The following is a 70,085-nucleotide window of genomic DNA, read 5'->3' as shown; positions in this document are numbered from 1 at the left end:
GGATGATGTGGCTCTGTTGGCTTCATTGGGTGAGGGCCTCCAGCTCGCACTGGAACGGTTCGCAGCCGAGTGTGAAGCAGCGGGAATGAGGATCAGCACCTCCAAATCTGAGGCCATGGTTCTCAGCCGGAAAAGGGTGGAGTGCCCACTCCGGGTCGGGGATGAGTTCCTGCCCCAAGTGGAGGAGTTCAAGTATCTCGGGGTCTTGTTCGCGAGTGATGGGAGAAGGGAGCCGGAGATCGACAGACAGATTGGGGCTGCAGCTGCAGCTGCAGCTCGTGCACAGGTCGTGCACCTATGGCCACGAGCTGTGGGTAGTGACCGAAAGAACGAGATTGCAGATACAAGCGGCAGAAATGAGCTTCCTCCGAAGGCTGGCTGGCCTCTTCCTTAGAGATAGGGCGAGAAGTTCGGCCATCCGGGAGGGGCTCAGAGTAGAGCCGCTGCTGCTCCACATCGAAAGGAGCCAGCTGAGGTGGTTCGGGCATCTGATAAGGATGCCTCCTGGGCGCCTCCTGGGTGAGGTGTTCCAGGCATGTCCCACCGGGAGGAGGCCCTGGGTCAGATCTAGGACATGCTGGAGAGATTATATCTCTCGGCTGGCCTGGGAACGCCTTGGTGTTCCCCCGGATAAGCTGGAGGAGGTGGCTGAGGAGAGGGAGGTCTGGGCCTCTTTGCTTAGGCTGCTGCCCCCACGACCCGGTCTCGGATAAAGCGGATGAAGATGGATGGATGGATGGACATTTAGACTCCTCAGTTAGATAAAGGTGTGCTGTACTGGTGACTCATAAATCTAAAACTATTTTTAATGATTAGTTTCAGTTTAATTGTAGCTGAGCAGAACAATCTGAACGAAAGCTTCTGAGTTTATTCTTGGTTAAAAACAGGGAGCGTTCACGTGCACCAGACTGGGGCATTCATCAGTCAGGTAACCACCTGACATGTTTTCAGAAGCGCCACCATGAAGACTGTGAGCATGACTGTCAGCAGGCTTGGGATGACCGACCTTTTCACAAGTGCTTCATATTGTAAGGTAGAGACCCTACCGCAATAATAAAATCAAACGACCCACTTTGATCAAAGTCAGGCCAAACTGTGGTACCAAACACACTGCTAAAAAAGTAAAAGAACACTTTAATCAGACTACAGCATTGAGTCTGTTGAACTATTCAGGTAAGTATTAGGAGATGTTAGTCAGTTTCAGGCCATACCTGGACCCTGCAGAGCTAGGTAGCCCAACTACCTGTGGATGACAGGGATGACATCTACGTACCATTGCTAGAAGGTTTGATGTGTCTCCCAGCACGGTCTCAGGACCATGCAGAGAGATGGGCAGTTATCGGTGGACAGGGCCATAGAAGGCCCTTAACCCATCAGCAGGACCGGTAAATGTTCCTCTTTGTAAGGAGGAACAGGAGGAACATCCTCAGAGCTACAGAATGACCTCCAGCAGGACACTGGTGTGAATGTCTCTGACCAAACAATCAGAAACAGACTAACGAGGAGGTTTGAGGCCCCGACGTCCTCTAGTGGACCCTGTGCTCACTGCCCGGCACCATGGAGCCCGACAGGCATTTGCCATAGAATACCATAATTGGCAGGTCCACCAATGGTGGCCAAAACTTTTCACAGACGAGAGCAGGTTCACTCTGAGCACATGTGACAGATGTGAAGGGGTCTGGAGAAGTTGTGGAGAACGTTTGTAACATCGTTTGTGGGCGGTCACTGATGGTCTGGGGAGGCATATCCACAGAGGGCTGCACAGACCTCTACAGGCAGCGACACACTGACTGTCACTGGGTATCAGGGGGAAATCTATTTACCAGGTCATAGGTGACCCATCTGAGGTTAGGGTTTGGGCTCAGCTAACCTACCACTCATTATTCACCTGCTTGAAACACTCAGATTTAGATCTATCAGACTAGATCAGGATGAGTCGTCCTTTGTCCACAGTAGGACACCCACAGCAGAATAAAAGTGGTTTTCTTCTTCTGAACCTCTGAACTGTGATGTTCTGCTCAAATTGCGCAGGAAGTGGTCGGTGTGAAACAGGCTGAATTTGCCTGTGATAGCTTATTTAAAACAAGAACAGGTTCATGTTGGTAACTGAAAAGTGCAGAAATTTCGACTCATGCTGAGCCTGGCCTGTTGTTTTAGTGGGCCCATCTTCATCAGCACGTCAGTGACGTGTTGCCAGAGGTGCATGTTTGCAAAATTAGTGGTGCAGTCTGAGCCAAGGCCAGAATCTATGGCTGTATCCCAATTCAGGGTCTGCAGCCTTAAAGGCCGCATTTTAAGGCCGATTACGTCACAGCGACGCGACGAAGGCTGTCCAAATTCAAAGGCTGCTCGAAATGCGGCCCTGAATTGCGTCCTTCATTTCCCTGAATTTTAAGGACGTGGCGGTGTAGACTTCGTGGCCCAACATATCCCAGAATGCATAGCGCGGTGGTGGGTGTGGATAATTTTGCCGAAAAAAAACGGCAGATGAGGGACGACCGAAGAGTAAACTTTAAGTAAGAACTGAATATTATGTCACTTATTTATGTGCAAATGTTTAATAATGAAGAACATTAAAACATTACTGTTGGCCACATGTCGGCAAAGTTATGTGACATTAGTGACGTTTGTACTAACTTGGTTTTAAAGCCTTTACTTTAAAATATACGCCGTTCAATAGCTGACCTTAATCTTACAGAGGATGACCAAACCTCATGTAGAAACAAACAAACAAATGAACAAAAGATTTTCTCCTTCATTTCTGTCAAACAAAGCTGTATGAAACGTTTCCAGCTGTTAGTATCATGGTTGCTAGGCAACCTGGGCAGCGCAACGGAGGCTAGACCGTCCCATCTCACAAGCCTCGCAATTCCGGCCTTAGCGGTCTTTGAGTACGCGGCCCTTTTGGATCGTTGAGGCTGCGTACTTTAAGGCTGCAGACCCTGAATTTGGATACAGCCTATAGGTCTGAGCAGGTGTAGCGTGAGACACATGACTGCTTACTGACAACCGTGATGCAGCGAGGCAACAACTAACCAGGTTTCACATGAGGACGGCTACGTCTGTGAGGTTGTCCTCTGAAGCTGAACAGATACACAAAGGGCCTCAGGTAGAATCAAACCCAGGCACTCGGGGCTTCTGCTCACCTGCTCACCCTGTGCTATTAAAGCAAAGAGATAGCTCACTCTGAAAACTGAAACAATTCCAGACGGTAAGTGCTCAGGAGACAGAGGCTGTTGCACTGAACCACAACAGATGCAAAACAAAACAAATCCGAAGCTTCCCGTCAATCACTAAACTCGTTAGTCCGTCACATGGAACGACGGAGGCGGATTTGTGCTGAGAAGGTATAAAAAGGCTGCAGAGGTGACTGTGTTGTCACAGGTGAACAGGTGAGCTGCAGTGTTTGTTAGATCAGACACAGCAACTGTGCACATGACATATTTGGGACATTTGTACTTTGTGAGCTATGTTAAATGTAACTACGCCTCCTCTGTCTTATTTCATTCTTGGAGCTTTTATGAATGTTGGAAGTTTAAAATTCTTCTATTTCTCATTAACTGTAATATTATACATCCTGATCATTGCTGCCAACACGTCTCTGATTGTGGTTATCTGTGTGAACAGAAGCTTACATGAACCTATGTACATGTTTCTGTGCAGCCTGTTTGTGAATGGGCTGTATGGTAGCACAGGGCTGTTTCCGTCCCTCCTGCTTCAGATCCTCTCTGATGTTCACACTGTTTCTGCTCCTCTGTGCTTCCTGCAGATCTTCTGCGTTCACACTTATGGAACTATTGAAGTTTCAAACTTAGCCGCCATGTCATATGACAGATACCTCGCTATTTGTTGTCCTCTACAATATAACACCCAAATGACATCTAACAATACAGCTGTTCTGATTATGGTGATGTGGGCGTACTCTTTAGCGAAATTTCTTATTGCTTTATCCTTAAACTTGCGTCTCAGGCTGTGTGGAAACTTCTTAAACAGTTTGTATTGTCAGAATTACCCTGTGGTTAGGCTGGCTTGTTCTAGCACAAAGGTGAATAATGTTTATGGGATTTTTGACATTATTATGGGTGTCATAGTCCCCACACTTATCATCTTGTTTTCTTACATGAAAATCCTCAAAGTGTGTTTTTATGGATCCAAACAGATGAGACAAAAAGCCTCACCACCTGCACGCCTCAGCTGGTGTCTCTCTTGAATTTCTCTTTTGGTTGTTGCTTTGAATTATTTCAGAGTAGGTTCGATACGACGGGTTTACCTGCCGCTCTGAGAATCTTCCTGTCTCTGTATTTTCTCATGATGCAGCCGCTCATGAATCCGATCTTGTATGGAACACAGATGTCAAAGATCAGAGGCGTTTATGAACATGTGCTGTCCTCTATAATGTCATGTAGGTGTAGTAAAGTTTCACAGAGTGATTGACAGCAGCTGACCTTGTGTTTGTTAAATTATGAGAAAGTGTCTTCCTGTGGAGATGAATTAATGTTTAGCTGATTTGTATTTAACAAAACAGAAGAGAAGCACCAGAGAGAACCTGTGTGCCACAGAAATATACGCTGTAATATAATATAGCTTTCAGGCAATAAACACACACACATACACACACACACACACACACACACACACACACACTCACACACACTATATAGCATAATAGGGATCAGCAAGTTAAAGTCTGGTTACTCTACGTGACTTCAGACCATCTCAGATTCCCCTGGAAACGTGGCAGGGAGAGGTCAACTTCATTACAGGAGTTATAAAAAATAATTTAATTTCATAGGATTTTATTTATCCTGAAGGAAATTCTTACATTATGTCACATCACATCAGGTCCCACACAAAATGAAGCAAACCCTGTTTGTCTTTGTTTTTAAAGTCCTTTTTTCTAGAAAACCTTCTCAGCACGACTTTCAAGTGTTGGAGGGTAAAGTTTGCTGTTATCAGACTTCCCTTCGCTTGAGTTAAATGCAAATTATTATTATATGTTTTTTTACCTTACATTATAAAGCGCCCTGAGGCGACTGTTGTTGCGATTTGGCGCTGTATAAATAAAACTGAATTGAATTAAGGGATGTTCTTCACACTGCACTGTTACCAGTGTTGGGGAGTAACGGAATACAAGTACCAGCGTTATGTATTTAAAATACAAAATATGAGTAACTGTATTCCGTTACAGTTACCATTTAAAAAGGTGGTCTTCAGAATACAGTTACTTTGTTGAAATAAATGGATTACATGGCGGTCTTTTCCTGTTTCATATGTTCGGCTGTTCCCTCTCTGTTTTTGGTAATTCCACGCTGGAAAAAAACACACATTAAGAGGCTCTAATGTCTGTGTGTCAATCTCGCGGCCCATGTCACCTCTACTTGCGGCCGCATAATGACGTGAAGAAATATTTTTTTAAATGATTGCATAGAAATATACTGAACAACATATAAAGCAGCACGGTGGCATGGTGGTTAGCACTGTTGCCGCACAGCAAGAAGGTCCTGAGTTCAATTCCACCATCAGGCCGGGGTCTTTCTGTGTGGAGTTTGCATGTTCTCCCCGTGTTTGCGTGGGTTCCCTCCGGGTACTCCGGCTTCCTCCCACCGTCCAAAGACATGCAGCTTGTGGGGATAGGTCAATTGGAAAATCCAAATTGCCATTAGGTGTGAATGTGCGAGTGAATGAGAGTGCGAATGGTTGTCTGTCCCTGTGTGTTGGCCCTGCGACAGACTGGCGACCTGTCCAGGGTGTACCCCGCCTCTCGCCCTATGACAGCTGGGATAGGCTCCCGCGTCCCCCGCGACCCTGAAAAGGAGAAGCGGAAGCGAATGGATGGATGGATGGACATACAGTGGGGCAAAAAAGTATTTAGTCAGCCACCGATTGTGCAAGTTCCCCCACTTAAAATGATGACAGAGGTCAGTAATTTGCACCAGAGGTACACTTCAACTGTGAGAGACAGAATGTGAAAAAAAAATCCATGAATTCACATGGTAGGATTTGTAAAGAATTTATTCGTAAATCAGGGTGGAAAATAAGTATTTGGTCAATAACAAAAATACAACTCAATACTTTGTAACATAACCTTTGTTGGCAATAACAGAGGTCAAACGTTTACTATAGGTCTTTACCAGGTTTGCACACACAGTAGCTGGTATTTTGGCCCATTCCTCCATGCAGATCTTCTCAAGAGCAGTGATGTTTTGGGGCTGTCGCCGAGCAACATGGACTTTCAACTCCCGCCACAGATTTTCTATGGGATTGAGGTCTGGAGACTGGCTAGGCCACTCCAGGACTTTCAAATGCTTCTTACGGAGCCACTCCTTTGTTGCCCGGGCGGTGTGTTTTGGATCATTGTCATGTTGGAAGACCCAGCCTCGTTTCATCTTCAAAGTTCTCACTGATGGAAGGAGGTTTTGGCTCAAAATCTCACGATACTTGGCCCCATTCATTCTGTCCTTAACACGGATCAGTCGTCCTGTCCCCTTGGCAGAAAAACAGCCCCATAGCATGATGTTTCCACCCCCATGCTTCACAGTAGGTATGGTGTTCTTGGGATGCAACTCAGTATTCTTCTTCCTCCAAACACGACGAGTTGAGTTTATACCAAAAAGTTCTACTTTGGTTTCATCTGACCACATGACATTCTCCCAATCCTCTGCTGTATCATCCATGTGCTCTCTGGCAAACTTCAGACGGGCCTGGACATGCACTGGCTTCAGCAGCGGAACACGTCTGGCACTGCGGGATTTGATTCCCTGCCGTTGTAGTGTGTTACTGATGGTGACCTTTGTTACTTTGGGCCCAGCTCTCTGCAGGTCATTCACCAGGTCCCCCCGTGTGGTTCTGGGATCTTTGCTCACCGTTCTCATGATCATTTTGACCCCACGGGATGAGATCTTGCGTGGAGCACCAGATCGAGGGAGATTATCAGTGGTCTTGTATGTCTTCCATTTTCTGATGATTGCTCCCACAGTTGATTTTTTCACACCAAGCTGCTTGCCTATTGTAGATTCACTCTTCCCAGTCTGGTGCAGGTCTACAATTCTTTTCCTGGTGTCCTTCGAAAGCTCTTTGGTCTTGGCCATGGCGGAGTTTGGAGTCTGACTGGTTGAGGCTGTGGACAGGTGTCTTTTATACAGATGATGAGGTCAAACAGGTGCCATTCATACAGGTAACGAGTGGGGGACAGAAAAGCTTCTTACAGAAGACGTTACAGGTCTGTGAGAGCCAGGGATTTTCCTTGTTTGAGGTGACCAAATACTTATTTTCCACCCTGATTTACGAATAAATTCTTTACAAATCCTACCATGTGAATTCATGGATTTTTTTTTCACATTCTGTCTCTCACAGTTGAAGTGTACCTCTGGTGCAAATTACTGACCTCTGTCATCATTTTAAGTGGGGGAACTTGCACAATCGGTGGCTGACTAAATACTTTTTTGCCCCACTGTATAAAGCATAATATATAAAATAACATCTGAGTTTTTTCTGTGAAAGAAGCTCCTCATGTCATGTCATGTGCAGAGTTGGGACCACATCTGAGGAGGCAGAAGGATGATTTCAGACAGTCAACTGACTGAGGTACCGGTTAGATATAGTCGGGCTCGCCTCTACGCATGGCTTGGGCTCTGGAACCAGTCTCCTGGAGAGGGGCTGGAGTTGCCCCTGGTGAGAGGCGGCGGGCTGGGGTGGGTATTCTAATATCCCCTCGGCTTGCTGCCGGTACGTTGGGGTTTTTCCCGGTGGATGAGAGGGTTTGTTCCCTGCGCCTTAGGGTCGGGGAACGGGTCCTGACTGTCATCTGCGCTTATGCGCCGAGACTTCAATGCTCATGTGGGTACTGACAGCGAGACCTGGAGGGGTGTGATTGGGAGGAATGGCCTCCCTGATCTGAACCCGAGTGGTGCTTTGTTATTAGACTTCTGTGCTAATCACAGTTTGGCCATAACGAACACCTTGTTCGAACATAAGAGTGTCCATAAGTGCACGTGGCACCAGGACGCTCTAGGCCGTAGGTCGATGATCGATTTTGTAATCGTATCACCAGACCTGCGGCCATATGTTCTGGACACTCGGGTAAAGAGAGGGGCTGAGCTGTCAACTGATCACCACCTGGTGGTGAGTTGGATCAGGTGGCGGGGGAGGACGCTGGACAGACCCGGTGCACCTAACCGCGTAGTGAGGGTGTGCTGGGAACGTCTAGCAGAGGCCCCAGTCTGCGAGATCTTCAAAGCACACCTCCGGCAGAGCTTCAACAGCATTCCGAGGGAGACTGGGGACATTGAGTCCGAATGGACCATGTTCAGCGTCTCCATTGCCAAAGCTGCTGCATTGAGCTGCGGCCGCAAGGTGGTTGGTGCCTGCCGTGGTGGTAATCCCCGAACCAAATGGTGGACACCAGAAGTGAAGGGAGCCACCAGGCTGAAGAAGGAGTCCTATCGGGCTTGGTTAGCCTGTGAGACTCCGGAGGCAGCCGACAGGTATCGACAGGCCAAGCGGAATGCGGCTCGGGCAGTGGCTGAAGCAAAAACTCGGGTGTGGGAGGAGGAAGGCATGGAAAAAGACTTTCGGACTGCCTCGAAGAGATTCTGGCAAACCGTCAGGCGTCTCAGGAGGGGAAAGCAGTGCTCTACCTGCACTGTGTATAGTGCTGGCGGAGCGCTGCTGACGTCGACTGAGAAAATTGTTGGGCGGTGGAAGGAATACTTCAAGGACCTCCTTAATCCCACTGACACATCTTCCGAGGAGGAAGCAGAGTCTGGGGATGAGGGGAATGACCCGCCAATTTCCGGGGGCGAGGTCACTGAGGCAGTTAAACAACTCCTTGGTGGCGGAGCCCCTGGTGTTGATGAGGTCTGCCCCGAGTTCCTGAAGGCTCTGGACGTTGTAGGGCTGTCCTGGTTGACACGCCTCTTCAATGTTGCGTGGAGATCAGGGGCAGTACCCATGGACTGACAAACCGGGGTGGTGGTCCCCATCTTTAAGAAGGGGGACCGGAGGGTGTGTTCCAACTACAGGGGGATCACACTCCTCTGCCTCCCTGGGAAAGTCTATGCCAGGGTGCTGGAAAGGAGAGTTCATCCGCTAGTCGAACCTCGGATACAGGAGGAACAATGCGGTTTTCGTCCTGGTCACGGAACACTGGACCAGCTCTTTATCCTCTCAAGGATACTTAAGGGTGGATGGGAGTTTGCCCAACCAGTCTACATGTGTTTTGTGGACTTGGAGAAGGCATTCGACCATGTCCCTCGGGGTGTCCTGTGGGAGGTGTGGCGGGAGTATGGGGTGTCTGGCCCATTGCTACGGGCCATTCGATCCCTATACAACGGTTGCAAGAGCTTGGTTCGCATTGCCGGCAGTAAGTCGGACTCGTTCCCGGTGGGTGCTGGGCTCCACCACGGCTGCCCTTTTTCACCGATTTTGTTCATAATTTTTATGGACAGGATTTCTAGGCGCAGCCAAGTGGCGGAGGGCTTTCACTTTGGTGGCCTCAGAATCTCATCTCTGATTTTTGCGGATGACGTGGTTCTGTTGGCTTCATCGGGTGAGGGCCTCCAGCTCGCACTGGAACGGTTCGCAGCCGAGTGTGAAGCAGCAGGAATGAGGATCAGCACCTCCAAATCTGAGGCCATGGTTCTCAGCTGGAATAGGGTGGAGTGCCCACTCCGGGTCGGGGATGAGTTCCTGCCCCAAGTGGAGGAGTTCAAGTATCTCGGGGTCTTGTTCGCGAGTGATGGGAGAAGGGAGCCGGAGATCGACAGACGGATTGGGGCTGCAGCTGCAGCCCCAATCCGTCTGCTCGTGCACAGCTCGTGCACCTATGGCCACGAGCTGTGGGTAGTGACCGAAAGAACGAAATCGCGGATACAAGCGGCAGAAATGAGCTTCCTCCGAAGGGTGGCTGGCCTCTCCCTTAGAGATAGGGTGAGAAGTTCGGCCATCCGGGAGGGGCTCAGAGTAGAGCCGCTGCTGCTCCACATCGAAAGGAGCCAGCTGAGGTGGTTCGGGCATCTGACAAGGATGCCCCCTGGGCGCCTCCTGGATGAGGTGTTCCAGGCATGTCCCACCGGGAGGAGGCCCCGGGGCAGACCCAGGACACGCTGGAGAGATTATATCTCTCGGCTGGCCTGGGAACGCCTTGGTGTTCCCCTGGATAAGCTGGAGGAGGTGGCTGAGGAGAGGGAGGTCTGGGCCCCTTTGCTTAGGCTGCTGCCCCCGCGACCCGGTCTCGGATAAAGCGGATGAAGATGGATGGAAGGATGGACAGTCAGACACCTCAGGTAGATAGGTGTGCTGTACTGGTGACTCATAAATATAAAACTATTTTTAATGATTAGTTTCAGTTTAATTGTAGCTGAGCAGAACAATCTGAACGAAAGTTTCTGAGTTTATTCTTGGTTAAAAACAGGGAGCGTTCACGTGCACCAGACTGGGGCATTCATCAGTCAGGTAACCACCTGATATGTTTTCAGAAGCGCCACCATGAAGACTGTGAGCATGACTGTCAGCAGGCTTGGGATGACCGACCTTTTCACAAGTGCTTCATATTGTAAGGTAGAGACCCTTCCGCAATAATAAAATCAAACGACCCACTTTGATCAAAGTCAGGCCAAACTGTGGTAACAAACACACTGCTAAAAAAGTAAAAGAACACTTTAATCAGACTACAGCATTGAGTCTGTTGAACTATTCAGGTAAGTATTAGGAGATGTTAGTCAGTTTCAGGCCATACCTGGACCCTGCAGAGCTAGGTAGCCCAACTACCTGTGGATGACAGGGATGACATCTACGTACCATTGCTAGAAGGTTTGATGTGTCTCCCAGCACGGTCTCAGGACCATGCAGAGAGATGGGCAGTTATCAGTGGACAGGGCCATAGAAGGCCCTTAACCCATCAGCAGGACCGGTAAATGTTCCTCTTTGTAAGGAGGAACAGGAGGAGCGTCCTCAGAGCTACAGAATGACCTCCAGCAGGACACTGGTGTGAATGTCTCTGACCAAACAATCAGAAACAGACTAAGGAGGGGGTCTGAGGCCCCGACGTCCTCTAGTGGACCCTGTGCTCACTGCCCGGCACCGTGGAGCCCGACAGGCATTTGCCATAGAATACCATAATTGGCAGGTCCACCAATGGTGGCCAAAACTTTTCACAGACAAGAGCAGGTTCACTCTGAGCACATGTGACAGATGTGAAGGGGTCTGGAGAAGTTGTAGAGAACGTTGTAACATCGTTTGTGGGGGGTCACTGATGGTCTGGGGAGGCATATCCACAGAGGGCTGCACAGACCTCTACAGGCAGCGACACACTGACTGTCACTGGGTATCAGGATGAAATCTATTTACCAGGTCATAGGTGACCCATCTGAGGTTAGGGTTTGGGCTCAGCTAACCTACCACTCATTATTCACCTGCTTGAAACACTCAGATTTAGATCTATCAGACTAGATCAGGATGAGTCATCCTTTGTCCACAGTAGGACACCCACAGCAGAATAAAAGTGGTTTTCTTCTTCTGAACCTCTGAACTGTGATGTTCTGCTCAAATTGCGCAGGAAGTGGTCGGTGTGAAACAGGCTGAATTTGCCTGTGATAGCTTATTTAAAACAAGAAAAGGTTCATGTTGGTAACTGAAAAGTGCAGAAATTTCGACTCATGCTGAGCCTGGCCTGTTGTTTTAGTGGGCCCATCTTCATCAGCACGTCAGTGACGTGTTGCCACAGGTGCATGTTTGCAAAATTAGTGGTGCAGTTTGAGCCAAGGCCAGAATCTGTAGGTCTGAGCAGGTTTAGCGTGAGACACATGACTGCTTACTGACAGCTCTTTGTTGACGTCACGTCAACTCCAAGCTGCCAGCTGTGATGCAGCGAGGCAACAACTAACCAGGCTTCACATGAGGACTGCTGCGTCTGTGAGGTTGTCCTCTGAAGCTGAACAGATACACAAAGGGCCTCAGGTAGAGTCAAACCCAGGCACTCGGGGCTTCTGCTCACCTGCTCACCCTGTGCTATTAAAGCAACGACATAGCTCACTCTGAAAACTGAAACAATTCCAGACGGTAAGTGCTCAGGAGACAGAGGCTGTTGCACTGAACCACAACAGATGCAAAACAAAACAAATCCAAACCTTCCCGTCAATCACTAAACTCGTTAGTCCGTCACATGGAACGACGGAGGCGGATTTGTGCTGAGAAGGTATAAAAAGGCTGCAGAGGTGACTGTGTTGTCACAGGTGAACAGGTGAGCTGCAGTGTTTGTTAGATCAGACACAGCAACTGTGCACATGACATATTTGGGACATTTGTTCTTTGTGAGCTATGTTAAATGTAACTACGCCTCCTCTGTCTTATTTCATTCTTGGAGCTTTTATGAATGTTGGAAGTTTAAAATTCTTCTATTTCTTATTAACTGTAATATTATACATCCTGATCATTGCTGCCAACACGTCTTTGATTGTGGTTATCTGTGTGAACAGAAGCTTACATGAACCTATGTACATGTTTCTGTGCAGCCTGTTTGTGAATGGGCTGTCTGGTAGCACAGGGCTGTTTCCGTCCCTCCTGCTTCAGATCCTCTCTGATGTTCACACTGTTTCTGCTCCTCTGTGCTTCCTGCAGATCTTCTGCGTTCACACTTATGGAAGTATTGAAGTTTCAAACTTAGCCGCCATGTCTTATGACAGATACCTCGCTATTTGTTGTCCTCTACAATATAACACCCAAATGACATCTAACAATACAGCTGTTCTGATTATGGTGATGTGGGCGTACTCTTTAGCGAAATTTCTTATTGGTTTTTCCTTAAACCTGCGTCTCAGGCTGTGTGGAAACTTCTTAAACAGTTTGTATTGTCAGAATTACCCTGTGGTTAGGCTGGCTTGTTCTAGCACAAAGGTGAATAATGTTTATGGGATTTTTGACGTTATTATGACTGTCATAGTTCCCACACTTATCATCTTGTTTTCTTACATGAAAATCCTCAAAGTGTGTTTTTATGGATCCAAACAGATGAGACAAAAAAGCCTCACCACCTGCACGCCTCAGCTGGTGTCTCTCTTGAATTTTTTTTTTGGTTCTTGCTTTGAATTATTTCAGAGTAGGTTCGATACGACGGGTTTACCTGCCGCTGTGAGAATCTTCCTGTCTCTGTATTTTCTCATGATGCAGCCGCTCATGAATCCGATCTTGTATGGAACACAGATGTCAAAGATCAGAGGCGTTTATGAACATGTGCTGTCCTCTATAATGTCATGTAGGTGTAGTAAAGTTTCACAGAGTGATTGACAGCAGCTGACCTTGTGTTTGTTAAATTATGAGAAAGTTTCTTCCTGTGGAGATGAATTAATGTTTAGCTGATTTGTATTTAACAAAACAGAAGAGAAGCACCAGAGAGAACCTGTGTGCCACAGAAATATACGCTGTAATATAATATAGTTTTCAGGCAATAAACACACACACACACACACACACACTATATAGCATAATAGGGATCAGCAAGTTAAAGTTTGGTTACTCTACGTGACTTCAGACCATCTCAGATTCCCCTGGAAACGTGGCAGGGAGAGGTCAACTTCATTACAGGAGTTATAAAAAATCATTTAATTTCATAGGATTTTATTTATCCTGAAGGAAATTCTTACATCATGTCACATCACATCAGGTCCCACACAAAATGAAGCAAACCCTGTTTGTCTTTGTTTTTAAAGTCCTTTTTTCTAGAAAACCTTCTCAGCACGACTTTCAAGTGTTGGAGGGTAAAGTTTGCTGTTATCAGACTTCCCTTCGCTTGAGTTAAATGCAAATTATTATTGTATGTTTTTTTACCTTACATTATAAAGCGCCCTGAGGCGACTGTTGTTGCGATTTGGCGCTGTATAAATAAAACTGAATTGAATTAAGGGATGTTCTTCACACTGCACTGTTACCAGTGTTGGGGAGTAACGGAATACAAGTACCAGCGTTATGTATTTAAAATACAAAATATGAGTAACTGTATTCCGTTACAGTTACCATTTAAAAAGGTGGTCTTCAGAATACAGTTACTTTGTTGAAATAAATGGATTACACGGCGGTCTTTTCCTGTTTCATATGTTCGGCTGTTCCCTCTCTGTTTTTGGTAATTCCACGCTGGAAAAAGACACGCATTAAGAGGCTCTAATGGCTGTGTGTCAATCTCGCGGCCCATGTCACCTCTACTTGCGGCCGCATAATGATGTGAAGAAATATTTTTTTAAAAGACTGCATAGAAATATACTGAACAACATATAAAGCATAATATATAAAATAACATCTGAGTTTTTTCTGTGAAAGAAGCTCCTTATGTCCATTGTTGTGTTCATCATTCCTGATGTTTCTGAACAGGCAGAAACTGAGATTCTGGTTCATCTGATTCTCAGGAGCAGGCAGCAACAGGGAGGGTTTCCTGGTTTGATGGCAGAGCCGAAGCTTTGGTCCATGTTTCAGGATGTCAGTGGGTTTGAGTTCTGTGTGCAGAGTTGGGACCACATCTGAGGAGGCAGAAGGATGATTTCAGACAGTCAACTGACCCGGAGCAGTAGCCAGCTGTGAGTCTGAGGGAAACAGGAGTATTTCAATGTTTCCATCTCACTAAATATTCAGTACATGTGCATGTTTTGACCTTTAAACAGACTTGTACCAAATGCAGCGTTCTGATTGGTCAGATCTTTTTATTCGCATGTAAAAATGGAGAAATATTGAGCTAGTTTTGAAAACATAAATGTCACAAATTCATCCAATGACACCGTCAATGTGAACGTTTTCAAGTGGACTACAGTGGTTTAAAAGGTGAGTTTTCGAACCCCCAGACAGCCTGAAAGTGGTCTTCACACTCAGATTGTTCACACGATGAAACGTGGTCCATTCATGTTCTGATCAGCTTTAATGGAACTGAAAACTCAGGGTTAGTCAAAGATGCAGGAGGCCTTTAAACTATCTTTGGTTGAACTTTTAGCTTCATTTAATCAGGTGAGAACCATCGTGTGTGTGGCTTAAATCCTACAGTTGTGTATTAAAGTATTTGGGTTCCTGGAGGAGTGAAAATCCGAATCCATTTTCTATCAGAGGGACTGATCCAGAAAAGCCAGTTTAACTTCAGTCCGACTTCCCTCCGGCACCGAGACTAACTGGAAAACTCTGAACCTGTATAACTGTCTTTAGATGTGAGGGTGCGTGACTTCAGCAGGCGTTAGACGAATGTGAAGTCTTAGTTTAATACATTTATTACTGATGGTGTTAAAAAGTTCTAATTCAAACTGTACTGTTGGTTTCACTGGAAAATCCTTCAGAGACTAAACTGTTTCTCTATCACTGTGGCTCGTTAATGAAGTCCCTGAGGTCAAAGGTCATTTCAGTGTGTCATCATGTTTGTCCCTGAGGCATTTTCACATTAGCTAAAGTTTCCTCTAATTCCCTCTGGAGCAAATCAGAGCTGGAAACCTGAGAGACCAAAGAGACCAGAGAGGTCCCGAGCCGACCAATCAGAGTGAGCGGTCCTGAGCTCTGGCCTCGGGATGATAACGACTTCCCCTCAGACCGCTCTGTAATGACCCCCCCAGGATGGATTTTAGTTGCTTTGGTCAATAAACTAATATGAACTTTAACTCTGAGGTTCAATCTGAAGAACTTTTGTAAAATCAAAGTGGAGTGCATGAACAGTCCAGGAAAAACGTTACACAAGAATAGTTTGGTCCTTACCCTCTACCTCTCTGTATCATTACCGTCCACTGCATTCTACAACATATAAATATATAAAACTATAAAAACTGCTTTCTACTTTTGTTCCATTTTTAAAAAATGTAATCTATACTCATATCACTTTCTATCGTGAGCTGACATGTAGCAGGTGGTCTCTGTACATTAGGAAATACAAAAGATACAATATGTGACACACAGTCAGACACCCTCTCCGTGAATCGCTACGTTATCGTGGTGGAGGGGTTTGTGTGTCCCAGGGATCCCAGGGGCTATGTTGTCTGGGGGCTTTTGCCCCCTGGTAGGGTCTCCCATGGCAAATTGGTCCTGGGTGAGGGACCAGACAAAGAGCGATTCAGAAGACCCTTATGAAAAGAACATCGAGGGAACAGTTTACCCTGCCCGGGATAGGGTTACCGGGGCCCCGCCCTGGAGCCAGGCCCGGGGAGGGTGCCCGAGGGCGAGCGTCTGGTGGCCAGGCCTTAGTCCATGGGGCCCGGCCGGGCACAGCCCGAAGAGGAGACATGGGCCCGTCTTCCCGCAGGCCCACCACCCACAGGAGGCGCCATAGGGGTCGGGTGCATTGTGTGCCGGGTGGCGGCCAGGAGCGGAGGCCCTGGCAGACTGACCCCCGGCTGCCAAGACTGGCAATAGGGACATGGAATGTCACCCATCTGTTGGGGAAGGAGCCTGAGTTAGTGCGTGAGGTTGAGAGGTACCGGCTAGATATAGTCGGGCTCGCCTCAACGTATGGCTTGGGCTCTGGAACCAGTCTCCTGGAGAGGGGCTGAACTCTGTCTCAGTCTGGAGTTGCCCCTGCTGAGAGGCGGCGGGCTGGGGTGGGCATTCTAATATCCCCTCGGCTTCCTGCCGGTACGTTGGGGTTTTTCCCGGTGGATGAGAGGGTTTGTTCCCTGCACCTTAGGGTCGGAGAACGGGTCCTGACTGTCATCTGCGCTTATGCGCCGAGACTTCAATGCTCATGTGGGTAATGACAGTGAGACCTGGAGGGGCGTGATTGGGAGGAATGGCCTCCCTGATCTGAACCCGAGCGGTGCTTTGTTATTAGACTTCTGTGCTAATCACAGTTTGGCCATAACGAACACCTTGTTCGAACATAAGAGTGTCCATAAGTGCACGTGGCACCAGGACGCTATAGGCCGTAGGTCGATGATCGATTTTGTAATCGTATCACCAGACCTGTGGCCATATGTTCTGGACACTCGTGTAAAGAGAGGAGCTGAGCTGTCAACTGATCACCACCTGGTGGTGAGTTGGATCAGGTGGCGGGGGAGGATGCTGGACAGACCCGGTGCACCTAACCCCGTAGTGAGGGTGTGCTGGGAACGTCTAACAGAGGCCCCAGTCCGCGAGATCTTCAAAGCACACCTCCGGCAGAGCTTCAACAGCATTCCGAGGGAGACTGGGAACATTGAGTCCGAATGGACCATGTTCAGCGTCTCCATTGCCGAAGCTGCTGCATTGAGCTGCTGCCGCAAGGTGGTTGGTGCCTGCCGTGGTGGTAATCCCCGAACCAAATGGTGGACACCAGAGGTGAAGGGAGCCACCAGGCTGAAGAAGGAGTCCTATCGGGCTTGGTTAGCCTGTGAGACTCCGGAGGCAGCCGACAGGTATCGACAGGCCAAGCGGAATGCGGCTCGGGCAGTGGCTGAAGCAAAAACTTGGGTGTGGGAGGAGGAAGGCATGGAAAAAGACTTTCAGATTGCCTCAAAGAGATTCTGGCAAACCGTCACGCGTCTCAGGAGGGGAAAGCAGTGCTCTACCTGCACTGTGTATAGTGCTGGCGGAGCGCTGCTGACGTCGACTGAGAAAATTGTTGGGCGGTGGAAGGAATACTTCGAGGACCTCCTTAATCCCACTGACACATCTTCCGAGGAGGAAGCAGAGTCTGGGGATGAGGGGAATGACCCGCCAATTTCCGGGGGCGAGGTCACTGAGGCAGTTAAACAACTCCTTGGTGGCAGAGCCCCTGGTGTTGATGAGGTCCGCCCCGAGTTCCTGAAGGCTCTGGATGTTGTAGGGCTGTCCTGGTTGACACGCCTCTTCAATGTTGCGTGGAGATCAGGGGCAGTACCCGTGGACTGGCAAACCGGGGTGGTGGTCCCCATCTTTAAGAAGGGGGACCGGAGGGTGTGTTCCAACTACAGGGGGATCACACTCCTCAGCCTCCCTGGGAAAGTCTATGCCAGGGTGCTGGAAAGGAGAGTTCGTCCGCTAGTCGAACCTCGGATACAGGAGGAACAATGCGGTTTTCGTCCTGGTCACGGAACACTGGACCAGCTCTTTATCCTCTCGAGGATACTTGAGGGTGCATGGGAGTTTGCCCAACCAGTCTACATGTGTTTTGTGGACTTGGAGAAGGCATTCGACCATGTCCCTCGGGGTGTCCTGTGGGAGGTGTTGCGGGAGTATGGGGTGTCTGGCCCATTGCTACGGGCCATTCGATCCCTATACAACGGTTGCAAGAGCTTGGTTCGCATTGCCGGCAGTAAGTCGGACTCGTTCCTGGTGGGTGCTGGGCTCCGCCAGGGCTGACCTTTGTCACCGATTCTGTTCATAATTTTTATGGACAGGATTTCTAGGCGCAGCCAAGTGGCGGAGGGCTTTCACTTTGGTGGCCTCAGAATCTCATCTCTGATTTTTGCGGATGATGTGGCTCTGTTGGCTTCATTGGGTGAGGGCCTCCAGCTCGCACTGGAACGGTTCGCAGCCGAGTGTGAAGCAGCGGGAATGAGGATCAGCACCTCCAAATCTGAGGCCATGGTTCTCAGCCGGAAAAGGGTGGAGTGCCCACTCCGGGTCGGGGATGAGTTCCTGCCCCAAGTGGAGGAGTTCAAGTATCTCGGGGTCTTGTTCGCGAGTGATGGGAGAAGGGAGCCGGAGATCGACAGACAGATTGGGGCTGCAGCTGCAGCTGCAGCTCGTGCACAGCTCGTGCACCTATGGCCACGAGCTGTGGGTAGTGACCGAAAGAACGAGATCGCAGATACAAGCGGCAGAAATGAGCTTCCTCCGAAGGCTGGCTGGCCTCTTCCTTAGAGATAGGGCGAGAAGTTCGGCCATCCGGGAGGGGCTCAGAGTAGAGCCGCTGCTGCTCCACATCGAAAGGAGCCAGCTGAGGTGGTTCGGGCATCTGATAAGGATGCCTCCTGGGCGCCTCCTGGGTGAGGTGTTCCAGGCATGTCCCACCGGGAGGAGGCCCTGGGGCAGACCCAGGACATGCTGGAGAGATTATATCTCTCGGCTGGCCTGGGAACGCCTTGGTGTTCCCCCGGATAAGCTGGAGGAGGTGGCTGAGGAGAGGGAGGTCTGGGCCTCTTTGCTTAGGCTGCTGCCCCCACGACCCGGTCTCGGATAAAGCGGATGAAGATGGATGGATGGATGGACATTTAGACTCCTCAGTTAGATAAAGGTGTGCTGTACTGGTGACTCATAAATCTAAAACTATTTTTAATGATTAGTTTCAGTTTAATTGTAGCTGAGCAGAACAATCTGAACGAAAGCTTCTGAGTTTATTCTTGGTTAAAAACAGGGAGCGTTCACGTGCACCAGACTGGGGCATTCATCAGTCAGGTAACCACCTGACATGTTTTCAGAAGCGCCACCATGAAGACTGTGAGCATGACTGTCAGCAGGCTTGGGATGACCGACCTTTTCACAAGTGCTTCATATTGTAAGGTAGAGACCCTACCGCAATAATAAAATCAAACGACCCACTTTGATCAAAGTCAGGCCAAACTGTGGTACCAAACACACTGCTAAAAAAGTAAAAGAACACTTTAATCAGACTACAGCATTGAGTCTGTTGAACTATTCAGGTAAGTATTAGGAGATGTTAGTCAGTTTCAGGCCATACCTGGACCCTGCAGAGCTAGGTAGCCCAACTACCTGTGGATGACAGGGATGACATCTACGTACCATTGCTAGAAGGTTTGATGTGTCTCCCAGCACGGTCTCAGGACCATGCAGAGAGATGGGCAGTTATCGGTGGACAGGGCCATAGAAGGCCCTTAACCCATCAGCAGGACCGGTAAATGTTCCTCTTTGTAAGGAGGAACAGGAGGAGCATCCTCAGAGCTACAGAATGACCTCCAGCAGGACACTGGTGTGAATGTCTCTGACCAAACAATCAGAAACAGACTAACGAGGAGGTCTGAGGCCCCGACGTCCTCTAGTGGACCCTGTGCTCACTGCCCGGCACCATGGAGCCCGACAGGCATTTGCCATAGAATACCATAATTGGCAGGTCCACCAATGGTGGCCAAAACTTTTCACAGACGAGAGCAGGTTCACTCTGAGCACATGTGACAGATGTGAAGGGGTCTGGAGAAGTTGTGGAGAACGTTGTAACATCGTTTGTGGGCGGTCACTGATGGTCTGGGGAGGCATATCCACAGAGGGCTGCACAGACCTCTACAGGCAGCGACACACTGACTGTCACTGGGTATCAGGGGGAAATCTATTTACCAGGTCATAGGTGACCCATCTGAGGTTAGGGTTTGGGCTCAGCTAACCTACCACTCATTATTCACCTGCTTGAAACACTCAGATTTAGATCTATCAGACTAGATCAGGATGAGTCGTCCTTTGTCCACAGTAGGACACCCACAGCAGAATAAAAGTGGTTTTCTTCTTCTGAACCTCTGAACTGTGATGTTCTGCTCAAATTGCGCAGGAAGTGGTCGGTGTGAAACAGGCTGAATTTGCCTGTGATAGCTTATTTAAAACAAGAAAAGGTTCATGTTGGTAACTGAAAAGTGCAGAAATTTCGACTCATGCTGAGCCTGGCCTGTTGTTTTAGTGGGCCCATCTTCATCAGCACGTCAGTGACGTGTTGCCAGAGGTGCATGTTTGCAAAATTAGTGGTGCAGTCTGAGCCAAGGCCAGAATCTATGGCTGTATCCCAATTCAGGGTCTGCAGCCTTAAAGGCCGCATTTTAAGGCCGATTACGTCACAGCGACGCGACGAAGGCTGTCCAAATTCAAAGGCTGCTCGAAATGCGGCCCTGAATTGCGTCCTTCATTTCCCTGAATTTTAAGGACGTGGCGGTGTAGACTTCGTGGCCCAACATATCCCAGAATGCATAGCGCGGTGGTGGGTGTGGATAATTTTGCCGAAAAAAAACGGCAGATGAGGGACGACCGAAGAGTAAACTTTAAGTAAGAACTGAATATTATGTCACTTATTTATGTGCAAATGTTTAATAATGAAGAACATTAAAACATTACTGTTGGCCACATGTCGGCAAAGTTATGTGACATTAGTGACGTTTGTACTAACTTGGTTTTAAAGCCTTTACTTTAAAATATACGCCGTTCAATAGCTGACCTTAATCTTACAGAGGATGACCAAACCTCATGTAGAAACAAACAAACAAATGAACAAAAGATTTTCTCCTTCATTTCTGTCAAACAAAGCTGTATGAAACGTTTCCAGCTGTTAGTATCATGGTTGCTAGGCAACCTGGGCAGCGCAACGGAGGCTAGACCGTCCCATCTCACAAGCCTCGCAATTCCGGCCTTAGCGGTCTTTGAGTACGCGGCCCTTTTGGATCGTTGAGGCTGCGTACTTTAAGGCTGCAGACCCTGAATTTGGATACAGCCTATAGGTCTGAGCAGGTGTAGCGTGAGACACATGACTGCTTACTGACAACCGTGATGCAGCGAGGCAACAACTAACCAGGTTTCACATGAGGACGGCTACGTCTGTGAGGTTGTCCTCTGAAGCTGAACAGATACACAAAGGGCCTCAGGTAGAATCAAACCCAGGCACTCGGGGCTTCTGCTCACCTGCTCACCCTGTGCTATTAAAGCAAAGAGATAGCTCACTCTGAAAACTGAAACAATTCCAGACGGTAAGTGCTCAGGAGACAGAGGCTGTTGCACTGAACCACAACAGATGCAAAACAAAACAAATCCGAAGCTTCCCGTCAATCACTAAACTCGTTAGTCCGTCACATGGAACGACGGAGGCGGATTTGTGCTGAGAAGGTATAAAAAGGCTGCAGAGGTGACTGTGTTGTCACAGGTGAACAGGTGAGCTGCAGTGTTTGTTAGATCAGACACAGCAACTGTGCACATGACATATTTGGGACATTTGTACTTTGTGAGCTATGTTAAATGTAACTACGCCTCCTCTGTCTTATTTCATTCTTGGAGCTTTTATGAATGTTGGAAGTTTAAAATTCTTCTATTTCTCATTAACTGTAATATTATACATCCTGATCATTGCTGCCAACACGTCTCTGATTGTGGTTATCTGTGTGAACAGAAGCTTACATGAACCTATGTACATGTTTCTGTGCAGCCTGTTTGTGAATGGGCTGTATGGTAGCACAGGGCTGTTTCCGTCCCTCCTGCTTCAGATCCTCTCTGAAGTTCACACTGTTTCTGCTCCTCTGTGCTTCCTGCAGATCTTCTGCGTTCACACTTATGGAACTATTGAAGTTTCAAACTTAGCCGCCATGTCATATGACAGATACCTCGCTATTTGTTGTCCTCTACAATATAACACCCAAATGACATCTAACAATACAGCTGTTCTGATTATGGTGATGTGGGCGTACTCTTTAGCGAAATTTCTTATTGCTTTATCCTTAAACCTGCGTCTCAGGCTGTGTGGAAACTTCTTAAACAGTTTGTATTGTCAGAATTACCCTGTGGTTAGGCTGGCTTGTTCTAGCACAAAGGTGAATAATGTTTATGGGATTTTTGACATTATTATGGGTGTCATAGTCCCCACACTTATCATCTTGTTTTCTTACATGAAAATCCTCAAAGTGTGTTTTTATGGATCCAAACAGATGAGACAAAAAAGCCTCACCACCTGCACGCCTCAGCTGGTGTCTCTCTTGAATTTCTCTTTTGGTTGTTGCTTTGAATTATTTCAGAGTAGGTTCGATACGACGGGTTTACCTGCCGCTCTGAGAATCTTCCTGTCTCTGTATTTTCTCATGATGCAGCCGCTCATGAATCCGATCTTGTATGGAACACAGATGTCAAAGATCAGAGGCGTTTATGAACATGTGCTGTCCTCTATAATGTCATGTAGGTGTAGTAAAGTTTCACAGAGTGATTGACAGCAGCTGACCTTGTGTTTGTTAAATTATGAGAAAATGTCTTCCTGTGGAGATGAATTAATGTTTAGCTGATTTGTATTTAACAAAACAGAAGAGAAGCACCAGAGAGAACCTGTGTGCCACAGAAACATACGCTGTAATATAATATAGCTTTCAGGCAATAAACACACACACATACACACACACACACACACACACACTCACACACACTATATAGCATAATAGGGATCAGCAAGTTAAAGTCTGGTTACTCTACGTGACTTCAGACCATCTCAGATTCCCCTGGAAACGTGGCAGGGACAGGTCAACTTCATTACAGGAGTTATAAAAAATAATTTAATTTCCTAGGATTTTATTTATCCTGAAGGAAATTCTTACATTATGTCACATCACATCAGGTCCCACACAAAATGAAGCAAACCCTGTTTGTCTTTGTTTTTAAAGTCCTTTTTTCTAGAAAACCTTCTCAGCACGACTTTCAAGTGTTGGAGGGTAAAGTTTGCTGTTATCAGACTTCCCTTCGCTTGAGTTAAATGCAAATTATTATTATATGTTTTTTTACCTTACATTATAAAGCGCCCTGAGGCGACTGTTGTTGCGATTTGGCGCTGTATAAATAAAACTGAATTGAATTAAGGGATGTTCTTCACACTGCACTGTTACCAGTGTTGGGGAGTAACGGAATACAAGTACCAGCGTTATGTATTTAAAATACAAAATATGAGTAACTGTATTCCGTTACAGTTACCATTTAAAAAGGTGGTCTTCAGAATACAGTTACTTTGTTGAAATAAATGGATTACATGGCGGTCTTTTCCTGTTTCATATGTTCGGCTGTTCCCTCTCTGTTTTTGGTAATTCCACGCTGGAAAAAAACACACATTAAGAGGCTCTAATGTCTGTGTGTCAATCTCGCGGCCCATGTCACCTCTACTTGCGGCCGCATAATGACGTGAAGAAATATTTTTTTAAATGATTGCATAGAAATATACTGAACAACATATAAAGCAGCACGGTGGCATGGTGGTTAGCACTGTTGCCGCACAGCAAGAAGGTCCTGAGTTCAATTCCACCATCAGGCCGGGGTCTTTCTGTGTGGAGTTTGCATGTTCTCCCCGTGTTTGCGTGGGTTCCCTCCGGGTACTCCGGCTTCCTCCCACCGTCCAAAGACATGCAGCTTGTGGGGATAGGTCAATTGGAAAATCCAAATTGCCATTAGGTGTGAATGTGCGAGTGAATGAGAGTGCGAATGGTTGTCTGTCCCTGTGTGTTGGCCCTGCGACAGACTGGCGACCTGTCCAGGGTGTACCCCGCCTCTCGCCCTATGACAGCTGGGATAGGCTCCCGCGTCCCCCGCGACCCTGAAAAGGAGAAGCGGAAGCGAATGGATGGATGGATGGACATACAGTGGGGCAAAAAAGTATTTAGTCAGCCACCGATTGTGCAAGTTCCCCCACTTAAAATGATGACAGAGGTCAGTAATTTGCACCAGAGGTACACTTCAACTGTGAGAGACAGAATGTGAAAAAAAAATCCATGAATTCACATGGTAGGATTTGTAAAGAATTTATTCGTAAATCAGGGTGGAAAATAAGTATTTGGTCAATAACAAAAATACAACTCAATACTTTGTAACATAACCTTTGTTGGCAATAACAGAGGTCAAACGTTTACTATAGGTCTTTACCAGGTTTGCACACACAGTAGCTGGTATTTTGGCCCATTCCTCCATGCAGATCTTCTCAAGAGCAGTGATGTTTTGGGGCTGTCGCCGAGCAACATGGACTTTCAACTCCCGCCACAGATTTTCTATGGGATTGAGGTCTGGAGACTGGCTAGGCCACTCCAGGACTTTCAAATGCTTCTTACGGAGCCACTCCTTTGTTGCCCGGGCGGTGTGTTTTGGATCATTGTCATGTTGGAAGACCCAGCCTCGTTTCATCTTCAAAGTTCTCACTGATGGAAGGAGGTTTTGGCTCAAAATCTCACGATACTTGGCCCCATTCATTCTGTCCTTAACACGGATCAGTCGTCCTGTCCCCTTGGCAGAAAAACAGCCCCATAGCATGATGTTTCCACCCCCATGCTTCACAGTAGGTATGGTGTTCTTGGGATGCAACTCAGTATTCTTCTTCCTCCAAACACGACGAGTTGAGTTTATACCAAAAAGTTCTACTTTGGTTTCATCTGACCACATGACATTCTCCCAATCCTCTGCTGTATCATCCATGTGCTCTCTGGCAAACTTCAGACGGGCCTGGACATGCACTGGCTTCAGCAGCGGAACACGTCTGGCACTGCGGGATTTGATTCCCTGCCGTTGTAGTGTGTTACTGATGGTGACCTTTGTTACTTTGGGCCCAGCTCTCTGCAGGTCATTCACCAGGTCCCCCCATGTGGTTCTGGGATCTTTGCTCACCGTTCTCATGATCATTTTGACCCCACGGGATGAGATCTTGCGTGGAGCACCAGATCGAGGGAGATTATCAGTGGTCTTGTATGTCTTCCATTTTCTGATGATTGCTCCCACAGTTGATTTTTTCACACCAAGCTGCTTGCCTATTGTAGATTCACTCTTCCCAGTCTGGTGCAGGTCTACAATTCTTTTCCTGGTGTCCTTCGAAAGCTCTTTGGTCTTGGCCATGGCGGAGTTTGGAGTCTGACTGGTTGAGGCTGTGGACAGGTGTCTTTTATACAGATGATGAGGTCAAACAGGTGCCATTCATACAGGTAACGAGTGGGGAACAGAAAAGCTTCTTACAGAAGACGTTACAGGTCTGTGAGAGCCAGGGATTTTCCTTGTTTGAGGTGACCAAATACTTATTTTCCACCCTGATTTACGAATAAATTCTTTACAAATCCTACCATGTGAATTCATGGATTTTTTTTTCACATTCTGTCTCTCACAGTTGAAGTGTACCTCTGGTGCAAATTACTGACCTCTGTCATCATTTTAAGTGGGGGAACTTGCACAATCGGTGGCTGACTAAATACTTTTTTGCCCCACTGTATAAAGCATAATATATAAAATAACATCTGAGTTTTTTCTGTGAAAGAAGCTCCTTATGTCCATTGTTGTGTTCATCATTCCTGACGTTTCTGAACAGGCAGAAACTGAGATTCTGGTTCATCTGATTCTCAGGAGCAGGCAGCAACAGGGAGGGTTTCCTGGTTTGATGGCAGAGCCGAAGCTTTGGTCCATGTTTCAGGATGTCAGTGGGTTTGAGTTCTGTGTGCAGAGTTGGGACCACATCTGAGGAGGCAGAAGGATGATTTCAGACAGTCAACTGACTGAGGTACCGGTTAGATATAGTCGGGCTCGCCTCTACGCATGGCTTGGGCTCTGGAACCAGTCTCCTGGAGAGGGGCTGGAGTTGCCCCTGGTGAGAGGCGGCGGGCTGGGGTGGGTATTCTAATATCCCCTCGGCTTGCTGCCGGTACGTTGGGGTTTTTCCCGGTGGATGAGAGGGTTTGTTCCCTGCGCCTTAGGGTCGGGGAATGGGTCCTGACTGTCATCTGCGCTTATGCGCCGAGACTTCAATGCTCATGTGGGTACTGACAGCGAGACCTGGAGGGGTGTGATTGGGAGGAATGGCCTCCCTGATCTGAACCCGAGTGGTGCTTTGTTATTAGACTTCTGTGCTAATCACAGTTTGGCCATAACGAACACCTTGTTCGAACATAAGAGTGTCCATAAGTGCACGTGGCACCAGGACGCTATAGGCCGTAGGTCGATGATCGATTTTTAAGTCGTATCACCAGACCTGCGGCCATATGTTCTGGACACTCGGGTAAAGAGAGGGGCTGAGCTGTCAACTGATCACCACCTGGTGGTGAGTTGGATCAGGTGGCGGGGGAGGACGCTGGACAGACCCGGTGCACCTAACTGCGTTGTGAGGGTGTGCTGGGAACGTCTAGCAGAGGCCCCAGTCCGCGAGATCTTCAAAGCACACCTCCGGCAGAGCTTCAACAGCATTCCGAGGGAGACTGGGGACATTGAGTCCGAATGGACCATGTTCAGCGTCTCCATTGCCGAAGCTGCTGCATTGAGCTGCGGCCGCAAGGTGGTTGGTGCCTGCCGTGGTGGTAATCCCCGAACCAAATGGTGGACACCAGAAGTGAAGGGAGCCACCAGGCTGAAGAAGGAGTCCTATCGGGCTTGGTTAGCCTGTGAGACTCCGGAGGCAGCCGACAGGTATCGACAGGCCAAGCGGAATGCGGCTCGGGCAGTGGCTGAAGCAAAAACTCGGGTGTGGGAGGAGGAAGGCATGGAAAAAGACTTTCGGACTGCCTCGAAGAGATTCTGGCAAACCATCAGGCGTCTCAGGAGGGGAAAGCAGTGCTCTACCTGCACTGTGTATAGTGCTGGCGGAGCGCTGCTGACGTCGACTGAGAAAATTGTCAGGCGGTGGAAGGAATACTTTGAGGACCTCCTTAATCCCACTGACACATCTTCAGAGGAGGAAGCAGAGTCTGGGGATGAGGGGAATGACCCGCCAATTTCCGGGGGCGAGGTCACTGAGGCAGTTAAACAACTCCTTGGTGGCAGAGCCCCTGGTGTTGATGAGGTCCGCCCAGAGTACCCGAAGGCTCTGGACGTTGTAGGGCTGTCCTGGTTGACACGCCTCTTCAATGTTGCGTGGAGATCAGGGGCAGTACCCATGGACTGGCTAACCGGGGTGGTGGTCCCCATCTTTAAGAAGGGGGACCGGAGGGTGTGTTCCAACTACAGGGGGATCACACTCCTCAGCCTCCCTGGGAAAGTCTATGCCAGGGTGCTGGAAAGGAGAGTTCATCCGCTAGTCGAACCTCGGATACAGGAGGAACAATGCGGTTTTCGTCCTGGTCGCGGAACACTGGACCAGCTCTTTATCCTCTCGAGGATACTTGAGGGTGGATGGGAGTTTGCCCAACCAGTCTACATGTGTTTTGTGGACTTGGAGAAGGCATTCGACCATGTCCCTCGGGGTGTCCTGTGGGAGGTGTGGCGGGAGTATGGGGTGTCTGGCCCATTGCTACGGGCCATTCGATCCCTATACAACCGTTGCAAGAGCTTGGTTCGCATTGCCGGCAGTAAGTCGGACTCGTTCCCGGTGGGTGCTGGGCTCCACCACGGCTGCCCTTTGTCACCGATTTTGTTCATAATTTTTATGGACAGGATTTCTAGGCGCAGCCAAGTGGCGGAGGGCTTTCACTTTGGTGGCCTCAGAATCTCATCTCTGATTTTTGCGGATGATGTGGTTCTGTTGGCTTCACCGGGTGAGGGCCTCCAGCTCGCACTGGAACGGTTCGCAGCCGAGTGTGAAGCAGCGGGAATGAGGATCAGCACCTCCAAATCTGAGGCCATGGTTCTCAGCCGGAAAAGGGTGGAGTGCCCACTCCGGGTCGGGGATGAGTTCCTGCCCCAAGTGGAGGAGTTCAAGTATCTCAGGGTCTTGTTCGCGAGTGATGGGAGAAGGGAGCCGGAGATCGACAGACAGATTGGGGCTGCAGCTGCAGCCCCAATCCGTCTGCTCGTGCACAGCTCGTGCACCTATGGCCACGAGCTGTGGGTAGTGACCGAAAGAACGAGATTGCGGATACAAGCGACAGAAATGAGCTTCCTCCGAAGGCTGGCTGGCCTCTCCCTTAGAGATAGGGTGAGAAGTTCGGCCATCCGGGAGGGGCTCAGAGTAGAGCCGCTGCTGCTCCACATCGAAAGGAGCCAGCTGAGGTGGTTCGGGCATCTGACAAGGATGCCCCCTGGGCGCCTCCTGGATGAGGTGTTCCAGGCATGTCCCACCGGGAGGAGGCCCCGGGGCAGACCCAGGACATGCTGGAGAGATTATATCTCTCGGCTGGCCTGGGAACGCCTTGGTGTTCCCGCGGATAAGCTGGAGGAGGTGGCTGAGGAGAGGGAGGTCTGGGCCTCTTTGCTTAGGCTGCTGCCCCCACGACCCGGTCTCGGATAAAGCGGATGAAGATGGATAGAAGGATGGACAGTCAGACACCTCAGGTAGATAAGTGTGCTGTACTGGTGACTCATAAATCTAAAACTATTTTTAATGATTAGTTTCAGTTTAATTGTAGCTGAGCAGAACAATCTGAACAAAGGTTTCTGAGTTTATTCTTGGTTAAAAACAGGGAGCGTTCACGTGCACCAGACTGGGGCATTCATCAGTCAGGTAACCACCTGACATGTTTTCAGAAGCGCCACCATGAAGACTGTGAGCATGACTGTCAGCAGGCTTGGGATGACCGACCTTTTCACAAGTGCTTCATATTGTAAGGTAGAGACCCTACCGCAATAATAAAATCAAACGACCCACTTTGATCAAAGTCAGGCCAAACTGTGGTACCAAACACACTGCTAAAAAAGTAAAAGAACACTTTAATCAGACTACAGCATTGAGACTGTTGAACTATTCAGGTAAGTATTAGGAGATGTTAGTCAGTTTCAGGCCATACCTGGACCCTGCAGAGCTAGGTAGCCCAACTACCTGTGGATGACAGGGATGACATCTACGTACCATTGCTAGAAGGTTTGATGTGTCTCCCAGCACGGTCTCAGGACCATGCAGAGAGATGGGCAGTTATCAGTGGACAGGGCCATAGAAGGCCCTTAACCCATCAGCAGGACCGGTAAATGCTCCTCTTTGTAAGGAGGAACAGGAGGAGCGTCCTCAGAGCTACAGAATGACCTCCAGCAGGACACTGGTGTGAATGTCTCTGACCAAACAATCAGAAACAGACTAACGAGGGGGTCTGAGGCCCCGACGTCCTCTAGTGGACCCTGTGCTCACTGCCCGGCACCGTGAAGCCCGACAGGCATTTGCCATAGAATACCATAATTGGCAGGTCCACCAATGGTGGCCAAAACTTTTCACAGACAAGAGCAGGTTCACTCTGAGCACATGTGACAGATGTGAAGGGGTCTGGAGAAGTTGTGGAGAACGTTGTAACATAGTTTGTGGGGGGTCACTGATGGTTTGGGGAGGGCTGCATAGACCTCTACAGGCAGCGACACACTGACTGTCACTGGGTATCAGGATGAAATCTATTTACCAGGTCATAGGTGACCCATCTGAGGTTAGGGTTTGGGCTCAGCTAACCTACCACTCATTATTCACCTGCTTGAAACACTCAGATTTAGATCTATCAGACTAGATCAGGATGAGTCGTCCTTTGTCCACAGTAGGACACCCACAGCAGAATAAAAGTGGTTTTCTTCTTCTGAACCTCTGAACTGTGATGTTCTGCTCAAATTGCGCAGGAAGTGGTCGGTGTGAAACAGGCTGAATTTGCCTGTGATAGCTTATTTAAAACAAGAAAAGGTTCATGTTGGTAACTGAAAAGTGCAGAAATTTTGACTCATGCTGAGCCTGGCCTGTTGTTTTAGTGGGCCCATCTTCATCAGCACGTCAGTGACGTGTTGCCACAGGTGCATGTTTGCAAAATTAGTGGTGCAGTTTGAGCCAAGGCCAGAATCTGTAGGTCTGAGCAGGTTTAGCGTGAGACACATGACTGCTTACTGACAGCTCTTTGTTGACGTCACATCAACTCCAAGCTGCCAGCTGTGATGCAGCGAGGCAACAACTAACCAGGCTTCACATGAGGACTGCTGCGTCTGTGAGGTTGTCCTCTGAAGCTGAACAGATACACAAAGGGCCTCAGGTAGAGTCAAACCCAGGCACTCGGGGCTTCTGCTCACCTGCTCACCCTGTGCTATTAAAGCAACGACATAGCTCACTCTGAAAACTGAAACAATTCCAGACGGTGAGTGCTCAGGAGACAGAGGCTGTTGCACTGAACCACAACAGATGCAAAACAAAACAAATCCAAACCTTCCCGTCAATCACTAAACTCGTTAGTCCGTCACATGGAACGACGGAGGCGGATTTGTGCTGAGAAGGTATAAAAAGGCTGCAGAGGTGACTGTGTTGTCACAGGTGAACAGGTGAGCTGCAGTGTTTGTTAGATCAGACACAACAACTGTGCACATGACATATTTGGGACATTTGTACTTTGTGAGCTATGTTAAATGTAACTACGCCTCCTCTGTCTTATTTCATTCTTGGAGCTTTTATGAATGTTGGAAGTTTAAAATTCTTCTATTTCTCATTAACTGTAATATTATACATCCTGATCATTGCTGCCAACACGTCTCTGATTGTGGTTATCTGTGTGAACAGAAGCTTACATGAACCTATGTACATGTTTCTGTGCAGCCTGTTTGTGAATGGGCTGTATGGTAGCACAGGGCTGTTTCCGTCCCTCCTGGTTCAGATCCTCTCTGATGTTCACACTGTTTCTGCTCCTCTGTGCTTCCTGCAGATCTTCTGCGTTCACACTTATGGAAGTATTGAAGTTTCAAACTTAGCCGTCATGTCATATGACAGATACCTCGCTATTTGTTGTCCTCTACAATATAACACCCAAATGACATCTAACAATACAGCTGTTCTGATTATGGTGATGTGGGCGTACTCTTTAGCAAAATTTCTTATTGGTTTTTCCTTAAACCTGCGTCTCAGGCTGTGTGGAAACTTCTTAAACAGTTTGTATTGTCAGAATTACCCTGTGGTTAGGCTGGCTTGTTCTAGCACAAAGGTGAATAATGTTTATGGGATTTTTGACATTATTATGACTGTCATAGTTCCCACACTTATCATCTTGTTTTCTTACATGAAAATCCTCAAAGTGTGTTTTTATGGATCCAAACAGATGAGACAAAAAAGCCTCACCACCTGCACGCCTCAGCTGGTGTCTCTCTTGAATTTTTTTTTTGGTTCTTGCTTTGAATTATTTCAGAGTAGGTTCGATACGACGGGTTTACCTGCCGCTGTGAGAATCTTCCTGTCTCTGTATTTTCTCATGATGCAGCCACTCATGAATCCGATCTTGTATGGAACACAGATGTCAAAGATCAGAGGCGTTTATGAACATGTGCTGTCCTCTATAATGTCATGTAGGTGTAGTAAAGTTTCACAGAGTGATTGACAGCAGCTGACCTTGTGTTTGTTAAATTATGAGAAAGTGTCTTCCTGTGGAGATGAATTAATGTTTAGCTGATTTGTATTTAACAAAACAGAAGAGAAGCACCAGAGAGAACCTGTGTGCCACAGAAACATACACTGTAATATAATATAGCTTTCAGGCAATAAACACACACACACACACACACACACTATATAGCATAATAGGGATCAGCAAGTTAAAGTTTCGTTACTCTACGTGACTTCAGACCATCTCAGATTCCCCTGGAAACGTGGCAGGGAGAGGTCAACTTCATTACAGGAGTTATAAAAAATCATTTAATTTCATAGGATTTTATTTATCCTGAAGGAAATTCTTACATCATGTCACATCACATCAGGTCCCACACAAAATGAAGCAAACCCTGTTTGTCTTTATTTTTAAAGTCCTTTTTTCTAGAAAACCTTCTCAGCACGACTTTCAAGTGTTGGAGGGTAAAGTTTGCTGTTATCAGACTTCCCTTCGCTTGAGTTAAATGCAAATTATTATTATATGTTTTTTTACCTTACATTATAAAGCGCCCTGAGGCGACTGTTGTTGCGATTTGGCGCTGTATAAATAAAACTGAATTGAATTAAGGGATGTTCTTCACACTGCACTGTTACCAGTGTTGGGGAGTAACGGAATACAAGTACCAGCGTTATGTATTTAAAATACAAAATATGAGTAACTGTATTCCGTTACAGTTACCATTTAAAAAGGTGGTCTTCAGAATACAGTTACTTTGTTGAAATAAATGGATTACATGGCGGTCTTTTCCTGTTTCATATGTTCGGCTGTTCCCTCTCTGTTTTTGGTAATTCCACGCTGGAAAAAAACACGCATTAAGAGGCTCTAATGTCTGTGTGTCAATTTCGCGGCCCATGTCACCTCTACTTGCGGCCGCATAATGATGTGAAGAAATATTTTTTTAAAAGACTGCATAGAAATATACTGAACAACATATAAAGCATAATATATAAAATAACATCTGAGTTTTTTCTGTGAAAGAAGCTCCTTATGTCCATTGTTGTGTTCATCATTCCTGACGTTTCTGAACAGGCAGAAACTGAGATTCTGGTTCATCTGATTCTCAGGAGCAGGCAGCAACAGGGAGGGTTTCCTGGTTTGATGGCAGAGCCGAAGCTTTTGTCCATGTTTCAGGATGTCAGTGGGTTTGAGTTCTGTGTGCAGAGTTGGGACCACATCTGAGGAGGCAGAAGGATGATTTCAGACAGTCAACTGACCCGGAGCAGTAGCCAGCTGTGAGTCTCAGGGAAACAGGAGTGTTTCAATGTTTCCATCTCACTAAATATTCAGTACATGTGCATGTTTTGACCTTTAAACAGATTTGTACCAAATGCAGCGTTCTGATTGGTCAGATCTTTTTATTCACATGTAAAAATGCAGAAATATTGAGCTAGTTTTGAAAACATAAATGTCACAAATTCATCCAATGACACCGTCAATGTGAACGTTTTAAAGTGGACTACAGTGGTTTAAAAGGTGAGTTTTCGAACCCCCAGACAGCCTGAAAGTGGTCTTCAAACTCAGATTGTTGACACGATGAAACGTGGTCCATTCATGCTCTGATCAGCTTTAATGGAACTGAAAACTCAGGGTTAGTCAAAGATGCAGGAGGCCTTTAAACTATCTTTGGTTGAACTTTTAACTTCATTTAATCAGGTGAGAACCATCGTGTGTGTGGCTTAAATCCTACAGTTGTGTATTAAAGTATTTGGGTTCCTGGAGGAGTGAAAATCCGAATCCATTTTCTATCAGAGGGACTGATCCGGAAAAGCCAGTTTAACTTCAGTCCGACTTCCCTCCGGCACCGAGACTAACTGGAAAACTCTGAACCTGTATAATTGTCTTTAGATGTGAGGGTGCGTGACTTCAGCAGGCGTTAGACGAATGTGAAGTCTTAGTTTAATACATTTATTACTGATGGTGTTAAAAAGTTCTAATTCAAACTGTACTGTTGGTTTCACTGGAAAATCCTTCAGAGACTAAACTGTTTCCCTATCACTGTGGCTCGTTAATGAAGTCCCTGAGGTCAAAGGTCATTTCAGTGTGTCATCATGTTTGTCCCTGAGGCATTTTCACATTAGCTAAAGTTTCTTCTAATTCCCTCTGGAGCAAATCAGAGCTGGAAACCTGAGAGACCAAAGAGACCAGAGAGGTCCCGAGCCGACCAATCAGAGTGAGCGGTCCTGAGCTCTGGCCTCAGTGGTCCGCTGAGGACTCGGGATGATAACGACATCCCCTCAGACCGCTCTGTAATGACCCCCCCAGGATGGATTTTAGTTGCTTTGGTCAATAAACTAATATGAACTTTAACTCTGAGGTTCAATCTGAAGAACTTTTGTAAAATCAAAGTGGAGTGCATGAACAGTCCAGGAAAAACGTTACACAAGAATAGTTTGGTCCTTACCCTCTTCCTCTCTGTACCGTTACCATCCACTGCATTCTACAACATATAAATATATAAAACTATAAAAACTGCTTTCTACTTTTGTTCCATTTTTAAAAAATGTAATCTATACTCATATCACTTTCTATCGTGAGCTGACATGTAGCAGGTGGTCTCTGTACATTAGGAAATACAAAAGATACAATATGTGACACAGTCAGACACCCTCTCCGTGAATCGCTACGTTATCGTGGTGGAGGGGTTTGTGTGTCCCAGGGATCCCAGGGGCTATGTTGTCTGGGGGCTTTTGCCCCCTGGTAGGGTCTCCCATGGCAAATTGGTCCTGGGTGAGGGACCAGACAAAGAGCGATTCAGAAGACCCTTATGAAAAGAACATCGAGGGAACAGTTTACCCTGCCCGGGATAGGGTTACCGGGGCCCCGCCCTGGAGCCAGGCCCGGGGAGGGTGCCCGAGGGCGAGCGTCTGGTGGCCAGGCCTTAGTCCATGGGGCCCGGCCGGGCACAGCCCGAAGAGGAGACATGGGCCCATCTTCCCGTAGGCCCACCACCCACAGGAGGCGCCATAGGGGTCGGGTGCATTGTGTGCCGGGTGGCGGCCAGGAGCGGAGGCCCTGGCGGACTGACCCCCGGCTGCCAAGACTGGCAATAGGGACATGGAATGTCACCCATCTGTTGGGGAAGGAGCCTGAGTTAGTGCGTGAGGTTGAGAGGTACCGGCTAGATATAGTCGGGCTCGCCTCTAACGTATGGCTTGGGCTCTGGAACCAGTCTCCTGGAGAGGGGCTGGACTCTGTCTCAGTCTGGAGTTGCCCCTGCTGAGAGGCGGCGGGCTGGGGTGGGTATTCTAATATCCCCTCGGCTTGCTGCCGGTACGTTGGGGTTTTTCCCGGTGGATGAGAGGGTTTGTTCCCTGCACCTTAGGGTCGGGGAACGGGTCCTGACTGTCATCTGCGCTTCTGCGCCGAGACTTCAATGCTCATGTGGGTAATGACAGTGAGACCTGGAGGGGCGTTATTGGGAGGAATGGCCTCCCTGATCTGAACCCGAGCGGTGCTTTGTTATTAGACTTCTGTGCTAATCACAGTTTGGCCATAACGAACACCTTGTTCGAACATAAGAGTGTCCATAAGTGCACGTGGCACCAGGACGCTCTAGGCCGTAGGTCGATGATCGATTTTGTAATCGTATCACCAGACCTGCGGCCATATGTTCTGGACACTCGGGTAAAGAGAGGGGCTGAGCTGTCAACTGATCACCACCTGGTGGTGAGTTGGATCAGGTGGCGGGGGAGGATGCTGGACAGACCCGGTGCACCTAACCGCGTAGTGAGGGTGTGCTGGGAACGTCTAGCAGAGGCCCCAGTCCGCGAGATCTTCAAAGCACACCTCCGGCAGAGCTTCAACAGCATTCCGAGGGAGACTGGGAACATTGAGTCCGAATGGACCATGTTCAGCGTCTCCATTGCCGAAGCTGCTGCATTGAGCTGCGGCCGCAAGGTGGTTGGTGCCTGCTGTGGTGGTAATCCCCGAACCAAATGGTGGACACCAGAGGTGAAGGGAGCCACCAGGCTGAAGAAGGAGTCCTATCGGGCTTGGTTAGCCTGTGAGACTCCGGAGGCAGCCGACAGGTATCGACAGGCCAAGCGGAATGCGGCTTGGGCAGTGGCTGAAGCAAAAACTCGGGTGTGGGAGGAGGAAGGCATGGAAAAAGACTTTCGGATTGCCTCGAATAGATTCTGGCAAACCGTCACGCGTCTCAGGAGGGGAAAGCAGTGCTCTACCTGCACTGTGTATAGTGCTGGCGGAGCGCTGCTGACGTCGACTGAGAAAATTGTTGGGCGGTGGAAGGAATACTTCAAGGACCTCCTTAATCGCACTGACACATCTTCAGAGGAGGAAGCAGAGTCTGGGGATGAGGGGAATGACCCGCCAATTTCCGGGGGCGAGGTCACTGAGGCAGTTAAACAACTCCTTGGTGGCAGAGCCCCTGGTGTTGATGAGGTCCGCCCCGAGTTCCTGAAGGCTCTGGACTGTTGTAGGGCTGTCCTGGTTGACACGCCTCTTCAATGTTGCGTGGAGATCAGGGGCAGTACCCATGGACTGGACAAACCGGGGTGGTGGTCCCCATCTTTAAGAAGGGGGACCGGAGGGTGTGTTCCAACTACAGGGGGATCACACTCCTCATGCCTCCCTGGGAAAGTCTATGCCAGGGTGCTGGAAAGGAGAGTTCAGTCCGCTAGTCGAACCTCGGATACAGGAGGAACAATGCGGTTTTCGTCCTGGTCACGGAACACTGGACCAGCTCTTTATCCTCTCAAGGATACTTAAGGGTGGATGGGAGTTTGCCCAACCAGTCTACATGTGTTTTGTGGACTTGGAGAAGGCATTCGACCATGTCCCTCGGGGTGTCCTGTGGGAGGTGTGGCGGGAGTATGGGGTGTCTGGCCCATTGCTACGGGCCATTCGATCCCTATACAACCGTTGCAAGAGCTTGGTTCGCATTGCCGGCAGTAAGTCGGACTCGTTCCCGGTGGGTGCTGGGCTCCACCACGGCTGCCCTTTTTCACCGATTTTGTTCATAATTTTTATGGACAGGATTTCTAGGCGCAGCCAAGTGGCGGAGGGCTTTCACTTTGGTGGCCTCAGAATCTCATCTCTGATTTTTGCGGATGACGTGGTTCTGTTGGCTTCATCGGGTGAGGGCCTCCAGCTCGCACTGGAACGGTTCGCAGCCGAGTGTGAAGCAGCAGGAATGAGGATCAGCACCTCCAAATCTGAGGCCATGGTTCTCAGCTGGAATAGGGTGGAGTGCCCACTCCGGGTCTGGGATGAGTTCGTGCCCCAAGTGGAGGAGTTCAAGTATCTCGGGGTCTTGTTCGCGAGTGATGGGAGAAGGGAGCCGGAGATCGACAGACGGATTGGGGCTGCAGCTGCAGCCCCAATCCGTCTGCTCGTGCACAGCTCGTGCACCTATGGCCACGAGCTGTGGGTAGTGACCGAAAGAACGAGATTGCGGATACAAGCGGCAGAAATGAGCTTCCTCCGAAGGGTGGCTGGCCTCTCCCTTAGAGATAGGGTGAGAAGTTCGGCCATCCGGGAGGGGCTCAGAGTAGAGCCGCTGCTGCTCCACATCGAAAGGAGCCAGCTGAGGTGGTTCGGGCATCTGACAAGGATGCCCCCTGGGCGCCTCCTGGATGAGGTGTTCCAGGCATGTCCCACCGGGAGGAGGCCCCGGGGCAGACCCAGGACACGCTGGAGAGATTATATCTCTCGGCTGGCCTGGGAACGCCTTGGTGTTCCCCCGGATAAGCTGGAGGAGGTGGCTGAGGAGAGGGAGGTCTGGGCCTCTTTGCTTAGGCTGCTGCCCCCGCGACCCGGTCTCGGATAAAGCGGATGAAGATGGATGGAAGGATGGACAGTCAGACACCTCAGGTAGATAGGTGTGCTGTACTGGTGACTCATAAATATAAAACTATTTTTAATGATTAGTTTCAGTTTAATTGTAGCTGAGCAGAACAATCTGAACGAAAGTTTCTGAGTTTATTCTTGGTTAAAAACAGGGAGCGTTCACGTGCACCAGACTGGGGCATTCATCAGTCAGGTAACCACCTGACATGTTTTCAGAAGCGCCACCATGAAGACTGTGAGCATGACTGTCAGCAGGCTTGGGATGACCGACCTTTTCACAAGTGCTTCATATTGTAAGGTAGAGACCCTACCGCAATAATAAAATCAAACGACCCACTTTGATCAAAGTCAGGCCAAACTGTGGTAACAAACACACTGCTAAAAAAGTAAAAGAACACTTTAATCAGACTACAGCATTGAGTCTGTTGAACTATTCAGGTAAGTATTAGGAGATGTTAGTCAGTTTCAGGCCATACCTGGACCCTGCAGAGCTAGGTAGCCCAACTACCTGTGGATGACAGGGATGACATCTACGTACCATTGCTAGAAGGTTTGATGTGTCTCCCAGCACGGTCTCAGGACCATGCAGAGAGATGGGCAGTTATCAGTGGACAGGGCCATAGAAGGCCCTTAACCCATCAGCAGGACCGGTAAATGCTCCTCTTTGTAAGGAGGAACAGGAGGAGCGTCCTCAGAGCTACAGAATGACCTCCAGCAGGACACTGGTGTGAATGTCTCTGACCAAACAATCAGAAACAGACTAACGAGGGGGTCTGAGGCCCCGACGTCCTCTAGTGGACCCTGTGCTCACTGCCCGGCACCGTGGAGCCCGACAGGCATTTGCCATAGAATACCATAATTGGCAGGTCCACCAATGGTGGCCAAAACTTTTCACAGACAAGAGCAGGTTCACTCTGAGCACATGTGACAGATGTGAAGGGGTCTGGAGAAGTTGTAGAGAACGTTGTAACATCGTTTGTGGGGGGTCACTGATGGTCTGGGGAGGCATATCCACAGAGGGCTGCACAGACCTCTACAGGCAGCGACACACTGACTGTCACTGGGTATCAGGATGAAATCTATTTACCAGGTCATAGGTGACCCATCTGAGGTTAGGGTTTGGGCTCAGCTAACCTACCACTCATTATTCACCTGCTTGAAACACTCAGATTTAGATCTATCAGACTAGATCAGGATGAGTCATCCTTTGTCCACAGTAGGACACCCACAGCAGAATAAAAGTGGTTTTCTTCTTCTGAACCTCTGAACTGTGATGTTCTGCTCAAATTGCGCAGGAAGTGGTCGGTGTGAAACAGGCTGAATTTGCCTGTGATAGCTTATTTAAAAGAAGAAAAGGTTCATGTTGGTAACTGAAAAGTGCAGAAATTTCGACTCATGCTGAGCCTGGCCTGTTGTTTTAGTGGGCCCATCTTCATCAGCACGTCAGTGACGTGTTGCCACAGGTGCATGTTTGCAAAATTAGTGGTGCAGTTTGAGCCAAGGCCAGAATCTGTAGGTCTGAGCAGGTTTAGCGTGAGACACATGACTGCTTACTGACAGCTCTTTGTTGACGTCACGTCAACTCCAAGCTGCCAGCTGTGATGCAGCGAGGCAACAACTAACCAGGCTTCACATGAGGACTGCTGCGTCTGTGAGGTTGTCCTCTGAAGCTGAACAGATACACAAAGGGCCTCAGGTAGAGTCAAACCCAGGCACTCGGGGCTTCTGCTCACCTGCTCACCCTGTGCTATTAAAGCAACGACATAGCTCACTCTGAAAACTGAAATAATTCCAGACGGTAAGTGCTCAGGAGACAGAGGCTGTTGCACTGAACCACAACAGATGCAAAACAAATCCAAACCTTCCCGTCAATCACTAAACTCGTTAGTCCGTCACATGGAACGACGGAGGCGGATTTGTGCTGAGAAGGTATAAAAAGGCTGCACAGGTGACCGTGTTGTCACAGGTAAACAGGTGAGCTGCAGTGTTTGTTAGATCAGACACAACAACTGTGCACATGACATATTTGGGACATTTGTACTTTGTGAGCTATGTTAAATGTAACTACGCCTCCTCTGTCTTATTTCATTCTTGGAGCTTTTATGAATGTTGGAAGTTTAAAATTCTTCTATTTCTCATTAACTGTAATATTATACATCCTGATCATTGCTGCCAACACGTCTCTGATTGTGGTTATCTGTGTGAACAGAAGCTTACATGAACCTATGTACATGTTTCTGTGCAGCCTGTTTGTGAATGGGCTGTATGGTAGCACAGGGCTGTTTCCGTCCCTCCTGGTTCAGATCCTCTCTGAAGTTCACACTGTTTCTGCTCCTCTGTGCTTCCTGCAGATCTTCTGCGTTCACACTTATGGAAGTATTGAAGTTTCAAACTTAGCCGCCATGTCTTATGACAGATACCTCGCTATTTGTTGTCCTCTACAATATAACACCCAAATGACATCTAACAATACAGCTGTTCTGATTATGGTGATGTGGGCGTACTCTTTAGCAAAATTTCTTATTGCTTTATCCTTAAACCTGCGTCTCAGGCTGTGTGGAAACTTCTTAAACAGTTTGTATTGTCTTAATTACCCTGTGGTTAGGCTGGCTTGTTCTAGCACAAAGGTGAATAATGTTTATGGGATTTTTGACGTTATTATGACTGTCATAGTCCCCACACTTATCATCTTGTTTTCTTACATGAAAATCCTCAAAGTGTGTTTTTATGGATCCAAACAGATGAGACAAAAAAGCCTCACCACCTGCACGCCTCAGCTGGTGTCTCTCTTGAATTTCTCTTTTGGTTGTTGCTTTGAATTATTTCAGAGTAGGTTCGATACGACGGGTTTACCTGCCGCTCTGAGAATCTTCCTGTCTCTGTATTTTCTCATGATGCAGCCGCTCATGAATCCGATCTTGTATGGAACACAGATGTCAAAGATCAGAGGCGTTTATGAACATGTGCTGTCCTCTATAATGTCATGTGGGTGTAGTAAAGTTTCACAGAGTGATTGACAGGAGCTGACCTTGTGTTTGTTAAATTATGAGAAAGTGTCTTCCTGTGGAGATGAATTAATGTTTAGCTGATTTGTATTTAACAAAACAGAAGAGAAGCACCAGAGAGAACCTGTGTGCCACAGAAATATACGCTGTAATATAATATAGCTTTCAGGCAATAAACACACACACACACACGCACACACACACATATTTCAGAGGGGTATAGCTACTTGATCCTGGAAAACTTTATAGAAGTCTGGACCAAAACCATCTGGGCCAGGGGCTTTCCCTCCTTGAAGAGATTTAATTGCCGTCAGCACCTTCTTCTTGTGTTATTTGTTCACCAAGACAAACTCGATCGCCTTCAGACAAAGTTGGTAAATTGAGTTTATGTAAAACATTTTGGGTATCACTTAATGTGGCTGTATTTTCAGTTATATATAATTGTTTATAGAAATTTTCCATTAAATTAACCAGTTTATTATTTTCATATTGATTCTGACTTCTTTCATCTTTTAGTGATGTTACAGCACAAGGGCGTAGATTTGGCATGGACGGAAGGGACGTGTCCCCACCAATAATTTGATCTCTTCGAGTAAAGAAAAACAACCCGATAGTAAGAAAAAACGATCTGTCAGCGTCTCATTCAGCGAGCGGATCAGAAAGAGTTAAATTACGTTCTCTACTGGAGTCCTACCTCATGTGACAAATATGGCCAATGTGATTGGCTGAGCCTTTCAGGGAGCTCTGTTTAGTTTTATCAGCGGCAAACCTGCGCTGCGAGGAGAAGAGGAGGAATGCAACAAAAGGGAAGAACCTGGATATAAGAAATTGTTTTTCAAAGAAACCTGTAAGTCACTTAAAGTCAAGTTCACTCATATAATGTGTCACAATAACGTTACAGGCTATGCTAGGCCATACATGCCAACACTCCCGATTTTTCCGGGGTATCCCGAATTTCAGTGCCCCTCCCGAAAATCTCCCGGGGCGACCATTCTCCCCCCAATTTCTCCCAATTTTCCACCCAGACAACAAAACTGAAAAACCATATCCCAGACTGGCCCAGCCAATTCCAGCATTTTCAGCCATTTTAAAATTAATGTGTAAATTTGGCGACATTTTCCCCTCTTTTCAGGCACCATACTTTGACGAACTCCTCCAAGGGATTTCATCAGATTGACCCGATCTCCAGTGCGTGGCATCTAAAGACCTTTGTGATGTTAAATTGCAAAGCTTTTTATGTTCAGGGAAACGGGGTGGTCATGGCGGCATGTGGAGTTTCAATCACTCGCCAAAAAGCAGTAATCTGCTGTCACTCAAAAACACAATGTCCAATCTCTCCCAAACGTCGCAGGTGTGATGAGACTCGAGCTCGGAAATGTTTGTTATGCCATTTGTCAGTAATGTTTAGAGCGCCACCTAGTGGGACGACTATAATCATGGTTGAATAAGATGAAATGTTAGCTGGTGATTAAATGCAAGAATTCCATCAACGTGACATCAGATCGGACGTGCTGGTTTCTAGTGTACGAGAGTACACTAGAAAAAGAACCCAAAGCCCATTTATTTAATGGTATTGAGTAAATGAGGGCTACATAAAATGGAGGCACTGCTGGGAAAAAAAAGTTAAAAGTTAACCTACTGTAGCTACTTTACATTTCTTAGTATTTTTGGCTACAAAGAGTATGGCAGACCACACCGGGCTTGCTGCAGAGCTGAAGAGGTGGTGTCAGGGTGAAGGTTTGGAGGAAGCTAAAGCACTCTTGGTTCTGGTTCCAGAAGAAGTGGAAATAGCCCAGATAAAAGAAACCTTGGAGACTATTAAGTGTCTAGGGCGAGTCCGTGTTAGAGGGCGCTTGTTCCACACCCCTTTGTGCTGCCTAATGGTTCTCTGCTAGTGCAAACAAAGTATACCTAAAGATAATGCACCCAAGGAAGTGCTGGACCAGCACAGTGGTGAGAAATGGCCGATAGTGACTCTTAATGAATGTGCCGCTCCTGATGATTTTGCTGTGAAGTTGAAGAGTCTCTTAGACACTGAGGGTAGGACTATGGAAGACATACAAAGCTTATTTCTCAGCCTCGCTCCTCCGCAGCCCAGCTCTGATCCTTCCCTAAACTCCACTGAGTCTGTCTTGCAAGCGGTTGGTGATATTTTTTAACTTGCCAGTTCCCACTAGTGAAGACTCCTTTGACCATTGGCTTGAGCAGGCATGGCTCATGGTAGAGGAAAGTGACTGTACAGACAAGGAGAAAAGGCGCAGGCTGAGGGAAAGTTTAAAGGGGCCAGCGTTGGAGATTGTCAAATCGGTCTGTGAGTCAGACCCTGAGGCAGGCCCTGTTGAATACCTGGAGGCTTTGGAAAGCGCATTTGGCAGTGCTGAGTCTGGGGATGATCTCTGTTTTGCTTTCCGCTTAATGCAGCAACAACCAAGTGAAAAACTGTCTGATTTTCTGAGGCATCTGGAGAGGGCCCTCAGTAAAGTTGTTCAGAGAGGAGGATTTCCAGCTTCTAGCAAAGACGAAGCTCGCCTAGAACAACTTCTGAAAGGGGCTGTTGTTTCCAAATTCATGCTAATTAATCTGCGCCTGAGAGAGAGAAAGTCCAAACCCCCAACTTTCCTCCAACTCTTAAGTGAGATTCGCACAGAGGAAGAGTATGAGGCATCAAAGAGGGAACTAAATACCTCAGTCCAGCATGTACAGACAAAACCTTCAGGGACTGACAATACAGAAATACAAAGTCTCAAAGCTGAAGTTAAAGAGCTTAAGGCCAAGTTAGCCACCTGCATGACTAAGGCCCCTGAGGTCAAAGAGAAAGGTTCGTCCTCAGAGCAGTCAAGTGAACACAGTGACACCAAAGAACTGGCTGCTTTGAAGAAACAAGTGAAAAGACTGCAGCAGAAAGTAGCCCAAAGAGATACTGCTCCAGACTCCTCTTTAAAACTGGCTACTGTGGCAGCAGTAGAGGCTACCTCAAATACAAGGACCCCTTATAGAACAGAATGCCTTTGGGTGAGCAGTTCTGTTACCGTTGTGGGGAAAATGGACATTTTGTTGCAAAGTGTCAAAATCCTGAAAATCAGAGCAAAGTTATACGAAAGCTGATCCAAACTGTCAAGACACTGAAGGAAAGTGCAGGTACATCAACAAGTAATGCCACTGACACTGACTGCCATGTCAAGCAGGGTCTTTTGACTTCTTCCACCTCAGCTGGAATTCCAGAAGGACTGATTGGGCCGCCAAGTATTGTGCCACTTAAAGTGAATGGACAGCCCTGTGATGCCTTATTTGACAGTGGATCACAGGTCACCATAATATTCGACTCCTGGTACAAAGCCCATCTGCCTTCCACCCCAGTGGTCACTCACTGGTCTCAACATTTGGGGTTTAAGTGAGTCCAATGTCAGTTACCCCTACCTTGGCTATGTTGTGGTAGATGTTGAGTATCCGGCTGAAGTGACTGGCACCAAACACACAGTACCTGTCCTTGCCCTGATCTGTCCAAGCCCAAAAGAAGAGCAGATTCCTGTCATTGTTGGCACTAACACCAGCCATGTCTGCAATTTGGTACAGGAATGCAGAAAAGAGGGGCGTGACATAACCAAAAGCCTGGGCATCCAAATTCACAGGGAGTCGCTACCCACATTCACAGACTCCATCACCCTAGGCTCTCAAGATGACCAGGTTGGCTGTGTGACTTGGCGAGGTTCAAATCTCTTGTCCTTACCCCCTGGAAAAGACTTGCAAATAACCTGCAAAGTTCATTTTCAACAGACAGTTGGCAAAGTGATCTTGATGTTTGACTCTTCTCCCTTAGCTCCTCTGCCGGGTGATGTCCTGCTACACCCATGGTTGTGCCCGCCAATGCGGTACAAGTTAACAGCTTCAGGATCCTGGTGCAGAACCAGTCCGCCAGGGAAACCATTATCCCGGTTGGAATCGTCATGGGTCACCTTTATCGCACCGAAAGCGTCATCTCCATGCCAAGCAAAGAACCAGAGACGACAGCATTTGAAAGCAGCCAGATCGACTTTGGTGACTCGCCTGTGCCTGAAGAGTGGAAGGGCCGGCTTAGACAGAAACTAGAGGAAAGCGCCCACGTCTTCTCAGTCCATGAATGGGACGTTGGTCTTGCAAAAGAGGTGGAGCACACCATTCGCCTGGCTGACACAAGACCTTTTCGGCAAAGATCACGTCGACTGGCACCTGCAGACATAGAGGATGTAAGAAAACATCTGCAAGAGTTACTCTGTGCCGGCATCATTAAAGAATCCCGTAGCCCCTATGCCTCACCGATTGTAATAGTTAGAAAGAAAAATGGCACCATACGGATGTGCATAGACTACAAGCTCCTTAACAGTCGGACCGTGCCAGACCAGTACACGACCCCCTGCATTGGTGAAGCACTGGATTCTTTGTCTGGGAGCAAATGGGTCACAGTGCTGGATCTGTGTAGTGGATACTACCAGATTCCAATGGCAGAAGAAGATAAAGAGAAGACGGCGTTCATCTGTCCCCTAGGCTTTTTCCAATTTGAGAGAATGCCGCAGGGAATAACAGGAGCGCCTGCGACTTTCCAGCGTCTAATGGAAAAAACAGTCGGAGACATGAACCTCCTCCAAGTCCTGGTTTACTTGGACGACCTGATTGTCTTCGGAAAGTCGCTGGAGGAACACGAAGAGCGGCTCATTAAAGTCCTAGCTCGTCTTGGAGAAGCAGGACTAAAGATCTCCCTGGACAAATGCCAGTTTTGTCAGCCACAGGTGAAGTACCTCGGGCATATTGTGTCTGCCCAAAGTGTCTCTCCTGATCCACAGGAGATTGAGGCTGTTACCACCTGGCCTCAGCCCCACGACCTAAAGTCTCTGAGATCGTTCTTAGGTTTCTGCGGATACTATAGGTGATTCATTGCTAACTATGCTGCCATTGTGAGACCTCTCACTGAACTGACCAAAGGCTATGCTCCGACACAAAAGAGCAAGAAAAAGAGTCCAGACATCAACAAGTCCTACTTGAAAGAGCCAGAACCCTTTGGAGATCGGTGGGATGACTCCTGCAGCAAAGCCTTTCAGCAGATCATCCACTGCCTAACCCATGCACCGGTATTAGCCTTCGCTGATCCTACCAAGCCCTATGGGCTCCACGTGGACGCAAGCTTCAAAGGATTGGGGGCTGTCCTATACCAGCTACAAGAAGGGGACTTAAGGCCAGTTGCATTTGCCAGCAGGAAGTTAAGTCAGGCTGAGAAGAGGTACCCCATACATCAGCTGGAGTTCCTGTCATTAAAGTGGGCAGTGGTGGATCGCTTTCATGACTATCTGTATGGGGCGCGCTTTACAGTGCAAACAGATAATAACCCCTTGACTTATGTTCTGTCTACGGCAAAGCTCAATGCCGTGGGACACAGATGGTTAGCTGCTTTGTTCACATATGACTTTGATGTCCATTACAGACCAGGAAAGCATAACATAGATGCAGACATCCTCTCCAGAAACTTTGACACTGATGCTGAATGGGAGACTATACCAGAGGCAGCTGTTAAATCCATCTGCAAAAGAGTACAAGTTTCAGAAAGCCCAGGGTGTCCCACCAGATGTGTCGACCAAACCGGGGCTTCCCCGGAATGCATCCCTGACATCTATGCATTTCCTCTTACAATGGAGCTACAGTCACTGGAACACGTCTCAAAAGCTGATGTCACTAAGGCACAGAAAGAGGATCCAGTCATTGGTCCAGCGGTCAAAGCTGTCCAACAGAATTTATGGACAGGCAACAGTCCGGAGCTGTCGCTCCTAAAAAGAGAGTAATGGTAAATGGTAAATAAATGGTAAATGGCCTGTATTTGTATAGTGCTTTTACTAGTCCCGCCTAGGGACCCCAAAGCACTTTACACATCCAGTCATCCACCCATTCACACACACATTCACACACTGGTGGAGACAAGCTACAGTTATAGCCACAGCTGCCCTGGGGCAGACTGACAGAAGCGAGGCTGCCATATCGCGCCATCGGCCCTTCTGGCCAACACCAGTAGGTGGTAGGTGAAGTGTCTTGCCCAAGGACACAACGACCGAGACTGTCCGAGCGGGGGCTCAAACCGGCAACCTTCCGGTTACAAGGCGAACTCCCAACTCTTGAGCCACGATCGCCCTGAGAGAAAGATAAGCTGACCCTGCTGAGTGACGGTCTGCTCTATCGCATCACCAAACGTCACTCAGGGGAGGAGGTCCGTCAGCTAGTCTTGCCAAAGGTGTATCATGATGTTGTGTTGAGATCAGTACACAATGACTCAGGACACCTCGGCATAGAGAGAACTCTGGATTTGCTCCGTCGAAGGTTGTACTGGCCAAGAATGTTGCAAGACACTGAGGAACATATCAAAAGTTGTGGTGAATGTATAACACGCAAGACTCCTGCCCAGAGAGCCGCACCGCTTCACCAGATCTACAGCAGTGGACCTATGGATCTGGTGTGCATTGACTTTCTCTCAATGGAGACGGATTCCAAGGGCATGAGAAATGTTTTAGTGGTCACCGATCACTTCACACGCTACGCCCAGACATTCCCGACCAAGAATCAGACGTCTCAAACAGTGGCCAAAACCTTAATGGATAAGTTTTTCGTCCACTATGGTCTTCCGGCTCGTATCCATTCAGACCAGGGGCGAGACTTTGAGAGTCGTCTGATCAAAGACTTGTTGAAGAACATGGGGATACGGAAGTCGCGCACTACTCCGTATCATCCGCAAGGAGACCCTCAGCCAGAGCAGTTCAATCAGACGCTGCTTTCAATGTTGGGTACTCTAAGCACAGAAAAGAAACGTCAGTGGAGCCAGCATGTCCCTTATTTGGTCCATGCTTATAACAGTACAAAATGTGATGCAACTGGTTTTTCACTATACTTCCTAATGTTTGGCCGTGAAGCCAGACTGCTAGTGGACTTGTGCTTTGGGACCACAATTGACAAAGCTGAGGAAAGTCACTCACGCTATGTGTCAAAGCTTAAGGAAGATCTCCGTCAAGCCTACAAGCTAGCATCTGAGACGGCAGACAAAGTCCATCAGAAGAACAAAAAGGGCTATGACCAGAGAGTTTGTTTCCAGTCTCTAGAAATAGGAGACAGAGTCCTACTGAAGACCTGGGGTCTCAAAGGGAAGCACAAGTTGCAAACAAGATGGAGTCCAATACCTTGCCAAGTTGTTGGAAAAAGGCCCAACCTTCCTGTCTACCAACTAAAGAAAGAGAATGGGAGTGGTCGTCTGAAAACAATCCACAGAGACCATATCCTTCCTATTGGCCAACATGTGAAATTGCCAATCCCTGAAGAAGGCAATAACTGTTGTGACAGACAAAAACCAAAGGGTAAGAAACCAAAGCAGGCCACAGTTGCGCCTGACCCTCAGCTGTCACAGGATTCTGATTCATCCTCAGAGAGTGAATACTATGAGCCTCAGAGATACTACTACACTCAAGAAAGAGTGAGAGAAGCATTAAGTCAGGCTCTTAGATCTCAAGCAGTGCCACAAGAGGATTGTGCAAGTGACCAGGATGACGTCAGTGATAAAACTGATTCTGATCAGTGCAGTGAAAAGGAGGAACTGCCACTGGAGGATGAAGACGTTAATCGGGACAGTGAGACTGAGCCTGACCAAATGGTGGACATTCAGGGGGAGTCTGACCAAAATGAAGAAGATGATCAAGATTCTGCCCCAGAACCTGATCTGGATCCCAGAACAGCCCGGTCTGCCAAAACTCAGAAACCAAATACACACGGTAATCTGTTGGGTGACACTCCTAAACTAAGGCCTAAGAGACAGATTAAACCAGTAGTTCGTTTAACCTATGATGAGCCAGGAAAAGCTAAAGATCAGCCTATCAATTTTATACATAGAGGGGTTGTCATCACTATAGGCAAAGACTAAGAGCCATAGTATGTAAAAAAAAAGTCATCCTACTTCCCAAGTTCTTGTAGTTCCTTGGTAGTCTGTTGAGGACACCAGACATTTAGTGGGGGGAGGGTGTAACCCGGGTTAAAAAGATGCATAAATAGTAAAAGATAAGTGAAGTCTGAGAATATAAATATCAAAGAGTTCATTTATTTAAATTTTCTTGTATATTAAAAAGGTAAAAGTTCATGTCAACTGATTAAAAACATATTTGCATTGTTTAAAATAAGTTATCTTTCTTTTATTGTGACTTGCTTGTGAAAACTGTAATTTCCTACGGGGATATGGTCTGTGAAGGTAACACAGAAGGAAAAAGAGAGCGCGAGGAGAGAGGGCGGTGGCGCGTGAGTTACACGGAGCATCTGGAGAAGTTAGCTTGTTTTTATGCACTAGTAGTAAGTGTGTTTTGACTTTTCGGAAAGATAAGTCACAGTGTCGGTAAGTTAGTGACATGACACGTAAAGTTTCGGCGTGAAGCTGCTGGACTGTGTGTTTTGTTTACTGCGGCCGTGCACGCATTAAGTTAAAGTGAGGCTAACCCAGCCGTTCGCTAATAAGGACTACTGTAGACTGCCGTTTCGCTAAAGTTGTGGAACGTAACAAGCTGCAGAGGATCGTTACCGAACTGGATAACGACGGACACACCCCGGATAGTCACTCTGAGTGCCCGCGTCACTCAGAGTACCTCTGGCAACGTGGGAAGCTAAAACAGGTAGCTTGTGGAGCACGTGGAGATCACGGACCTTCCTCATCTTTGTGCTACTGCATTCAGAGCGGAGTGTTTCTGAAGGAGCTGAAGACAACTTGTTGCCTGGATTAATCTGGTGGGAATTGCACGTTTCACAAGGTACTGAGTTTATTTATTTATTTTTTGCTTGTTGAGTGAAGAACTTCCGGTTGGGAGATCTTTTGGATTTATACTGGAGCAATACAGGCCTGCAACGTAGGGTTTATCTCTGCCGGCTTTAGGTTTAGTTTGGGACTATAATTGTTTTATCACTGGTGGTTTACACTGTATATGTGGAGATTCTGTGTACAGTGGGTAAATTGCTGTGTGTGTTGTTTTGGTTTGCCTGAATACTGAAATCTGCCATTTTATTATTTTCTTGTTTTCATTGTTTGGTAAATGCAATGCTCTACTTTACATGGTGTATGACATGATTTACTGCACTATAGACACTAGTGTTCATTTTTGCGTGTAGTGCTACTGTTAAGGAATAAGCTTCATTGATCCCAGAAACAAAAGAGAAGTTAATTTAAAAATATCGTACGAGAGTACACTAGAAAAAGAACCCAAAGCCCATTTATTTAATAGTATTGAGTAAATGAGGGCTACAGACAGATATTTCTTTTATAAGTTCTGAGTAAAAATTTTCCAGATATACATTCGGAGCATAAATACAGCCTATCAGAACAGATTCCCCATATAAACGTCCTAATAACAAATCTACCCTGATCATCTTTAATACACTTTGTAAGAACAAATGGGGTATTTTTATGAATTAAAATTGCAACCCCTCTCTTACTTGATGATAAAGAAGAAAAGCACACCTGCCCCACCCATTCTCTCTTTAGTTTTAGGTGTTCCACATCTGAGAGGTGAGCTTCTTGCAGGAGAGCAATGTTAGTTTTCTCCTTCTTAAACCAGGTCAGAATTTTCTTACGTTTAATAACATTGTTTATCCCTTTAACATTCAGGGAAACATACTTTAGATCACTCATTGCAGGATCGGTTTACTTAGATTATGTATTGTGGTAGCGACAACAGAAGTATCAACCTTGTAGTTTAACTTATAAAACAGATTATGCTCAGATCTGCTCAAACACCAACAAAATATAGACAAAAACTAAAATCTGGGTACTGAAAAATAATATTCCTGCAGTAAACATTTATATCACATATAACATTTCAAAAGGTGATTGTCTTTATTGTTATGATATGGTTGTACTCATCTACTATTACTATACGTTTAAGCCTCCATCTGACTCTGTGGGAGCATCATAAACAGTTTGTACTGTGATAACTACCCTACTGTACAGGTAGCTTGTTCTGGCACTGAAGCTACCTACCTACATACATACATACATACATACATACATATAGATGTACACATCATATGATTTTATGTCTTTATGTCTTTAAGACATTCCTGCTCATTGGTGTGTGTTATCTGGCTTCATGGACAGATAGAGCTGGGTGTCATCTGCATAGCAGTGAAAATGTATGCTATGTCTTCTGATGATGCTGCCTAAGGGAAGCATGTATAATGTAAACAGAATTGGTCCTAGCACTGAACCCTGTGGAACTCCATAATTAACCTCAGTGTGTGAAGAGGACTCTCCATTTACATGCACAAACTGGAGTCTATTAGATAGATATGATACAAACCACTGCAGCACAGTACCTGTAATACCTACAGCATGTTCTAATATGTTTGATATGAAAGGAAGGTTGGAGATTGGCCTATAATTAGCTAAGACTGCTGGGTCTAGAGATGCTTTCTGAGTAAAGGTTTAACTACAGCCAGCTTGAAGGCCTGTGGTACATAGCTGATTATTAGAGATAGGTTGATCATATTTAAGATCGAAGAATTAATTAATGGCAGAACTTCTTTGAGCAGTTTTGTAGGAATGGGGTCTAAAAGACACGTTGATGGTTTGGAGGAAGTAATTATTGAAGTTAACTCAATTGGAGAAAAAGAGTCTAAATGAACATCAATGGTACTGAAAGTAGCTTTTTTCTCTAATGGTTTGCACTTCTTACACTGCACAGTAATACTTTTAATAACGATGCATTTTTTAATCCTTGGAGAAATCATATATTTGTATGTGTGTTTTTTCTGACAGAAAAATTTAATGTAGAAACAAATGGGCACACACTGTCCTTTTATTTTATTATTTAAATATCAAAATTCATCTTTTGGTTCAAACACTGTATTTTTAAAACTCCACACAGGATCATCACAGTTTTCTAGTTGACCTTCACATCATATTTTAATATCAGAATAGTAACAGACATCTATTACAGTAAAGTCTGTGCTGTACTGATGGCTTGGCCTGACATGCGTTAATGATGCTCTTATGGGAACTATTATGGGAAATATAAGGCAGCAGATGTTGCTGAAGCCTCAGTGCAGAAATCGGCTGCACTGGAGGCAGGCATGAGAGTAAATGTTGGATTTGTCTGTGAAGGTTCTCAGTCATCCAGGTCATTGTAGTCAAAGGAGCTTGCAAAGAAAAGCGTCTGGACTTCTTTAAGTTGCTTGAAGACGTTTCACCTTCATCTGAGAAGCTTCTTCAGTTCTAAGGTCAAATGGTGGAGAGTCCCAGATATAAACCTAGTGGGAGTTTCCCCCCACAGAGGGACAAAAGGACCCCCTGATGATCCTCTAATCGCCTGAGCCAAGGTGTGGAACTGGGTGTGGGTCCCAATCAGCCAGAGTTTCGGGTGAGTTCATTGTGAAACCTGGCCCCACCTTATCATGCGAATTCCTGAGGTCAGATGGCCCAGGATGTGAGTGGGCGTTAAGGCGTCTGGGAAGGGATCTCAAAACTGGATTATAGATGGCAGAGAGTTGGTGTCGTAAACCACCGCCTCTGTTCAAAGATGGTCGCTCACAGTGGACATAGATGCTTCTTTCACTCCTCTTTCAAACCATCTGTCCTCTCTGTCCAAAATGTGAACATTGGCATCCTCGAAAGAGTGACCTTTGACCTTTAGATGCAGATGGACAGCTGAATCTTGTCCTGTGGAGGTGGCTCTTCTGTGTTGTGCCATGCGCTTGTGAAGTGGCTGTTTGGTCTCTCGATGTAGAGGTCTGGGCATTCCTCGCTGCTGTACAGCAAACACCACATTGTTAAGTCTGTGTTTTGGAGTTTAGTCTTTCGGGTGAACCAGTTTTTGTCTGAGCATGTTGCTGGGTCTGAAATGCACCGGGATGTCATGCTTGGAGAAAACTCTCCTGAGTTTCTCTGATACACCGGCTACATAGGGGATGACAATGTTGGATTATTTCTGCTCGTGAGTGTTTCACTTTAACCTGAACGTTTTAAACCCAGCAAAGCAGCATTTGTCAGAAGAATGAGTGTGTGATGAGACATGAGAAGCAAACCTGTTTCTAGTTTTCAAACATTTGCTTTTTCACTTAAAGCAAGAACAATGGTGAACTCAACTGTGCCTTACTTTATCCTCAGCACATATATATATGTAGGAAGTTTGAAATACTTGTTCTTTGTGTTAATTGCGCTGTTATACTTTAGTATAGTTTTTGTGAACACGTCTCTGATTGTGGTTATCTGTGTGAACAGGAGCTTACATAAACCTATGTACATGTTTCTGTGCAGCCTGTTTGTGAATGAGCTGTATGGTAGCACAGGGCTGTTTCCGTTCCTCCTGCTTCAGATCCTCTCTGATGTTCACACTGTTTCTGCTCCTCTGTGCTTCCTGCAGATCTTCTGTCTCTACACGTATGGACACGTAGAGTTTTGTAATTTAGCCGTCATGTCTTATGACAGATATCTCGCTGTCTGTTATCCCCTGCACTACAAATCACATATGACAGATAACAAAGTAGTTATCTTCATTGTTGTCATATGGTTGTACTCTTTTGTGAAATTCACGATCACTTTGTGTTTAACCGTCCGTCTGACGTGGTGTGGGAAAATCATCAATGGGCTGTATTGCCATAACTACCTAGTTTTAAAGTTGGCATGTTCAGACACCAACCTGAATAATCTTTTTGGGCTTTTTGGTATTGTCATCACTGTTTTAGTTCCTCTGCTTCCAATCTTCTACTCCTACATGAAAATACTCAAAGTGTGTTTTTCTGGGTCCAGACAGATGAGACGTAAAGCCGTCAGCACCTGTGTGCCTCACCTGGCCTCCCTCCTAAACTTTTCTTTTGGGTGTTTATTTGAAATACTCCAGAGCAGGTTTGATACGACCAGTGTACCCAGTGCTCTGCGAATCTTTCTGTCTCTGTATTTCCTCATCATTCAACCGCTTTTGAATCCGATCATGTACGGGACACAAATGTCTAAAATAAGACGTGCTGTGCTATAAAATGTAGCTGTGATTCTTACACATGCAGGATGTTTAAATTCAAGTTTGAAGTCCTAAACTTTTCTTTTGGATGTTTGAAAAACTTCTGAGCAGACTTCACACGACAATGTGTTTTGAATCACTCTGTACTTCTGATCATGTATACAAATGCTCAGCATCTAAAACAATATGATCAAGTCTCCTTCCTCTAAAATTTAGGCCATCCGTGTAGCTGTGATTTTTTTATATATGTCTAAGATGTTCAGTATAATACATAACCACGCCACTGTCATAACAGTTTCATGTTAATAAAGTTTTTTTTATCTTGATGGTTAAAGAGTTGTTTTTATGAAGTGAACTGATATAAACCTCACAAAAATACAAGCATTGGGTAAAAACATAAGCCGGAGAGAAATCCTTTCTGTTGTAGTTACTGTCACTGAATTATGGTAAAACAAAAACAGATAAATCAGAACAACAGAAATAAACACTGTTTGAAAAAGATTACTTTGCTGTGGTTATCTTAATTAAACACTTTGCTAAAATATCACATGTGGCTTCCTTTTTTGTCCTTCCCACGAGCTGGGACTTTGTTGGAGTGGTCATTTCTGGTTTCATTTGTTAGGCTATCCCCTCTCTATGCCTTCTCCAATTTTGGTGATTAAACACTGTCAGGTCCAGGTGTAGCTCAGTTGGACGAGCTTGTAGTCATAAATCACATGACTGGCAGCGGCTGTTCGGGGTTTGAGTACGACCCATGGCTCGTTTTTAGAAAAAGATTTTTGAACTCAATTTCCAAAACAAAATGTCTGTAGTTGATCTTTCTGAGTTAACTTCAATAATTACTTCCTCCAAACCATCAACGTGTCTTTTAGACCCAATTCCTGCAAAACTGCTCAAAGAAGTCCTGCCATTAATTAATGATAATAAATGAACATGGTGTTCAAAATGGTCAAAGTGGTTTTAGCATAAAGGTCCAGCTACAAACACTCTTCGCGTCCAGCGCTTTAATTTATTTGCAAACAACTTGTTTGAATATAGATTGTGTATATGAAATTAAATAGTTATGGTTTGTATTTATTGGCATCGTGTCATGATGGCTTTTTAAGATTCTATATAAGTTTTTAAAAAAGTCAGTGTCATCTCGTCTTTCCCCTGATAGTGACGTTGTACTGCTGCAGTGAAAAGGATAAAACAAGAAGTGATTCAGTGCAGTTGGGAGGGACTTACAATCAGGCCGCTGTTGGGTGATTCTCACCCTTAGATGTAGCTCAGTTTGTGCACAGTTTAAGTGATGTATGGTAAAAACAAAAAGAGGAACATGATGAACTCTTCACAGGTTTCATATTTCACACTCACTGCCTACCTCGACAGCGGGGCTTTGAGATATTTATATTTCACAGTTGTTGCATTTTTATATATTGTTATTGTTACTGCCAACCTCCTGCTGATTGTGGTTATCTGTGTGAACAGGAGCTTACATGAACCTATGTACATGTTTCTGTGCAGCCTGTTTGTGAATGAGCTGTATGGTAGCACAGGGCTGTTTCCGTTCCTCCTGCTTCAGATCCTCTCTGATGTTCACACTGTTTCTGCTCCTCTGTGCTTCCTGCAGATCTTCTGTGTACACACTTATGGAACTGTAGAGCTTACTAACTTACTCGTCATGTCTTATGACAGATATCTTGCAATATGTTTTCCTCTTCAATATCACACACGTATGAGTCCATGCAAGGTATCCATGCTCATTGTTCTAACATGGTTTTCCTCATTTCTTGTAATCAGTGTTTTGATTTCTCTGAGTGCTCCTCTGCAGCTGTGTGGGAACATCATTAACAAAGTGTACTGTGACAACTATTCTGTTGTTAAACTGGCCTGTTCTGACACCACAGTCAATAACATCTATGGACTTATTTTCACTTCTCTCGCCATCATATCCGCTGTCTCTCTGATTCTCTACACCTACATGAGGATCCTTAAAGTCTGTTTTTCTGGATCCAAACAGACGCGACAGAAAGCCATCAGCACCTGCACGCCTCACCTCGCCTCACTGCTCAACTATTCATGCAGTACCTTTTTTGAAATTGCACAAAGCAGATTAAACATGAAACATGTCCCAAATATGGTGCGTATTTTTTTATCATTATACTGGCTCATATGCCCACCGCTCTGTGATCCTTTACTTTATGGACTGAATCTGAGCAAAATCCGGATCATATATAAAGGTCTAATCTTAAGTAAAGTCTAAATGCTTGATGTTAGAACTTGGACCAGTCAGTGCAACAGCAGAGAGGAAATGTGGAGAAGATCCTTCTGTCTTCTGTATATGCTCATGCTCTGTGTTTGAAAACAGTTTACTGTTAGCCTATAAAATAATTTTAGAACGTAAAACTATGTTTCAAATACTTTCATTTTTGCTTTGTTTGTTCTCTTTTTCTAATTTTTCTCAGAAATTTAAGTTAAAAATAAAATAACTGCACAACAAAATACACAAATGCACAATATAGAACATATATAAGAATATGTGAGGAAATATAGAACAGTAACAGCAGCTGTACAAATACTAAATGCTAATGAAGAAATATAATGTCCAGGGTTGTGCAATCCACATGTGTAAGTGTCTTGTGCAGTGCAAATATGCTTAAAGTGATTTATTTAAGTAACTTGTGATAAAGTGATTCGATTAGATGACCACGCAGTGTAGTTGTGCAGTGGCCACTAGTGTAAACAAATGTCCAGAAAGTCCAGTGTGTGTGTAAAAAAAAAAAAACATGACTGTGTGTGATTGAGAGACCGTGTCGCCTGCGGGAAGAATCAATCAATCAATCAATCAATCAATCTTTATTTATAAAGCACTTTTCATTTAAAACAAATGTAGCACAAAGTGCTTTACATGGTTATCCCCCCCCCCCCACACACACACACACTTAAAAAGTTAAATTGGACTGGGTACGCATGAGCCAAGTGAGGAAACACTATCACAGGGAGCCGTCTGCACCGGAAGCCGGTCACAGACCGCAGCCTCCAGGCTGGGCACACAGCAGGAGGGAGGCAAAGAAGCCCCCCAGCCAGGCTGAGAGGACCCCCAGAGCCCCAGCAGCCACGGTCGATCACATCCCCGGTGCAGAGAGCGCCCTCCGAGGAAACACTGGAGATATGACACAATAGGATATATACAGGGTAAAAAGATAAAATACATAAGAACGGGATACAATATAAATATAAATAGAGTAAGAAGATTAAAAAATTAATAAGAATAAAATCAATAAATATTAGGTAAAACTTAAATTAACAATAGAATAACAGTATAGAATAAATAAGCATAAAATAAATAAACGTTAAGTAAAAGCTAAATTAAAAAGGTGGTTCTTGTTCTTAAAAACATGTACGTTCTCTGCGGCCCTGAGCTCCTCCGGCAGGCTGTTCCACAGACGAGGACCATACCACTGAAAAGCTGCCTCTCCATGAGTATGTGTCCTGACTTTAGGGACAGTCAAAAGGCCAGTACCAGAGGACCTCAAGGTCCGCGAGGGTTCATATGGTAAAAGCAGATCTGAGAGATAAGAAGGCCCAAGACCATTAAGACATTTAAAAACCAATAAAAAAGCTCCTACTCAGTCTCTCTGTGTTGGTCTTCGGGGAGCGGAATCGCTTTCCTGACCTCAGCAGAGAGAACAGTCCGTTGTTGGGATGGCTGAGGTCCTTCACGATCTTCTTGGCCTTGGTCCAGCACCGCCTGCTGTAGATTGAGTGCAGGTCAGGGAGCTTGGAGCAGATGGTGCGCTCAGCTGATCGCACAACCCTCTGTAGAGCTTGTCTGTCCTACATGGTGCTGTTCCCGAACCAGGTTGAGATGTTTCCCGTCAGGATGCTCTCTATGGTGCAGGAGTAAAAGTTCCTGAGCACCTTGGAGGACAGTCGGAAGTCTCTCAATCATCTGAGGTGGTAGAGACGCTGACAGGCCTTTTTCACCACGGTGTTGATGTGACAGGACCATGACAGGTCCTGCGTGATGTGAACTCCGAGGTATTTGAAGCTGTCCACTCTCTCCACTGGGCACTCGTTGATGACGGGGGTAGTTCCTCTCCTGCTTAGTGCTGAAGTCCACTATCAACTCCTTTGTCTTACTGACGTTTAGAAGGAGGTTGTTCCTCTGGCACCAGTTCTCCAGATTCCTAATCTCCTTCAGGTAGGCCGCCTCGTTGTTGTCAGAGATCAGGCCCACCACGACGGTGTCGTCAGCAAACTTGATGATGGTGGTGGAGCTAGTAGTGGCCACACAGTCATATGTGTACAGAGAGTACAGCAGGGGGCTCAGAACACACCCCTGGGGGGCTCCAGTGCTGAGAGTGGTGGAGGCTGAGACATGTCTGCCCATCCTTACTGCCTGTGGTCTGCCAGTTAGGAAGTTGGAGATCCACTGACACATAGATGAGCTGAGTCCCAGATGCTCCAGCTTGGTGGTGAGTGTGGAGGGAATTATGGTATTAAATGCAGAGCTGTAGTCTATGAAGAGCATTTTAACATAATTCCCCCTTCTAGTGTCCAAGTGAGTAAGTGATGAGTGGAGGAGATGAGAGATGGCATCGTCTGTGGAACGATTTGGACGGTAAGCGAACTGTAGTGGGTCCAGTGTGTCTGGTAGTGAAGAAATGATGAAGTCTCTGACCAGGCGTTCAAAGCACTTCATCACTACTGAGGTGAGGGCTACAGGACGATAGTCATTGAGAGAAGCGGGGTGGGGTTTCTTCGGGACAGGAACAATGATGGACTCTTTGAAGCATGTGGGGATCACCAACTGAGATAAAGAGATGTTGAATATCTCAGTGAACACAGGAGCTAGCTGGTATGCGCAGTCTCTGAGGATACGACCTGGGATGCCGTCTGGTCCTGCTGCTTTCCTGGTGTTCACTCTCTTGAAGGCTCTCCTCACGTCATGCTCGGAGATGACGAGCACGTTTCCGGTGCTGGCAGTATCTTCCTGTCTGCAGCCGTTAGCGCCGCTAGCACTAGCATCGTTGGAGTCCTTAGCTGCAGCCTCGAAGCGAGGATAGAAAGTGTTCAGCTTGTCTGCCAGAGTCACAGCCGCGTTCGTCATACCGGTTGTTGGTGCTTTATAATCCGTTATTGTCCTTAGTCCCCGCCACAGGCTCCTAGAGTCACTCTGTTGGAGTTGTGACTCTAGTTTCCTCCCGTAGCGCTGCTTCGCCTCTTTCACCGCCTTCCGCACGTTATATGATGCAGCTTTGTACGGGTCCATGTCCCCTGTCGTGAGTCCTGTGTTGTAGGCAGCGGTGCGGGATCTCAGAGCGCCGCGGATGGTTTTATCCACCCACGGTTTCTGGTTGGGAAACGTTGTGATAGTCTTTGTCTCCACGGTATCATCCGCTAGTTTCCCGATGAATCCCACAACCGCTTCCGTAAACACGTTGACATCATCATCGGAGCTGCTTCTGAACATGTCCCATTCTGCGTCGTCGAGTGCGTCCTGTAACGCGGCCACCGATTGGTCCGTCCAGCGCGCGACCTTCCTCTGAACCGGAACTTCCTGTTTCAGCCTTTGTTTGTATTTTGGCATGAGGAAGATGGCGGCGTGATTGGATTTGCCAAACGGAGGGCGAGATTGTGCCTTGTAGCCGTCCTTGACCGTAGTGTAGCAGTGGTCCAGTGTCCTTTCACCTCTGGTGGGGCAGGTGATATGTTGATAAAAGTTCGGCGCTGCGCGTTTGAGGTTGGCACTATTAAAGTCCCCCGTCACAATAAGCGCGGCGTCCCAGTGTTGTGTCTGGTGCTGTGTGAGTGCCTCATGCAGCTCGCATAAGGCGGTGACCGTGTCCGCTTGTGGTGGAATATAAACAGCACTTATATTGACCGATGTAAACTCTCGAGGTAGATAAAAAGGACGACACATGATGGACAGTAGTTCCAGATTTGGTGTGAGAGGAACAACGTTCGCACTGCTGCACCAATTGTTGTAACCTTTAAACACACACACACCCACCTGGCATGTGGGACGCAGGTCTCCTTTCAGCTACTGTCAGACTCCACATGTGCAATAGCAATAACACTAAGTGCAATATTCTTCTTCAGACAAAGTTGTATTATACTCAGTTGTATATAGTATTTTATTTTATTTTATTCTAATGTATTGTGTACAGTATCTTATTCTTATCCTATTCCAGTGTTTTACTTATTTTTGCGATCTAACGTTGCACTGTCCACTGTCTGCTGTAACAAAACAAATTTCCCACCTGTGGGACTAAACAACCTTTAGTACAGCCTTAATACCAGTCTTGCCAAAGCCTGGTAAGGCAAGGATCCCCTGGAGTGCAATAACTATTGACCTATTTCCGACTAAGGCCATATTACTGATGAATCTAGTGGGTCCCGATCTCTGATTGGTCTTTTCTTTTTGGACGTCCAGAATGCATTTGACCAAGTGGAGTGGAGGTTTTTGTAGAAAGTATTAGAAAATTTAACTTTGGCCCAAAATGTATAAAATTTTATACACAGAGCCTTCAGCCAATGTCTGTATTGGTGGAATTCCCTCATCTACATTTAGTATATTTCACGGGACAAGATGTTGATGGTTCTGTCCCACCGCTGGAACAAGACGATTCTACTACAACAGCAAAAGCAGGACGCAAGTCACCAAAGGTCTTTGTGTTACTCGTGCACGAGGGAGGGCTGACGAGCGCTGTTCCTTCGCTTGACCCCAGTTGCTCTCGTTTGCTCTTTATTGCAGTTTCATGACTATGCATAAGTTCATTAACATATAACGTCTTACATAGGCATACATGTGAAGAGAGAGTACCTTGTCTGTATGTCGTGGAGGGATGCGTGTGTGTGTGTGTGTGTGTGTCAAGATATGACGCTGGATTCCCCAAAGCTGGTGCCAGGAGTCCATCCGTCCACCTAAACAAAGGGCTCTTATACTTAACCAGACACAGAGTAGGTGTCCTCCAATACCATAAATCAGTAAGACAGGAGTGTCCAAACTTTTTGCAAAGAGGGCCAAATTTTATAAAGTGAAGATGCCTGGGGGCCAATGGTTCCTTTTGACTTTTTTTTTTTCATAACGAAGTTACATGAAAATTTAATGAAGAACAATTTTAATAGTCACAATTACCTTTATTTTTAAAATAGAAATGTACCTAAATAAAAGACACCCAGGCAAGCATTTACAACTCTAAAGACACAATTCAGCCTTTCATTTATATCTGGAGAGTCAGACAACATTGAACAAACTGTATAGAATACCCTAAATTTCCATGAGTTTGCAATATCTTTGCCTAATGAACATTAAAACGGGAGTTATAAGTAATGCAAAGTGTTCTGTTATCAATAAAGTTTTTCTTTTAAAGTGAATTTCGCCCTTTGACTTTTACAAGACCTTTCACGAAGCCAAAGTTGTCCACATCTACTGGAAGATTGCACAACTGGAAGTTCACTTGCCGCAAGAAATAACCACATTTGTAAATTTACATAATATGTACACAACACACTCAACTATGAATTAAGAGCATAACATCAACAGTTAAAACCAAATCTTAAGAGACAAAATACGTTTCCTTTTGTGTATTGCATTAGCATGCTTTATGCTTTTTACTGTTCAGGAACACATGAGTAATGCAGGGATGTCACTCCTGGAGGCTCTTCATTTGATCCAACTGTGCTAAACCAGAAAGAACTAAAACATGCATAGCAGCTCTCCAGTACAGAATTTGGGCATCCCTGGACTAATGAGAGGGATGATACTGAGATCTAGATTTTAGTAAAGCAACTAGGTCTGGTTTGAGGGCAGTGGTTGAGATGCGTAAAATATCACGCAAGTGGGAGTCACTCATCCTTGATCTCAATCGGTTCTTGTTTAAGTTCATAACAGAGAATGTTTGCTCACACAAATATGTGGAACCAAATAAGCTCAGCATTTTCTTAGCAAGAGATCGCACTTCAGGAAACCTGTCTTTGTCTAGCTGCCGATAAAAGTCAACAAGAGAACACTGCCGGTGTTTTCCACCCATCGTCACACTGCAGCTCAATGAGCTCCAGCTGAAGCTGCGGAGGAGCATCATCAGGGTCCACGGAGAAGGGAGATGAGAAAAGCAGCATGTCTTTTTCAATAGCTGCAAAGTCTTGAAAGCGTTTATTAAATTCTCCAGAAAGAGACGCGATAGCTGTTGCGTACCTCTTCATGTGGACATTAATGTCCACTGGGAAACTGTCAATAACCTCTTTCAAAGCTGGGAAGTGTGCGGTACAGGGCTCTGTTAGGGACAAGTGTCTTTGGAAAAGTCGCAGTTTGGTTCCAAAGGCCTTGATGTGAGCGTATAGTTGGCTCACCACTGCGTCTTTTCCTTGAAGATTAACATTCAGCACATTCAGATGCTTCGTAATGTCAACCAAAAAAGCCAGATTTGCCAGCCATACAGGATCAGACAGTTCTTCCATTGGTTGTCCCTTCTCATCCAAAAACTGTCTGATTTCCTCTCTGAGAGAGAAAAATCGCTGTAGTGCAGACCCCCGACTTAGCCACCTCACATCATTGTAATAAATTACGTCACCATATTCAGCCTGGATGTCGTGCAGAAACTGCTGAAACTGTCGGTGGTACAGAGCTTTAGAGTGAATACAGTTGATTGTCTTTGCTATTGGTTTCATAACATCATCAAATTGGAGATGTTTGGCACAGAGAGCCTGCTGATGAATGATACAGTGAAGTTTAACAGCGTTACCTGCTTCTTCGCTGACTTTATTGCAGATCAGTGTGGACAATCCGCTTCGCTCACCAGCCACGGCAGGTGCACCATCAGTAATGATCCCAGAAACTTTACTCCATGGTAGCTTCATATCATCAACAGCTTCACAAACAGAAATGAATAAATCCATTCCTCTGGTTTGACCCTTAAGGCTTTTGAGATCCAGCAGCTCTGTCACGTTCATCTTGTCGTCGACTCCTCCTAAAAGAATCAGCAGTTGCGCGGTCTCAGATGCATCGGTACTTTCATCGCAGACTAATGAGAAATAATCAAAATCCACTCCTCTGTCCCGCAGCTGTCTGTGAATGTCTGACGATATATCCTCAACTCTTCGTGCCACAGTGTTGCGTGCCAAGCAAGCATTCAGAAATTCTTGCTTCCTCTCAGGGCAAATGTTCTCCACCATTTTCATGACACAGTCTTTGACAGACGTACCTTCAGTGAAAGGTTTGCCATGTTTAGCTATTAACACTTCGTAGCTGGCTTTCGTGATATTTTCATGTGTCTCACAGGCCCGCGTGAAAAATCGCTGTTGCGAAGCCAGAGCAGCTTGGAGTTGCTTCACTTTTTCAGCGCGTTCACTCCCTGTTAGCTTGTTATATGTTGCAGCATGTTTAGTCTCATAGTGTCTCCTAATGTTAAAATCCTTAAACAAGGCAACAGTGTCTTTACAAATCAGGCAAACACAATTGCCTCGAATTTCAGTAAAAAAATACTGCAATTCCCACCGCTCCTGAAAGCAGCGGCCCTCACCATCAACCTTTCTCTTTTTTTGTACAGTCGCCATGGCAGAAATGAGCAGAGAAGGGCGGGCTCGCAGCACAGGTGCAAGTAGCAGAAAAATGTGCTGCCGCCATGTGGTGAAAAAAGGAATTACACATTTAAAGCCAGGATTTATTTATTCAGACTTGGAAAGTGAGCCATAAATTATGGGCAGAGAAGGGCGGGCTCGCAGCACAGGCGCAAGTAGCAGAAAAATGTGCTGCCACCATGTGGTGAAAAAAGGAATTACACCTTTAAATCCAGGATTTATTTATTCAGACTTAGAAAGTGAGCCATAAATTATACATAATTAGACTGAAGCTGTGGGCCGTGATTGGCCCGCGGGCCGGACTTTGGACATGCCTGCAGTAAGAGAAGGTACGACCTCTCTCGTGACCTTAAGATGTGTGTGTATGCCAGAGTGCTCTGGGAGGCACGCAGAGTCTTTGCAGACTGCTAAGGATCAGACATCCTATCAATATGCAATTGATTTTATAACTCTAAGCATATATGAGTAAATATTTCTAAGCATAAATGACAATCCAGCAATATAAACCTAACAGATGTCAACTCTCCCCACTCCTTTAACCTTTTTATAGAAGCCTTAGCACAGTCAATATGACAAAACACCTTTATCCCTGTTTCTATAGGGTGTACAAAACACCATATTTCATTATATGCCGATGATGCCTGTCGGACGACATGTCGGCTATGCAGTCGACCTTACCCACACTATTGAACTTAATAGATACTTTTGGTAAGCTATCAGGTTTTAAGATTAACCTCGGGAAATCTGCTCTTATGTTACTCAAATTAGACAGGAACGCTCTCAATACCCCACCGGATATAAACATTGTAGGACAGGTTCATTATTTAGGTATTTAGATAGTGATGTCTGTAGCCGCTATTGTTAAGAACAACTACTGTGATATTTTAAAAAAGATAGAAAAGGATGTTAATAGATGGACGCATGCGTCAGTGCCAGCTCGGATCGCTGTAGTTAAAATTAATGTATTACCAAGAATTCATTTTATTAGTTCAATGTTTCCTTTAGCCCCCCAGTCGACTACTGGAAAAAAGTGCTCTGCTCAAGTCATTCATATGGAATAACAGGCATTCGTGTATAAAGTGGGATACATTACAAAGATCCAGACTAGATGGTGGATGGGCAGTCCTGAATGTTAAACTATATAATTTTGGCATTCACACTGAAACATATCAGGCAATCAAAAGATCAAAAGTTTTAGAAATATAACAGCTCCACATATAAAACCCTTTAATAAGTTTAGAATTACAGTTTTTGTATTTCATCAAAAGTTGTTTTCATGCTGAGAGTAGCTGTGAGACACAATTAGTGTCCGTTGGCAATGAGCTCAGACTATTACATCACCCGATTGAAGAGTTTAAATGAAGGAACGTCTGCATGTCAGTCAGCTTTATGCTAATTCACTGTAACATGCTGTAAGTAGACTGAAAACTACTTCTATTAAATAACACTGTGATCCTTGTTTAACTTTCATAGAGAAGCAAACTGTTGATCATGACGAACCTTTCACGGGTTTCATATTTCACTTTCAGTGCCTACTTTGACACTGGGCCATTCAAATACTTATATTTCACTATTGTCATGTCTCTGTATGTGTTTATATTTGGATCTAACCTCCTGCTGATTGTGGTTATCTGTGTGAACAGAAGCTTACATGAACCTATGTACATGTTTCTGTGCAGCCTGTTTGTGAATGAGCTGTATGGTAGCACAGGGCTGTTTCCGTTCCTCCTGCTTCAGATCCTCTCTGATGTTCACACTGTTTCTGCTCCTCTGTGCTTCCTGCAGATCTTCTGTCTGTACACTTATGGAAATGTAGAGTTTTATAACTTAGCCGTCATGTCTTATGACAGATATCTTGCTATCTGCTATCCTCTACAGTATCACACACATATGACGTTTAACAAGGTTGCCAAGCTCATCGTTCTCACATGGCTGTTCCCTATTCTGAATATAGTCGTGATGATATCACTGAATGCCTCACTGCAGCTCTGTGGACACACTGTTGACGCACTGTACTGCAACAATTACTCTGTCGTGAAACTGGCCTGCTTTGGCACAACAATTAATAACATCTATGGACTCGTGTACACATTCACTGTACTAATTGGTCTTGCATTGCTAAACTTGTTCACTTATGTTAAGATTCTTAAAGTGTGTTTTTCTGGATCCAAACAGACCCGACAGAAAGCCGCCAGCACCTGCACGCCTCACCTCGCTTCTCTGCTCAACTTTTCATTTGGTTGCTTCTTTGAAATAGTGCAGAGCAGGTTTAACATGAGCGGAGCTCCCATGATTTTACGCATTTTCCTATCAATATATTTTCTCACTTGCCAACCAGTTTTCAACCCTGTCCTGTACGGACTCAAACTAACCAAAATCCGACTCATATGTAAAAGTCTTTTATTTGGTAAGATATGAATTTAAAAAGTTAAGAGATACTTTACTAAGTTGATTTCTGGAACTTCTGCATTCACAATACAATGTTTGGAACATGTGTGACTGTAATAGGCATTACATTTACATTTACAAGTTCAAACAAAACTAGTTTATTTACATCTTTGTCACATATTGTCACTTTGAATAACATGAAATGTTAATCTTTCACAATAAGGATATTTAGAAATCTTATAAATGAAACATTTATTTACACAATCAATTCTCACATAACAGAGAATAAAACATATTTAAGCTCATTAGTCAGAATGGTACATAGCGTGGTGTTTATGTAAAACTTTTCTAGTCTCAACGATGAATCAAGGATTTTGTAAACTAGAGGAAACAACGGTCCATAAAAGTCTCAACGAACAGGATAAAGGAATGAAAACATTTTAATTTAAAATTAAAAGAAATCCAATAAAGTATTCTTTGGAAGCGCCTTCATCTTTGTCTTTTAATTGCAGACCTGTGCTGATTATAATAGGCCGTGTTTATGAACAGCATTGTGCAGTTTTATCAGTGGTCACAGTAGTACTCTGCTGAGGCAGCTGAATTCTTGCAACACCGTGATTACAAATGTGGAGCTGAACAGCGATCAACGGTGACCTCAATAGTTCAAGCTGGCCTGATAGACACTCACAGAAACTTTGGTAGAAACATCCATCACAAGAATCCATGATGGTTCCCTTAAAAATGGTTTTCCATAAAAACTGTTAAATCTGTGATGGTTTAAAACTGGAATACAGTGTAGAAGCTTCCAGCTCCGCACATGAATATGGGGTTAGATTGTAATTAGTCATTTATCACAAAGGTCTGGGCCGGGAGTAAAACCTCTGACCCTGTCATTGAAATTAGGGATGCACCGATACCGATACTGAGGAGATTACTTTTATGACCCCCAGGAAGTCACGTATACAGACACACACACACACAATGCTTTGACTGTTACGACACACCCACACCTACATGCACACTCACTCACGTGCACCCACATAGGCACACGGGTACGCGCACACACAGGCACTCACGTGCTCATGCATACACACACAGACACAGAGTTTGCAGGACACCATGGGGGTTTTATGATGGGGTCGCTTATATAAAACTGTGTTTCACAGACAAAGGAGTGAAGATCTACAGAGGGACACCGGCCTTGCACATCTCCCTTTCTAGAAGATGTATGCTTAAATGAAGATGAATAAAGATGAATAAAGGTTTTGTGAAATGACTACTGAGTTCTGGTGCCATCTCTGGAAGCCCGAGGAATAAAAGAACCGGGGTGAAACTGATTTCGTAACAGAAGACAGATGGATTCCTAGGGAGAAAAACTATAACATAAGCACAAAACCATAAAGAGGACCAGGACTCTGAATAACAACAAATCATAGAATATTAATTCAAAACCTGAAACACAACCCAGTACCATTGCAGACCCAGTACTGGGACACCTCTTCACACGCTGAGGTTAATTATGGAGTTCCACAGGGTTCAGTGCTAGGACCAATTCTGTTTACATTATACATGCTTCCCTTAGGCAGCATCATTAGAAGACATAGCATACATTTACACTGCTATGCAGATGACACCCAGCTCTATCTGTCCATGAAGCCAGATAACACACACCAATGAGTTAAACTTCAGGAATGTCTTAAAGACATAAAGACCTGGATGGCTGCTAACTTTCTGCTTCTTAATTCAGTTTAGCCAGATGTGGTTTTACATCTTGGTCAGATTGCTGAATTGTTGTTAAAACTGACTTATTGTGCAGCAGGCTGCCTGGCTGATGTTCTGTTTAAAGAAAAAAAGTTCTTGTTAATTATAGAAGTAGTTTGTATTTCATAATTTTTTAATTTAATTTATTATTTTGGTTTTTTTTTGACAGGTTATATTTAAAATAAAAAACTATAAATGCATATTTTTTCCCCTTAATATTTACCTAAAAACTATTATAATTCATTCATGTTTTTAATTTTTCTATGTTTTCTATATTTTTATATTTCTGTGGGAAGCGTGGGCATTTTTGTCCATAGATTTCTTTTTTTATTTATGGTTAAAATTAATGTTCAGATCCAAGAACACTAATAAAATGATGTTCCAGTAATCCTGTGTGCTGTCAGATGTGTATTCATGGTAATGATGAGCTATTTAAAAATGACATCATTGTCCTTTTAAAGACCCAATATTGGGGTTTTTTGGACCTCATAAAACACATCGTTGTCAAGTGGACAATGTCTCCAGAAAACACAATAGAGTCTGGTTGGTGTATATCAGTGTATCTAGACTTCTATAGGGAGTGTATGAGGTCTGAAGTGACCCAAATTTTTTTCAGATTTTTTCAAACACTTTAACCCCGCTCTCTTGGCTCTAAGTCGTCTGGAAACGGTAGTTTCCAGCCGACTTAGAGCCAACAAAGGAATCTCTTTGATCCTACTGCTTGAACTAAGACCTTACAAATTTAAGAAACACAATGTCAACATTCAACAATTTGACTTAACATTTACACTTAGCTATATAAATGCGATGGTGTTGTGGTTATTATGTTGCTCTCTTTTCTGCTTGTTTTCTCTTTTTTCCCCTTTTTTCCTCTCTCAACAGGTGATCCGGAGATGTTTTCTTTTTAAGTGCCCTTTCTCACTGTCCCTTTTCCCCTCTCTTTTTCTTTTCCTTCCTCTCTTTCTTTCTCCCTTTCCTATCCCCCATGCATGTCCCATCTCTAACAACTAAAAAGAAAAGAAAAGAAAAGAACCTCTCCGTGATTCGCTACCTTATCGTGGTGGAGGGGTTTGTGTGTCCCAGGGATCCCAGGGGTTATGTTGTCTGGGGGCTTTTGCCCCCTGGTAGGGTCTCCCATGGCAAATTGGTCCTGGGTGAGGGACCAGACAAAGAGCGATTCAGAAGACCCTTATGAGAAAAACATCAAGGGAACAGTTTACCCTGCCTGGGATAGGGTTACCGGGGCCCCGTCCTGGATCCAGGCCTGGGGAGGGTGCCTGAGGGCGACCGTCTGGAAGGTGCTCTGTTGTCCTACTGGGAGACTTCAATGCTCACGTGGGTAACGACAGCGAGACCTGGAGGGGCGTGACTGGGAGGAACAGCCTCCCTGATCTGAACCCGAGCGGTGTTTTGTTATTGGACTTCTGTGCAAATCACAGTTTGGCCATGACGAACACCTTGTTCCAACATAAGAGTGTCCATAAGTGCACGTGGCACCAGGACGCTCTAGGCCGTAGGTCGATGATCGATTTTGTAATCGTATCACCAGACCTGCGGCCATATGTTCTGGACACTTGGGTAAAGAGAGGGGCTGAGCTGTCAACTGATCACCACCTGGTGGTGAGTTGGATCAGGTGGCGGGGGAGGACGCTGGACAGACCTGGTGCACCTAAACGCGTAGTGAGGGTGTGCTGGGAACGTCTAGCAGAGGCCCCGGGCCGCGAGATCTTCAACGCACACCTCCGGCAGAGCTTCAACAGCATTCTGAGGGAGACTGGGGACATTGAGTCCGAATGGACCATGTTCAGCGTCTCCATTACCAAAGCTTCTGCACTGAGCTGTAGCCGCAACGTGGTTGGTGCCTGTCGTGGTGGTAATCCCCGAACCAAATGGTGGACACCAGAGGTGAAGGGAGCCACCAGGCTGAAGAAGGAGTCCTATCGGGTTTGGTTAGCTTGTGGGACTTCAGAGGCAGCTGACAGGTACTGACAGGCCAAGTGGAATGCGGCTCGGGCAGTGGCTGAAGCAAAAACTCGGGTGTGGGAGGAGTTCAGAGAGGCCATGGAAAAAGACTTTCGGACAGCCTCAAAGAGATTCTGGCAAACAGTCAGGTGTCTCGGGAGGGGAAAGCGGTGATCTACCTACACTGTGTACAGTGCTGGCGGAGCGCTGCTGACTTCGACATAGAAAATTGTCGGGCGGTGGAAGGAATACTTCGAGGACCTCCTTAATCCCTCTGACATGTCTTCCGAGAAGGAAGCAGAGTCTGGGAATGAGGGGAATGACCCACCAGTTTCCGGGGGCAAGGTCACTGAGGCAGTTAAACAACTCCTTGGCAGAGCCCCTGGTGTGGATGAGGTCCGCCCCGAGTTCCCGAAGGCTCTGCACATTGTAGGGCTGTCCTGGTTGACACGCCTCTACAATGTTGCATGGAGATCAGGGGCAGTACCCCTGGACTGGCAGACCGGGGTGGTGGTCCCCATCTTTAACCCTTTAAAACCGGTCAGAGCGGGCACGCTCCGTTTTGTGCAACTATTTTTAAATCCCGGTAGCACTGCAACCACGTGAGCTAGCGCAATAATTTTTTTTGCATATGAAACCGGAGGAGTTGTACTTACATCTTATGCCATCAGCTTGTCCTAGGTCACGGTTTTCTTCCACATATAGCTTTGCAAAAACTGCATAAAAAGCACTTGCAGCAACAAATACATAATATTCCAGAAACACGCTTT

The 70,085-nt window shown here is 46.1% G+C and overlaps 8 protein-coding genes and 1 pseudogene across 8 annotated transcripts; 8 read left to right on the top strand and 1 right to left on the bottom strand.

Annotated features, from left to right (window-relative positions):
- The first annotated feature begins 2,222 nt into the window (after positions 1-2,222).
- Positions 2,223-4,731, top strand: LOC146502946 (olfactory receptor 6N1-like). Its single transcript, XM_085183925.1, has 2 exons — positions 2,223-4,130; positions 4,232-4,731. The coding sequence occupies exons 1-2, from the start codon at positions 3,470-3,472 to the stop codon at positions 4,432-4,434; spliced, it is 864 nt and encodes a 287-aa protein (XP_085040051.1). The 5' UTR covers positions 2,223-3,469; the 3' UTR covers positions 4,435-4,731.
- A 7,584-nt stretch (positions 4,732-12,315) lies between these two features.
- Positions 12,316-14,195, top strand: LOC146502945 (olfactory receptor 6N1-like). The gene is made up of 2 exons (XM_085131119.1): positions 12,316-12,976; positions 13,079-14,195. The coding sequence occupies exons 1-2, from the start codon at positions 12,316-12,318 to the stop codon at positions 13,279-13,281; spliced, it is 864 nt and encodes a 287-aa protein (XP_084987245.1). The 3' UTR covers positions 13,282-14,195.
- Positions 14,196-18,719: 4,524 nt separating this feature from the next.
- Positions 18,720-22,813, top strand: LOC146502944 (olfactory receptor 10A3-like). The gene has a single exon (XM_085131583.1). It carries the CDS (start codon positions 21,843-21,845, stop codon positions 22,806-22,808), a length of 966 nt encoding a protein of 321 aa, XP_084987709.1. The 5' UTR covers positions 18,720-21,842; the 3' UTR covers positions 22,809-22,813.
- A 6,989-nt stretch (positions 22,814-29,802) lies between these two features.
- Positions 29,803-31,905, top strand: LOC146502943 (olfactory receptor 10A3-like). The gene has a single exon (XM_085184536.1). It carries the CDS (start codon positions 30,822-30,824, stop codon positions 31,785-31,787), a length of 966 nt encoding a protein of 321 aa, XP_085040662.1. The 5' UTR covers positions 29,803-30,821; the 3' UTR covers positions 31,788-31,905.
- A 7,746-nt stretch (positions 31,906-39,651) lies between these two features.
- Positions 39,652-41,231, top strand: LOC146502942 (olfactory receptor 10A3-like). The gene has a single exon (XM_085130660.1). It carries the CDS (start codon positions 39,695-39,697, stop codon positions 40,658-40,660), a length of 966 nt encoding a protein of 321 aa, XP_084986786.1. The 5' UTR covers positions 39,652-39,694; the 3' UTR covers positions 40,661-41,231.
- An 11,461-nt stretch (positions 41,232-52,692) lies between these two features.
- On the top strand, positions 52,693-53,664 carry LOC146502941 (olfactory receptor 4B13-like). Its single transcript, XM_085130656.1, has one exon. It carries the CDS (start codon positions 52,693-52,695, stop codon positions 53,653-53,655), a length of 963 nt encoding a protein of 320 aa, XP_084986782.1. The 3' UTR covers positions 53,656-53,664.
- A 1,264-nt stretch (positions 53,665-54,928) lies between these two features.
- Positions 54,929-58,326, top strand: LOC146502940 (olfactory receptor 11A1-like). Its single transcript, XM_085130658.1, has one exon. It carries the CDS (start codon positions 54,929-54,931, stop codon positions 55,880-55,882), a length of 954 nt encoding a protein of 317 aa, XP_084986784.1. The 3' UTR covers positions 55,883-58,326.
- Positions 58,327-61,623: 3,297 nt separating this feature from the next.
- LOC146502939 (general transcription factor II-I repeat domain-containing protein 2 pseudogene) lies at positions 61,624-62,799 on the bottom strand (annotated as a pseudogene).
- Positions 62,800-63,313: 514 nt separating this feature from the next.
- Positions 63,314-68,021, top strand: LOC146502938 (olfactory receptor 4S2-like). The gene has a single exon (XM_085130659.1). The coding sequence runs from the start codon at positions 64,696-64,698 to the stop codon at positions 65,620-65,622; it is 927 nt and encodes a 308-aa protein (XP_084986785.1). The 5' UTR covers positions 63,314-64,695; the 3' UTR covers positions 65,623-68,021.
- Positions 68,022-70,085: the final 2,064 nt, after the last annotated feature.

The sequence above is a fragment of the Neolamprologus multifasciatus genome, chromosome 14 (assembly GCF_963576455.1).
Source record: "Neolamprologus multifasciatus chromosome 14, fNeoMul1.2, whole genome shotgun sequence".
In the NCBI taxonomy this organism is placed as follows: domain Eukaryota; kingdom Metazoa; phylum Chordata; class Actinopteri; order Cichliformes; family Cichlidae; genus Neolamprologus; species Neolamprologus multifasciatus.
This window is presented reverse-complemented; position numbering and strand designations above follow the sequence as displayed.

Coding starts and splice junctions, on each gene's coding strand:
- LOC146502946 (XM_085183925.1), top strand. CDS start 3,470: ATGTTAAATGTAACTACGCCTCCTCTGTCTTATTTCATTCTTGGAGCT. Junction 4,131..4,231: donor GTTTTCTTACATGAAAATCC/TCAAAGTGTGTT, acceptor TTGGTTGTTGCT/TTGAATTATTTCAGAGTAGG.
- LOC146502945 (XM_085131119.1), top strand. CDS start 12,316: ATGTTAAATGTAACTACGCCTCCTCTGTCTTATTTCATTCTTGGAGCT. Junction 12,977..13,078: donor GTTTTCTTACATGAAAATCC/TCAAAGTGTGTT, acceptor TTGGTTCTTGCT/TTGAATTATTTCAGAGTAGG.
- LOC146502944 (XM_085131583.1), top strand. CDS start 21,843: ATGTTAAATGTAACTACGCCTCCTCTGTCTTATTTCATTCTTGGAGCT.
- LOC146502943 (XM_085184536.1), top strand. CDS start 30,822: ATGTTAAATGTAACTACGCCTCCTCTGTCTTATTTCATTCTTGGAGCT.
- LOC146502942 (XM_085130660.1), top strand. CDS start 39,695: ATGTTAAATGTAACTACGCCTCCTCTGTCTTATTTCATTCTTGGAGCT.
- LOC146502941 (XM_085130656.1), top strand. CDS start 52,693: ATGAGAAGCAAACCTGTTTCTAGTTTTCAAACATTTGCTTTTTCACTT.
- LOC146502940 (XM_085130658.1), top strand. CDS start 54,929: ATGTATGGTAAAAACAAAAAGAGGAACATGATGAACTCTTCACAGGTT.
- LOC146502938 (XM_085130659.1), top strand. CDS start 64,696: ATGACGAACCTTTCACGGGTTTCATATTTCACTTTCAGTGCCTACTTT.